We start from the raw sequence: 56,951 nt of genomic DNA, 5'->3' as shown, positions 1-56,951 counted from the left end.
AGGGGCCCCCTGCCCCAAAAAAAAAAAAAAAAAAAAAAAAAGTCTAATTTCATTTGAATTATCATTCTTTATAATATGATTTTTTTCCCTCTCTTTCTCTTTTTGGAAAATTTTAGCACTTTTTTACCCCTAGAATTTTGGTATTACAAGATGATACTCTTTGACATATATACTCTTGTTTTTCCACTACTGCTAGTCACTCAACCTGGAAGTTGATGATCTTCAATATTTTGAAATATTCTTTTCATTGATGTTGTCTCTCTTCTATTTTCTCTTGCTCTGAAACTGGTATTTGTTGGACATTAAACCTCTTCTATTGATCCTCACATTTTGTTTTCTTTCTCTTTCATTACTTAACTTTTTTCTTCTTTTTAATACACTTTCTGGAAGACTTTTTCAACATTCTCTTTTTAAATTTACTAATAGAATAAATTGTCTTTAACAAACTTTTTTGTTATAGAAACCTTTTTTGTTTCATGAATGCACTCTATTCTCTCATCTCTTTGAGAATATTAAATATATATAAATACACATGCATCTATATTTAAATTTTTTTCTCTATGCATTGTCTCTCTTTTTCCCAGTATTCATGTTTTTTTTCTGTTTGTTCCGTCATGGTCTTTCATGTTAGAAACCACCTTGATTTTTCATTTGTATCTAGGAGAGAAGCTCTAATAAACCAGTTGGAAGTTCTGTGTATATGTCTGTGTATATAGGACAATAAAGTGACAAATCATTTTTCACTGGGAAGTACCCATGTCAATATCTATAGATGTATTCTCTTGGGATTCTCTATTTCCCCAGGGAGGATTACTGTAATGTTCTTTCTGGTGGCTACACACCTTGTTGCCAGAATTCTGGCAGACCACGGGGGAGAAGGAGCCTGAGGGGAAGTCTTTCTGCTTGCTGTGTGGACGTTTTCTTCTTCCCCTATTTTCTACACAGCATTTTTCTTTAGTTCTGCAAATATCTCTGGAAAGTGTGAATTTCCAGTATTTTACCTGAACGTGGGAGGGGCACTGACATTGCTATGCAGAGTGGAGAAGGAACCCCCGTTTTACATATTCTGGAAGAGCCACACTTAGAGAATTAAGAAAGTTGGAATGAAGTCATCGTCGAGAACTCTGAAGGATCTGAGATTTACCTTCCTTCCAAGCTTGCAAGTGAGCCTGCCATAGTTCCATGGATGCAGGTAAAAGATGCAAGACACCTTGGACTGAAGCAAAAGACATTATTACTCACAGCAATAGTATTGACATTTGCACCAGTTCTCCAAGTCCCAATTCTTACAGAGGAACACAAAGAGAGCCAGGAAATACCTGAACATGCAGTGAGTTGCGTTAGAAAAGTGAAACTCTAAGCTTAGGGGACCTGAGTCTGAGATAATATAAGTAAGCCTGCCTACTCTATGCTCCAGAGAGAGACACTCTATCTTCCAAGGCTGTTCACTATAAAAGTACACTTGAAATAATAATCTGGAACAAAGGCAGTCAGTGTGTCTGCTCACAAGACATGTAGAAATGCAAGAGACCCAAGGAGAACTGTCAGAGTTCAAATATGCACAGCAAAGTCTAAAAGGGAAGGACGACGTGTTGTGTGTGACAGTGGGTGGGCGTAAATGTTGGCTTCTATAATAAAGTGTAGAAATATTGAGCATCACCTATGGAGGAAAAGCAGTGTGGCTTTTATAAGGGGACTGTATTCTTTAAGAGGCTAGATGAACCATTTGCTGTATAAATAAGAGAAATAATATACTTTTAGTTCAAAAATTGGAAGGTCTCTCTCTCTAACATTTGAGCCAATAAAATGAAGAAGCTTTATTATGGTTATATTAGAGGTGGGTAATAAAGGTCAAGATTAATGGTTATTTATCTTCATAGAAATGTATATACTTCTCAAAGGTGTGAAGATATAAAGTCAAATGAAAATAAATGGCAGGAATTTCTTTGCAGTTGTCAGGAAGAGGCAGGTAAATTTCAGTGAGAAAATGAAAAAGAATGCATTAGAAGAGGAGAGCATAGAGTATGATTAAAGCACAAAGTGCTCTGAGTTATTAATTTAAAAGAAAGTATAATTTGAAGTTACTGTGTGTGCTATTCCTCAGTATGCAGGGCTAAATGATTTTTTTAAAGATGGATTTAATTAGCAAGCATTAAAAACAAAAGCAAGAACCCTCACACAAATCCTTGGTTCACCTTCATGCAGTGCTGGTGACTCCCCATCCATGCTACTTGAGAAGGTTCAGAGAAGAGCTGGTAAATGCCCTCGTGAGAGTGGCAAGGGCTCCCGTGTGCAAGTAGGCTGATAAGACAGAGACTCTGAAGTCTGCAGTGGTAGAAGCAGAGAAGGGATGTGATTTTACTTCAATACATTATGAATAGTGTGAACAGAGCTAATACTGGTTCATTCAACTGACACAATATTAGGAAGTACACAATGACGTATTTAGTTCAATCAAATTCAACCTTTGTATTTTGGAAAATCCCATACACCAACGCACTCTTCAGCTTCAGGGACTCAGCTGGGTTTCTCTTTCTTCCTCACAGGAGGCCCCAAGGACTCAGTCTCTTTAAAGCTGCTATGAACCACAGAGCCTAGACCCATTCAGAACCACACTTGTTTCCTAAAAGTGACATGATTGTCTCTAATAATGATAAAAATCATGGCCAACATTTTCTGAGATCTTACTTTGTGTCTGTCATTTTGCTCAATGCTTTATGCACTAACCTATTTGAGCCTCACAATATTCTTCTGAGTTAAGAACTAGTATTGTATAGATAAGGAAAGTATGTTACAGAGAGGATCAGACCTTGCCTAAGGTGAAATAAGATTCAGTCGTAGGAACCTATGACTTCAGAGCCTCTGTACTTAACTGTAGTGATTCTCTTGCTGCTTCATCTGTATCTTTATAAATGCTGGTCCCTCTAACTAGATGTCCACAGTGACACATGCATCATTCACCTTTTCCTTACTATCTTGGATAACACCTCCTTGATAGTCTACTCTGGCCCTACTGCTGAGTTAGATGCCCCTCCTTTATGTTTCCATACCATCTTATACTAATCTCCATCATAGCACTCATTACTCTGTACTGTCATTCCCATTTACCCTTCTCCTCTAATGATGTTCTGAGTTCCTTAACATCAGGGATTCTTTCCAATTAATTATTCAGTCAATAAATATTTATTGAGAAACAAGTATGTTATAGCCATTGAATCCATAGATCTTAGTACATAGTAGAGGAATCAGAAATATTTGATGGACAAATAAATTAATCAATACTCTTCTTTGGGATTCCTCTCCCCTTAAGATCAATTGTGGATTTTTTTTCACTAATCTCACAGAAAAATATAGGAGTTAATTGCATAACCACATTGAATAAAATATAAAACTAATTGCATTCATGCAAGCTTCCTGTAATTATTGCCTTTTATCTTTAGCTTCCAATTCCCACTCTGAACTGATCACTGCAAGTCTTCCTGGTTAAGCACTTCATGCTTGAGGATCTCTGCTGGTGGGAAGCCTCAAACCTTGTATATACTAAGAGTTGACTTATATAACATTTACTAGGTGCCAGACACTTTTCTAACTACTTTGCATAAATCAACAAGTTAGTCCTCACAACAACTCTCTGAAGACCAAGCCATTTTAGAGATAAAGAAACCGAGACACAAAGAAGTTAAGTAACTTGCCTATGGTTACATTGTTAGGAATTGGAGGAAAGAGGATTCAGTCCTGGGCAGTGTGAATCTAGAGTCCATGCTTTTAATCACTGGGCCCTATTGCCTCTCATATTTCCTCTAGAGCCATAACGATGGGCAATTGCATTTTGACATATTGTTTGTGGGAGATCATTTGGTGAAAATTTTGTAGAGAAGAACAATACTCTATTAAATACTCTTTAAAGTTTAGGATGCTCATGGTCTTTAACTTGGCATTTTCACTTCCTGGTGTTCACTTATGTGTGAAATGGCATGTTTATAGAGTTTTCTATTTCAGAATTGTTTACACTGGCAACAGCTAGAAAAAAAAAAGGACCAAAACATCCATCGGTAATAAACTTGGTTAACAAAAATGACATATCTATAAAGTAGAAAGTTACGCCACCATTGAAAAATAATCAAATAATTATGTAAGTGCTCTACAGAAGGACATCCCAGATATTGTTAAATATAGTGGGGAAAGTATTAACGTGTATGTGAACACATATGTGCTTTTATATTAGCTAGTATATGCAAGGCATCTCTATATTTATATACTGTATATTGCCTGGAAGGAATATAGGGTGGAGGGGTAAAGGGAGGAAGTGTGCTTACTGACTATGTTAACCTGACTTTGCTATTTAGTTGTTTTCGTAATACAACTTTACTCTTCCATTACCTTCATCAGCATGGCATTACTATTCCAAAACATTCTTGCCCAGGAAGACAAAAGTTGTATATAACTTTATTGTTCTTCTTAGGAACCTCTACCAAAAACTTATGTCAACGAGCATCAAACTGTTTGGATTTTTAATAAATAGCATCAAATGACTGTTAATGCTCTAAGGAAATTGAAACTCTAATCTCAAAAGTATTACTTTGTTGAGTCTATCAGTCCTAAATTATTAAATCATGATCCTTACCCAATCCTAATACAGTCCATGAATTGAAAGACTGGCGTACACCAAACTCCGAAACTGGCATACACCTACTCCGAAGGTGAAGTAAAGACATTACCAGGTAATCAAAGACTTGAGAGTATTTGTTGATAGCAGACCTGCCTTACAAGAGTACAAGAGGAAGTTTTACAGGCTGAAAGGAAGTAACACTCGACAACAACTGGAGCCCATACAAAAAATATAAATAGTACCAATTATAGTAATTACATAAAGCATAAATGTATGCTCTTATTTAGATTAAATTTTGATATCAAAAGTGATCATTTACCTTTCCCTTCCTACTCCAGCACTGGCTCCCATGGTGGTTTCATGCATGAATCTCTGTTCCAGTAAACTATGACTCCTTATATTTGCCTGTCTCTGCAGTCTTAGGGGCAGTAGTTTTCCCTGTGTCCTCACCTTTCTTATGGATTCAAGAACTGTTGATTTTTCAGCCTGTTCAGGCTTTCACTTTCTTTCATTAGGATAGAATGGTGTGTTCCACGCTCCTTACATGTGGAACCAGGAACCAGAATTCCCAATCAGATTTTTTTTTTTGTCAAAAAAATTCTTTTGAATAAATCCCCTTTCAAGCATCCAAGTTGAATTAATTCTAGATTTAGTTAACTGTATGTGGTATTATAGTTTATTTCAGTTTATGGTGTACACTGAACATTTTAAGTTTGAATTTTATGCTGTAGACCATATTTTGACCTCATAGAAATCTCAAGAACTAGAATCAGTGGGCATCAATTTAAAGGGCTATATACTTATAATATTAACAATACGCTGAGGTTATAAGAACATTTTTTTTGAAGTTTGTACTTGAAGCTCACTTTTATGCTAGCCCTAGTTGTGTCAGACGACACATCACCAGTCACCTGAAACCTTGACACCAGTGACTTTATTTACAATATTTCTGTCTGGAAATTTTGCAAAACTACTTGAGAAGAGATTTTAATATCCTTCCAATAATCCTGGAAAAGAGCTTTATTATCTACAATTATGTCAAGGCATTCTTGACAACTTTATTTATTTATTTATTTATTTATTTTGCAGTACGTGGGCCTCTCACTGTTGTGGCCTCTCCCGTCGCGGAGCATAGGCTCCAGACGCGCAGGCTCAGCGGCCATGACTCATGGGCCCAGCCGCTCCGTGGCATGTGGGATCTTGCCAGACCGGGGCACGAACCCATGTCCCCTGCATCGGCAGCTGGACTCTCAACCACTGCGCCACCAGGGAAGCTCCGACATCTTTCCTTTTAAGTGTTACAGACTCTGATTAGAGTGGGTCATTGAGATCAACTAATTTTAACATTTGCTGATCTCACTATCATGTTTGAAGTAAGCTCTAAAGGCATAGCTTTACCAGATGATCACCATGGTGAGATGAGAAACACAGAGGCAATGTCTTCTTCTGGCTAATGCTATCCTGAAAATGGTAGAAATAATGAAGATATAAAAGTCAAAAGGACAATTGCAAAGGTAGTAGTCAGAAGACTGTCAGTGACAGAATCAGTGATTGGACTAGCAAAAACCAGGTCCAACATGACTTAGACATAACAGAGAAAATGATCAGTGAGTGGATCACAAAAGGTTAGCTAGAGAGTGGCCACAACCTGAACCAGTGATAGAAGCAACCCTGTTGCACACACTGAGGATGCCAGCCTGACACAGGTCCTCCAGTTCTTGAACTGAGTAAGAGTGGGTTGCAGGTGCCAGTGAAAAGGTATTACCCCATTACTGCTATGGGTTGGTGATAAGAAAGCAAAGAAGATGATGACCTGTGTCTCACAGTCCTCCAAGAATCAGATACTGATTCTTGCCTACAAGACTTGAAAGCAAAATGAGATAGTGCCCGTGCTGAACATCTTTGAAGGAAACAGGACACTAAAAAAGAAACACAGGGAGAATGTGAAAGTGATAGGTAGTAAAGATTATAGTCCCAATGATGACATTATCAACCACTGTTATGAAGTATAGGCTTAGGGGCAGAAAAAAACACTCTTGAAAAATGACTCACTCACCTCTATGTAAACCATTTCATTGAAAAATTTCCCAATAAGAAGAGATTTAGAGAAAGTCAACATTATTTATTAACACCAGGTACTGTTCTTTTTCTCTAGGGAGTATACTCTATAGATCAAGAAAGAGACATGTCAAAATTTACTTCAAAAGAGCATTGACCTCCATGTCTGGAAACATGGCTAGTAGGGTAGCCTGAATGGCCCTCCCAAAGCCTGGCCAAGTACTAGTCATCTTCTCTACACAAAGAAGAAGGAAAGGAGAGCCCAGGACTCAGGATACTGTTCTGGCACACTTCCGGGGCACATACTTTGTGTTGGCAGTCACATTGACAGAGACGAATGGATCAATCCCAGATATTCATCATCCTTCCCTGTGTTGCTGCCTCCTCATTGTGTCATCAAAGGCCCAGATCAAGGATGAGTACAGAAGGTGTTGAAGTGCCAGGCTCACTCAACACCTGCATCTTCTTTGACCTGAACCCACCTCTTTAATGGTCAAGTAAGGTAGTTATTTTCATAATTCTGCTGTTCATCTTACGTTGAAACTTTCCCTCCCTCCAACTCCTGTCCTAAATTTAGTAAATCATGAAAAACTTCTTAATTTGTTCTCAAGGATGGTGAGCTTTTGGCCAGTGGAAGAGCACTGATGTTCCCCTGAGCCTCGGACATTATTCAATAGTGCTGCTCAGAGTACTGTGTAATCTGTTGTATAGTTAGAACCTCACCTCTCCTTTTCCTTTGTCCAGTTCATTCAGATCCAGATCTTCCTTAGAGTTTAGGCCAAACTCTACTGCTGTTACTGAGATTCTCTTTAAAGATTTCTCCAGCTTTGGGTGGTAGCACAGCCTTGTTCTCTTTTTTTTATCCTTCTGACTTTGTACCTGCTGACTCTCTCTGGCAGTGTCATCATTGTGACTATCATTTGCTTGTGTTGTCACCTCCATACTCTGTTGTACTTCTTCCTGAGCATGCTGTTCATCTCTGGGACCTGCTACACTCTGGTCCCTACATTCTGTCTGGCCTCCTGAGCCCACTGCCATTCAAGACTATGCCATCTAGCTCTTGAATGCATGAGCTATTTCATGTCTGTAACCAACAACTGTTTCCTGTTCATGGCCATGCAGTATGAACACCATGTGGCCATCTGCAACCCCACTATGGGATTCAGTCATTGTATTAGAGTTTTCCAGAGAAACAGAACCAAGAGAAAATATATTGATATATGTAAGAGATTTATTATAGGGATTGGCTCATGTGGTTATGGAGGCCAAGAAGTCCCACAGTGTGCCCTCTGAAAGGTGAATAGCCAGGAAGCCTGGTGGTATCATTTAGTCTGAGTCTGAGGGCCTGAGGATCAGGGGGCAAATGGTATAAATCCCAGTCTCAGTCTGAAAGCCTGAGAACCAGGAACGCTGATGTCTGAGGGCAGGAGAAAATGGATGTCTCAGCTCAAACAGAGACAATTTGCCCTTCCTCTGCCTTTTGATTCTATTCAGGCTCTCAACAGATTGGATCATGCCTGCCCACATTAGTGAGGGTGATCTTCTTTACTCAGTCTACTGATTTAAATGCTAATCTCTTCTGGAGACACCTTCACAGACATACCCAGAATCAATATTTTACCAACTAAATCTCTAGACATCCTTAGCCCAGTTAAGTTGACACATAAAATTCACCATCACAGTCACCCTAGGTAAGAGGCCTATGCCAGTTGCCATCTGGGTCACTGGGAACTGGCCTGGACATGACACTGTACAGGTAACATCTGTGTTTGGCCTGCCCTTCTGTGATAACTTGGTCATCTCTCACTTCTTTTGTGATGTGAGGTACCTGCGAGAGCTGGCCTGCACAGACAGACATCACTGTCAGTGAGATCATCAAGTTGTCACCAATGTCTGTGACGTTGTTTTACCCGTGGGCCTGGTCTCCATCTCCTATGTTGTCATCTTCTGCACCATATTTAAGATTGCTTCATAATCTTAAGATTGCCTTGGTATCTTAAGGCCTTTGCCTTTAAGAGTCAGAAGAAGTACTTTGCCACCTGTGCCTCCCACCTCACAGTGATCACCATCCACTATGGCTGTGCCTCCATCATTTACCTGAAGCCTAAGTCCCAGAGTTCCCTGGGGCAGAACAGACCCATCTCAGTGACCTACACCATCCTCACTACCTGGTGGACCTTGTCATGTACAACCTAAGGAACAAGGAGGTCAAAGGTGCTCTTCACACAGCCACGGTTAAGATACTACTCAGGGACTTTCCTGGTGGTCCAGTGGTAAAGAACCCGCCTTACAATGCAGGGTTTGATCCCTGGTCAGGAAACTAAGATCCCACATGCATCAGGGCAACTAAGCCCGTGTGCCACAAACTACAGAGCCCACGTGCTCTGGACCCTGCGCGCTGCAACTAGAGAGAGAAAACTCTCATGCCACAACTGGAGAGAAGCCTGTGTGCCGCAAAGAAAGATCCCATATACCTCAGTGAAGATCCTGTGTGCCGCAACTAAGACCTGACGCAGCCAAAAATAAATAAAATAAATAATAATTTTTTTTTTTTTAAAGATACTACTCAACCCTCACTGCATCAGACTATGACAGCTTCTCTTCGTGTACTCACTCTTCCAAAGTGTTTACGGTCAGGAACACCCTCCACTACACCAGGTGCCTCCGTGGGTTCTGCTCCTGCAATGGCATCTCAGGAGACAGCTCCTCTCAGACTGCCAGTCACATTCCCATGAATAGCATAGGGAGGACAACTGCTGGTCTATAGGGTGCTTGTGTGTATTTGAGAAAAAAAAAAAAACATTCCATCCCCTCCTCTAGACACTGCTGTCAGAAGTTGCCATGGTTATTTTACTGCCTCTCCCGGGAAATTATCATAAATCTATGATGCCTAAAATGTGAATGGCACGCCCTTAGATGTGGCACTGTCACGTACTGCACAACCTGCAGAATCCTACGCTGTGATTCTGACTGTACAGGTGAAAAAGGGGCCTAGAAACAAGTAAGTGCCAGTTTCTTTCCCAGTCTTTATTTAGTCCTGGATTGTCTGAAAGGCTGAAGTCACTGACTGCTATTATCCACTAGAATACCTCCAGTTTCTCTAAGTCAAGTCTGGTCAAGAGAATGTTTTAAACTTACAAGTTCTGGAGTTATTACAAAGGTGAGACCCAACACGGGGATCCTAGACAGGACTAGCCTCTCTGGGTCCTGTAAACCAGAACCATCCCCAAATCTAGCAAGAGCTAGTGGTACAAATTTACATGCATTGAGTTAAATGCCATGGTTGCTCACCCTGCCAGCATCCTAGGATATCTTCCTAACCAGAACTCACACATATAGGGGCTATGATGTTAAATTCCCAGTTCTGAGCCTGGTTGGTCTTGTTCTGCTATCAAAGAAGAAAACATGCATGCTTTAAGTATTTACTGTATAACAAGCGCTATGTTAGAAATTATAGGGCTTCCCTGGTGGCAGATGGTTAAGAATCCCCCTGTCAATGCAGGGGACATGGGTTCGAGCCCTGGTCTGGGAAGATGCCACATGCTGTAGAGCACCTAAGCCCATGTGCCACAACTACTGAGCCTGCACTCTAGAGCTTGCACACCACAACTACTGAAACCCACGTGCCTAGGGCCCATGCTCCTCAGCAAGAGAAGCCAACACAATGAGAAGCCCATGCACCGCAACAAAGTGTGTCCCCACTCACCACAGCTAAAGAAAGCAATGAAGACCCAACCCAGCCAAAAATAAAAATAATAACACGTATATATGGAATCTAAAAAAAAAAAAAAATGCTGTGAAGAACCTAGGGCCAGGACAGGAATAAAGACGCAGATGTAGAGAATGGACTTGAGGACACGGGGAGAGGGGAAGGGAAAGCTGGGATGAAGTGAGAGAGTGGCATTGACATATATACACTACCAAATGTAAAATAGATAGCTAGAGGGAAGCAGCCACATAGCACAGGGAGATCAGCTCAGTGCTTTGTGACCTCCTAGAGGGGTGGGATAGGGAGGGTGGGAGGGAGACACAAGAGGGAGGGGATATGGGGATATATGTATACCTATAGCTGATTCACTTTGTTATAAAGCAGAAACTAATACAACACTGTAAAGCAATTATACTCCAATAAAGATGTTAAAAATGATTAAAAAAAGAAATTATAGAGTCAGTGCCTAACTATACTTGTATTCTTTAAAACCTAATATATCAATTCTTCATTTCACTCATTTATTCAAGTGATATTTACTGAGGGCTTCATTACCAGTTCATGTTGATATGATGAAGCTGGTTCTTAGAAGACTGGCATCATTCCAAACTTTTTGATCAAGGAACCCTTTATTTTTTTTCTTTTTCTTTTAAAAATTTTATTGGATTATAGTTGCTTTACAATGTTGTGTTAGTTTCTGCTGTACAGCAAAGTGAATCAGCTATACGTATACATATATCCCCTCTTTTTTGGATTTCCTCCCCATTTAGGTCACCATAGGACACTGAGCTCCCTGTGCTATACAGTAGGTTTTCATTAGTTATCTATTTCATACATAGTAGTATATATATATCAATCCCAATCTCCCAGTTAATCCCACCATCCCTTCTCCCCTTAGTCAAGGAATGCTTTAAACTCTTAAAAATTATTGAAGACCCTAACAGCTTTTGTTTATATGATTTTACTGTAGTAACAATTAAAACTAAAAAAAATTATAAGTATTTTTTATTAATTCATTTAAAGATAACAACAATAAACCTATTGGATGCAAACATAAAATAACATGTTATGAAAAACAAGTATAACCAAAACAAAAAAAATATTTAGAAGAATGGCACTGATTTACATTTTTGCAAATCTTTTTAGCGTCTGGCTTTAATAGAAGATATCTGGATCTTGTGTGTGCTTCTGTTTATAACCTGATGCCATATCACATATTATGTAGCCTCTGGAAAACTCCTCTCACAGGAGAGAATGAGTGAAAAGCATAATTAATGTCAGTAGTGTCATGAAAACAGTTTGAACCTGACAGACAGTCTGAAAGGAATCCCCTGACCACTCTTTGAGGATGTCTGAGCTAGTGTATAAGACCTTGTCTGTCTGTTGTGAGCTATATTTGCTAATGTTTCCCCTCCCTGCACTGACTACACTGACTTTAGAATTTAAAAGGGAACTAGAAGTAGGAGTGGGGAAGCATCACTTCTTAGAAGTAGTGAGTAAAGGAACCAATGAGAGGTCACAGGTCTCTCTCATCTTTGGGCACTTCTATGGTCCGTTGGAAGGGGCATCAGAAAATGCCTGAGTGGGTGAGGGGAGGAAATGAGATGTAGAGTTGGGGTCAGGAGGTTCTAAATGGGTCTCATTACCCATTAGTGTTTGGTGTATGGGTAAGAGATGGGCTTTACAAAATGTGTTTTCCTGTTGATTTTCTCTTATTCCTGGATCCCAACCAGCAAATTGGAGCATTGGTTTCTGAGAATCAAGTGAGACCCTTTTACCTCCCTCCCTCCCTTCCTCCTTTCTCCCTTTTTTCCTCCCTCCCTCCCTCCCTTCCTCCCTCCCTCCCTGCTTTGTTGGCTCTAAGCACACTGGAGTTCAGAGCCAAGAAGTACAGTTAAAAAAAATCTAAAGAAAAAGCTTCATCACTGCCTATATCTAAGTGGCATCTATTAGTCATATTCCTTTCTTCTTTATCATATGCCAAATTAGTATATGTGTACACAGCTGTTTTCTATTCTTAAGTATGGATCAATTTTGGCTATTTTTGTGCCAATTTTATGCTGTTTTAATTAATATAGATTTATGATTTATCTTGATATCTGCTAGATCAAGAAATCCATTGTAATTTTTTCTAAAAGTCTTGTCTATTTTAGCATATTACTAAACATAAGCCTTATGAAAGCAGTGATATTGTTTATCATTTTGATTGCTGCACCCCAGCAGCTTTAATAAAAGTGACACAGTGTAAGCACTCAATAAATATTTATTAAATAAAGGAATGAACTAATTATAGAATTAGTTTTTCAGTGTACATGCAGCATCTTACTGGGGTTGTTCATAGGATGGCACTGAATTTGTAGATTGACTTGGGAAGAATGGACATCTTTGCATCCTTAAATCTTCCCACCAATGGATATGGCTCCATGTATGCAGTTCTTTCTTTAGATCCTTCAGTAAAGTGACATAATATTCTCCAGGAGGCTCTTGTCAATTTTTGCTGTGTTTTTATAAGGTGCTCAGGTGTTTTGTTATTGCTGTAAATGGATATTTTTATATAACAGCTCTACTGAGCTATAACTCATAGAACATAAAGTTCACCTTTTGAAAGTGCACAATTTAGTGGTCTTTGTTAAATTTGGAGTTGTGCAACTATCACCATTGTCTAATTTCAGAACATTTTCATCACGCTAAAAGATACCCTGCATTAGCAGCCACTCTCCATTTCTTCCCTTTCCTCAACCACTTACAAACACTAATCTACTTTCTGTCTCTATGGATTTGCTCATTCTGAACATTTCATATAAATGGAATCACACAATATGTTATCTTTTGTGATTAGCTTTTTTTGCTTAGCATAATGTCTTCAAGGTTCATCCATATTGTAGCATATATCAATATTTCATTCATTTTTATGGCTAAATAATATTCTAATATATTGATAAACTCTATTTGTTTATCTATTAACCAGTTGGCTGAAATTTGGGTTGATTCCACATTGTAGGTGTTATGAATATAATGTTGCTATGGATGTTAATCTACAAGTTTTTGTGTGGACGTGTGTTTTTATTTCTTTTAGATATATACCTAGGAATGAATTGTTGCTGGATTCCATTTTGCTGAGGATTTTTGCATCTATATTCATAAGGAATACTGGTCTATAGTTTTTTTTTTCTTGTTATGTCATTGTCTGGTTTTGATATTAAGATAATACTAGTCTCATAGAATGAGTTGAAAAGTATTTCCTCCTCTTCTGTTTCTTGGAAGAATTTGTAAAGTATTGGTATTAATTTTTAATGTTTCATTGACTTTACCAGGGAGACCGTCTGGTCCTGGGCTATTCTTTATGGGAGGTTTGTTCTTGTTATAGGTCTATTTAGATTTTCTATTCCTTAAGTGGATTTTGAGAACTTGTGTCTTTCTTGGAATTTTCCATTTTATATAGGCTGTCTAATTTGTTGGCATACAATTGTTCATATAATTCTTTTATCTTTTAAAATTTCTGGAAGGTCACTGGTAATATCTTCTCTTTAATTTCTGATTTTGGCAATTTGCGTCCCCTCTCTTTTTCTCTTGGTCAGCTTAGCGTAAAGGTTTGTCAACTTTGTTGATTGTTTTAAAGAACCAACTTCTGTTTTTTTTAATTATTATATTTTTTCTATTATCTAATATCATTTATTTTCCCCCAATCTTTTTTTTTTCCTTTTGTGTGCTTTAGATTTAGTTTGCTCTTCTTTTTCTAGGTTTTTAAGGTGAAATCTTAGGTTAATGACTTGGGAACTTCTTTTTTAATATACACATTTACATTTATAAATTTCTCTCTACACACTGCTTTTTCTGTATTCCATAAATATTGGAATGTGTTTTCATTTTCATTCATCTTAAAGTACTTTCTAATTTTCTTTATGGTTTCTTCTTTGACACATCGGTTATTATTTAGGAGTGTGTTAGTAGCCACATATTAATGAATTTTCCAAATTTCCTTTTTTTAAAAAAAATTTAATTTTGGCTGCGTTGGGTCTTTGTTGCTGCACGTGGGCTTTCTCTAGTTGCGGTGAGCAGGGGCTAGTATTGCGCTGCACGGGCTTCTCATTGCAGTGGCTTCTCTTGTTGTGGAGCACGGGGCTCTAGGCATGCAGGCTTCAGTAGCTGTGGCGCCAGGGCTCAGTAGTTGTGGCTCACAGGCTCTAGGTGCGCGGGCTTCAGTAGTTGTGGTGCACGGGCTTAGTCGCTCTGCGACATGTGGGATCTTCCCGGACCAGGGCTCGAACCTGTGTCCCCTGCATTGGCAGGTGGATTCTTAACTACTGCGACACCAGGGAAGTTCCAAATTTCCTTTTATAAGTGATTCCTAATTAGTTTCATTGCATTCAGGAAATATACTTTGTTTGAAATCAATCCTTTTAAATTTACTGAGGCTTACTTAAGGGTCTAACATATGTTCTGTCCTGAAGAATGTCCCTTGTTGAGAAGAATGTGTATTTTGATAGGGTGGAATGTTCCTTGGATGTCTGGTCTAGTTGGTTCATAGTGTTGTTCAAGTCTTCTGTTTCCATGTTGATCTTATGCCTAGTTGTTTTATCCATTATTGAAGATGGAGTATTAAGGTCTCCAACTATTATTATTGAATAGTCTATTTCTTCCTTCAGTCTGTCAGTTTTTGCTCCATGTACTTTGGGGCTTTGTTGTTAGCAACACGTACAATTTATAATTATTATGCTTTCCTGATGGATTTAACTTTTATCACTATATAGTGTACTTCTTTTCTCTTGTAACAACTTTGGTCTTACAGTCAAGTTAGCAGTCAAGTTAGTCTGATATTAATGTATCCATTCCATTTTTTATTACTGTTTTCATGGCATATCTTATTTCATCTTTTTACTTTTAATGTAATTTGTCTTTGAATGTCTTTGAATCTATAGTCTGTCTCTTGTGAACACCATATAGTGGGATCATATATTTTTAATTCACTCTGACAATCTCCGTCTTGATTGTATTATTTAACTTATTTCTGTTTAATGTTGCTGGCCAGGTAGGACCTACATCTCCCATTTTACTATTGGTTTTCTTTCTTTCTTTTTTTTTTAAGTACTTGAGTTTTTTATCTGAAATTCAATTTTTTTAAAAAAAATTCTTTATTTATTTTGGCTGCACTGAGTCTTTGTTGCAGTGCGTGGGCTCCTCATTGTGGTGTGTGGGCTTCTCTAGTTGTGGCATGCAGGCTTTTCTAATTGCGGTATGCAGGCTCTAGAGCATGCAGGCTCAGTAGTTGTGGCACATGGACTTAACTGCAGTATGTGGGATCTTAGTTCCCTGACCAGGGATTGAACCCTGGGCTGCCTGCCTTGGGAACACAGAGTCTTAACCAGTGGACCACCAGGGAAGTCCCTTACTGTTGGTTTTCTTTCTGTCATTCTTTATTTTTTTTTCCTTTTGTCAACCTATTACTGCCTTCTTTCTGTTAAGTAGATATTTTCTTTTGTAACATTTTAATGCCCTTGATTTTTCTTCTCTAGATTTTTTTGAGTTATTTTCTTAGTGGCTGCCCTGAGGAAGATTACAATTAATTTTTACTTTAAAAAATTCTAGTTCTTATTAATACCAACTTAATTTGCAAAGCACACAAGGACTTTGCTCCAATATAGCTTCATTCCCTCACCTCTCTTGTGCTATTACTGTTATATATATGTGTAATATCTTTATACAATTTTATACAAGTCCATCAACATAATTTTGTTTTGATTGCTTTATGGTTGTATTTTAAGTCAGATAGGAGAAGAGTGCAAACAAAATAGATCTATATTGTGTTTTATACTTACCTATGTGTATACATTTTTGTCTTTTTCCTGGCTTTAGTTGGAATGCTCAAATGTTTTGTCATGATATATGCTGTTTGGTGCAGACTTCTGATAGATGCTCATAGGTAAAGGAAATTTCTTTTTAGTCTTAGTTTGGTAAGAATGTTTATGATTAACTGAATGTTGGATTTATATCTAAGGTTTTATGTTTTTCATCTTTTGACATAGTCATATGAATTTTATCCTTTAACTTTTATTATTCTGATAGATTCTTTTAATGTTGAATCTTCTTAATATTCTTAGTCTAAACTCAACTTGGACATGCTGGGTTTTTTTAAACTATGGATTCCTTTTGTTAAAATTTTATTTAGAATATTTGCTCCTATCTGTAGGTGACATTGGTGCTTAATTTTGTATTTTGACTGCCTATTTCTGGTTTGATATAAGGTTTTTGAAGCTGGTGTTCTCATGATTTGAGTTGGGGAGATTGCCCTCTTCTTATAAGACCTGAAAGAATGTGCATATTTTCTCTTAAATGTCTGGTCTCATGTCTTTCTCTTGAATAGGGGTAGAAAGTGTATTTTGATTAAATTTTAATTTTTCTTGATTATTGGTCTATTCATTTTTCTAATTATTCTCAGGCCACTATTAATTTATATTTTTATTAAAACTGTGTATTTAATCTACATTTTTAAATGTATTGATCTAAAGATTTTCCTGCTATTATCTTACAGTTTTAACAATTTTACTTGTATCCCTAGTTATGTAAATATCCTTATTTTATTTGTGGTTTTATGTAGATAGTACTTTTCTCATTTGCTCTTGATCGTATGTACCAAAATTTTTTATTTTCAAGACTTAATTTTTATTTTTATTATTTTTTATTAAGGTATAGTTGATTTACAATATTATATTAGTATCAGGTGTTCAATGTAGTAATTCAATATGTGAGTCACTATATTGATTTATCTTCAGTATTCATATATTGTCCCCTTTTTCACTCCTATTTGTCTTTTTGTTCTGCTATTCAAGACATTTCATCAAATTTCTCTTGCCACTCTCATACTTAATAATTTTTTATTTCAGCTACTGTATTTTTAATTTGTAAAATATCTTTCTGCTTCTGAGAACGTGCCTTTTATATAACACTGCTTTTATTTCTCTGATAAAGGATTTTGTTGTATCCTTCTGAAAATGTTAAATAAGTATTTTTTGAAAGATTTTAATCTACTCCCTGCACTGTATCTGATTCTTCCATATTCTTTTGTTATCTGTTTATTAGGTTGATGTCTCTTTCATGTTAGTGGTTTTCCTCAAATGCTTGGTGATCCTTTCAGTGCATTATAACTATGATTGACATACTAACAAGCTGTTTAGAAACTCTGTGTACATGTGTGTGGTGAGGTGGGATATATTGGATGGTGGGCTTTATTTACTAGGGTGATAATGGTGGGTAATGTGATAAAGCTGGCTTTATTAGGGTAAGCTTACTTTTTCAACATAGGACATTGAGCTGTCCATATCTAAGTCTTTGTTCTTGACATGCTGAATTTCTCAGGGGGAAATCCTTCAGTTTCTTGGTGGGGAGCTATAAGCTTTCCATTGAGCAAGAGAAGTGAGTTTAATTTTCTTATAATAAATTACTTTATAAAAATATTATAGCTTTTTAGCTCAACACTTCTAGTATCTAGTTGCTTCCTCCTGTATTTATGGGGTTTTTCCCCTAGTTTTTGTTATGGCTAGACTCTGTGTCACTGCCATGCCTCTTTCTCCATGCCTTTTCCAGACAAGAATTGCTCTTGTTTGGAAACCACCAACACTGTTCTGTTACTGCTTACCTGGGAGCAATAGCTGATGGGGAGGGCTCCTTCTTCTGGGCTAATACCTCCTATTGCTTTCTCCTGGCATTTATCATTATTCTTACTTTCCACCATCGCTGGTATGAAGCAACTCTTGTGTTGCTCCCAAGTTTTGTGACTGGACTTTTGTTTTTATTCCCATATACTTCTAAGATACCTTATCAATCTGATTACATTTGTTGGGAGTCTATATCATGCCTCATAGTTGCTCAACATGACTCATATTTTCTAGTCCACTAAATAGTCCATTTTTTAAAGCAGTGGCTATATAATCCTAATTTTAAAATCTTTTCTTTCCCTTCTTGGGTTTGGTGCAGGGGTGGGGTTGGGGAGTGTGGAGAGGAGAAATGTTGTATGTACTTATTGGGCCATAGTGAACATCAAAAATCAAACGTTCCACTTTCTTCTTTATAATTTCCTGAAACTTTTTTCAAAGAATTAGTATTGCTTTTGTGATCAGGAAAAGGCCAATTCACATACTGCTATTTTAGAATAAAAGGAGACAAAAGAAAAAATAGGGGGCCTCCTTCTCAGATACTTACCTACCATTTCAGCCAGCTTGGCGTGTCACTCATGCATACAACACTGCATATGGCATCCATATCTCCCCATGTTTTCCCTAAGTTTAGTGGATCACACCAGGAATACCTCAAAGTTCTGCTTTGCTTTTGGTATTTGGTCAAAACCTGCTGTTGGGTTGCTACTTTGGTTTTCAGTTTCTGCAAAGTTGATGGCTCAAAATCTTGTATGTCATTTTTTTGGCATCTCAATTTGTAGGTGAACAATGATCATTTAATAGTATGGGTTATTGTCTCTAATCAGTCTAACAACATCAGTATTCTGAATAAAGCAAGTCATTTTTATTTTTTTAAATGTTCAAATATGCATTTTCAAACGCAGTTAATCATTTTATCTGTGACTTAGACTGTGACTTAGACTGAAATATCTTTATATGCTTTTCATGATAAAATTCTATCAAGCAATTGAAGTATACATTTCATTTATTATTACAAGAGTAAAATGCAAGAATAATTGATAATATTGTGAAAGTTGTTAATTTTCTGGACAAATTTAAGAGTTTTAAATAGTCAAATAGGAAAATAATATTTCATATAAATATTGAAATAGTTTGTTGCTTATTAGTTTTAGAAAGAACACTATATCCTTATAAAGTCAATAGATATTTATAAAATTTAAATTGTACAAAGCAGAATAATGGAAATTAGATATCAGAATTCTAATCTTTGTAAAATCGTCTGGTGTTTTGTATTTATAATATTAAATAAAACAACTTTTCAGCACTGTGTTTTTAGCTTCTTAATTCCACTTAAGCCATGAATCTTATCATATTTTATACATGAGTTACAGCACAATTTCAGTTTTGCCACCCAAATCATGTATGACAGTATCCAGTATAAATTATTTTTAATCCGTATCTAATAAAGAATATGAAGAAAAGAAAGTGTTAGAGAAAAATGAGATATTACCTTCAAGATATTTTGATTTTCTACCAATCTCAGTTCCTCACTTGAAAAATGAGCATCTATCTGGTTTACCAAATGTGTGTTTTAGTGACTGCTAGAACAATCTAGCAGCTACAGTGAACACTAAATGTCCTTCCTCTGAAATGTCAAATGTTTAAATATGATTACCAAATGTTTAATAATAAAATTCCAATGTTATTAAATTATGAAATAAGATTTTAATTTTATTTCAGTTTCCCAGAGACAGTCTGATGATATTGGGCTGAGGCATTGACTTCCGTTGAATATTTTAACTCTCAGTTATTGAGTATTTGGTCAAAATATGTCTTAGATGCACCTCTCTTCACTAATATTACTTAAATAAAATGAAATAGAACAGAATTGACTAGAATGAAAAACATCTAAATGCATTGCATATAGTAAGGGTAAGTACTGTTTTGTCAATGGTTTTTCTTGTTTGTATATGTATGTGTATGTGTATATATACACAGACATACAGAAAATGTATGCATGCATACTGGGTTATGTTACAGTATGCATTGCTTATTGAGGGCCACGGAGCATGGTAAAGAGTTTGAAATCTACTAAACTAGAAGGAGGGAAAGTGTTTGATGTAGAGCAGGACAAGCATTAACTGCTGAAGTTGCTAACAAAAGATAGTAATGCAAAGTTTGGAAGTGTTGTTTTTTTGTTGTTGTTGTTTTTTATAAGCAACTACAAATACATGACCAGATTTAAGGATGGATACAACAGCAATTAGAACTTAAGTACAAGTGGGAGGGAGGAAGGAGTCAAAAATTAGTGAAATAATATAAAATAGCCAGGAAAAATTGGAGAGGTAAGAATACAGGGATCATGTTAGCTAATAATAATAAGGATAATGATACATTATATTTCTTAACACCTCCTGTGGTTATCACAACAATTTATGCTCTGTTAATTCTACTATATTTGATTCTTACAATAGCCTAATGGGAAAGGCAGAGCCAGCATTGGTAACCCCATATCGTAGATAAGGAAAGATTCCATTACTTCCTTAGGAATACACAGTTGGGAAGGAATAAAGGTGTGTCTTAAATTCAAGTCTTCTTATGATTTTGTGTTCTTCCCAACAAAAGAGGCCAGTTGAGAAATGAAGGGTGGAACCAATATGTCTGGGGAAACTAAGTAAAACAATCACTTTCTGTGCTCATGAGATCACTGAAGCTCTGTATCAGGCTAAATGACTGGGATGTGTCTGGAGGATTAATCATCCAGAAGCGGAACTCCCCTCATCATTCTCCAGGGTGTCTAAAGAAAGAGACTCGACCTTGCACCAGGAATAGAAATAAAAGTGATAGCAGGCAGACAAAAACGGAGAATCAGAAATCTCTGTGGCAGTACCCTCCTCAGATGGATGAGGTTGAACCCTCTGGGTTTCGATGATATAATTAGAAGTTTACAGAGATTATAGCGCTTTTCTTACTCTAATAAAAATAAAGAATATTTGCCCCTGTTTTGTCATTTACAAAGGATTTTCACACCGCTTGTCTCGTGTTTGTCGTGAGAAACTGACGTTTTGTAAGTGAGGAAACAGCGGTTTAGAGAAGTTAACTAATCATTCAAGTATATGTGGTGAATAAGAAGCAGAGCCAGGACTCAAAATGCAGTCTTTTTCTTACAGTGCCTATGTTATATCCACTTTACTCTGCTGGCTTCCAAAAACTGCTACCTAACATTTTCAGTAGCTAACTTTGCCAATATAGATTATTATTAATAAAGTTGAATGAACAGGGCAGCATTTTTGAGGCTACAGTCTAAAATTTAAAAAGCGTTTTTATTTACTGAGTAAAAGTGACCATTGGCAAACCTGGGGTACCTTTATTTTGGGGTTCTGTTGGATTCCACCACAAATTTTAAAAAATACTCAAATTTATGAAAGACTGAACCATAATGGGCTATTTATGAAATTACAGTATTTGGACATAACCCTAACTTTTGAAATTAACAGGAAGGAGAACACAGCCTGTGAAAAACAGGTCACCTGGTACAAGTAAGACATTAAACTGTCCACTTAGTGAAGTCTTCATCTGGTTACAACATCACTCACTGCCCATTTCAGACTTTGAGCCATAAAGACATCATGGGAAATGCTCACTATAGTAATATAATGCATGTATGAGTTTAGAGGTAGGAGAGTGAGGGAGTGATTTCTTCTTCATTAGAAAGTTCATAAAAGAGAGATGTTTTAGTTTGGTGTTTTAAAAGGAGAACACCCTGGTTGAGTGGGCAGTGAGGGTGGCAGTAAGGGATTTCCATTAAGTAGCAATAAGCTGTAGAAAAGCATGAGAATATGAAATGGGAAATGGGAAGCCACAAGTCACCAGGTGTTCCGTGTGGGACTGGATAACAGGCTGGGGGAGGGGTGCTGGAAGTGGAGGTGACTAGTGAAAGATGGCATATTAATTCAGGTCCTAGGGGGTTTGAAATGATAGTGTTGATGGTTTGAGTCTTTTTCTTTTGTTGAGTCACTAAGTTACCATATGGCTATTTCCTTACCCATCCAAATCTTCCCAATCCTCTCACCTGACTAATCCTTTTTGTAGATTCTCTCTTGTATTCCCATCCACTAGACACTTCTTTTCATTCTCCAAGCATCTCCAAAGGCAATACTAATTTTTTTTTAACTGGGTGAACCATTCACATATATTATCACCAATAACCTTTGTACATTCTCATAATATAAATGCCAATATGATTACTTGGTGCTACCTCCTTCTTTAATTAAATTGCCAAGGAATTTTAATCACTTTCCAAAAATGTTTCTATTACATGGTCCTGAAAACTTAAGTTCCAGGTTGGCCATATGGGAGAATGCAGACTTATATGGAAAAGATCCAAACTTCAAGGACTGATGAATTGTGTAGATGCTTATTATCTCTGATAGCCATTTATTTATTTATTTTTAATAAATTTATTTATTTACTTTATTTTTGGCTGCACTGGGTCTTCGTTGCTGCACGCAGGCTTTTCTCTGGTCGCGGCGAGCAGGGGCTACTCTTTGTTGAGGTGCGCAGGCTTCTCATCGCGGTGGCTTCTTTTGCTGCGGAGCATGGGCTCTAGGCGCGTGGGCTTCAGTAGTTGTGGCACGTGGGCTTAGTTGCTCCGCAGCATTTGGGATCTTCCCAGACCAGGACTCGAACTCATGTCCCCTGCATTGGCAGGTGGATTCTTAACCACTGCGCCATCAGGGAAACCCCGATAGCTATTTATTTATGATGTCTAAGATGCAAGGAACTTGAATTGTCCATAAAAGAATGACTTCAATTGGGTGTTAAGCCTTTGTAACTTTAAATGGATAAAAGTGAATCCCATGTCCAAAAAGAGTGTTATAGAATATATTTAAAAGTTTAGTCCTGCCTTGGAGTAGCCTCCCCTCATTAATTCGTTCTACTATCTTGATCTTATTCTGTCCCAGCTGTGCAGACAACCCATCTACTTCCTCAAATCAAGTTCTTCCTCCTATATTTATTGCTCCATACCATCTATGCTCTCTTGTCAGATGCAGGCTTGCTTGTGCTTTGGAGAACCTTCTCCCTATCTCCAGGGGCTGGGTTTGTAGTCCTTTTTTCTCTTCTACCCAACCACTGCTTAGTAGGCTGCAGAATTTTCACTGTAGGTGCTGTGGGCACTGCTTTACTTTTTCTTCTCTGTAGAATCTTCTAAGACCTTCTGTGAAACAGGCCCATCTTCTCAGGAAAGCTTCCTGCCAGTGGCCCGGAGCAGAGCATCCTTGACCTCTTTGTTCCTCAGAGCGTACACCACAGGGTTCAGTAGAGGGGTGATGATGGTGTAGGTCACTGAGATCAGCTGACCCTGATCCTTGGTGTTCTCTGACTTGGGCTTGGGGTAGACAATGGAGGCACAGCCATAGTGGACCATGACCACAGTGAGGTGGGAAGCACATGTGGCAAAGGCCTTCTTCTGGCCCTTAGCAGAGGCAATTTTAAGGGTGGTGGAGATGATGAGGATGTAGGAAATGAAAACCAATCCCATGGGAACCAGGATCACCAGGATACTGATGATTAAAGTCAGGATCTCATTGACAGTCATGTCAGTGCAGGAGAGCTTCATCACAGGTCAGATGTCACAGATGAAGTGGGCCAACTTTGTAGCACAGAAAGATAACCTGAATACAGATGTAACCTGTGTCATGGCTACAACCAACCCAATGCTGCAGGCCTCCCACACCAGCTGGATGCATGCCCTCTTGTTCACAATGACAGAGTACCTCAAGGGGTTGCAAATGGCCACATAGCAGTCGTGCCCCATTGCTGTGAGCAGGAAGCAGTTGTTGATGGCCAAAATGATGAAGAACATCTGAGTGGCACAACCTGCCAAAGAAATGGGCTGACTCAGGCCTGTGAGGTTACAGAGCATCTTGGGTATAATGATGAGTGTGTACATGGTCTCTGAAGCTGACAGCATGCTGAGGAAGAAGTACATGGGGGATGTGGAGGTGATGATCAAGGCTGATGATGGTCATAATGATGATACTGCCTGCCAAAGTTAACATGTACAGTGCAAGGAACATAATAAAGAGAGTGAGCTGGTGCTCATGGAAGCTGAAGAAACCCTGGGAAGTAAACTCACTCACCAAAGTGTGATTCTCTTTCTTCATTAAATCATATATGGCATCTAAGAAAGTAAAAAATTATATAAGGAACCTAGATGGTTGATTTCTGTCAAGAGCAGGCTGGGCAGATTCTTTTGGTTCATCTACTTCAGGTCTCTGCTTATTTATATTCATACCCATGCTCATTTCTTTTGGGAATAAGCAGTGGAGTAATGTTCTTTGCTCACCAAGGAAAAAATACATGGTTTTTAGAGTCAGGTGGTATAAACTCATATTTTAGTTCTATCATGGGCTAAGTTACCTTGGGCAAGGAATTTACATCTCTAAGACCAGTTTCCTCACGTTTATATGGATGCAATTATGATAACATCATAGATTTGTTGGTAGAAACATTTTTAAACTGTTAAGTATCAACTTATATTAGAATTCAAACAATTATTGAATCCATTCAAGTTCAGTGGTGTAATGTCGTGCAGAGCTCCAGGCTCTGTAGCTACCTACTAATTCCCAAGCTTCTAGGGTTTAAGGTAGAGCTCTTGTCACTATGGTTTACACACTGTGTTCTCATTTCAGTTTTTCAACTCTGATGGTACTACTCCTCTCAACTTCTGTGCTACAGTCCTCTTCCCTAGACACTACTCATTTTTCAAAGCTACACAAAGCCCATAACCTCTGTAAAATCCTTTTCTATTCTCTCTCTCTCACCCTGCTCCCTCCCTCCCCCCCAGCCCCAAACATGTGTCCTTGCATGCAGGTAGCATACAACTGTATACTAGCTCTTTTGTGTTGAAAGCACCATAGTGCATTTGTGATTACAAAATATGTTCACATACATTATTTAACTTCATCACCATCCAATGGAACAGGAAGGGTGAGGATTATTGTTTCTCTTCAGAAGCAGAGACTGAGGATCAGCTCCGTTTAGGTAACTGCCCGTGGACACACAGGTGTCAAAGGATGAAAATCAAGACTTGAACTCATGTCTTCTGATCCTGTGCCCATTGTTCCTCCCATTACACAAAACTGCATCATAGAACTGTCCCCATCATGGCTGTATTATATAGTCTTTGAGAGTAAGGACCAAGTATTTCAACTCTTTATAACCCTATGACAACTGCAATGTAGGGCATAATGTCTGCTGATGGAATCGTTGCAGGTAACTGGTCCATCAAACAAATTGCCTGTTAGAAAGCAGAGTGCTGGGGCACCACAGCGAGCTCTTCTTCAAAGAAGAGGAGTTTTCAATGTTTTTTAACCTCTGTCTCCTTTCCCTCTGTCTATGCCTGTGACAGCAACAAACAATTAAAGAACTGGGCTGAATTTTAACATTGGAATTATAACTCTAGAAGAAAGCTAACACTATGAACATCTAATTGGAAAATATACTGGTAGTGTAACTTTTCTAGTAGCTTTTACCCTATTACTAAACAACATATAATTATGTGACAGGTTAGCTATAAAAATAAATTTAATAATAGAATACATGGAGTTGCCTAAAAAGTGCATTTTGCTGGAAGTAAAGCAAATTAGCCACATTGAAAAATGACTCACTATTGGGTAAATTTCAAAGGCAAACTTCTTTAGTGCTTTTAAGATTAATCTATTTTTCAGAAATATAACATTTTAAATAAAGGAAATCTACAAAATGGTATTTATAAGAGATTGCTGCACAGTTACACTTCAACCCCTCCTAGCATGATATGAAAAGAAATGGTATGAGGTTGAAAGAAAAATTTTATGTTAGACGTCAGGGACCATTTCTTAACAGGGAAAATTGTTTGGCTTGATGTGCGTACCATGATAAGTAACTGTAAATGTATACTATGAGGCTTTATAAACAGTGTCTCTGTGGATTATGATTTGTGTGAAGACAAGCATATAGACAAGGAAACATAGCTGCTAAGTAGCAGAGCCACATTCTTTATTACCATATTAGTCAAGATAGTCTAATTCTGGAAGTCATTATTCCTTAGGATTAGCAGAGGATCTTTGAAAGTGGTAAATTAAGGCTAAAGAAGAACAAAAATTCATATACACCTGGACCCTTTCCAGCTTAATATAATTTGACCCTTTAACAACAATAAAACCCATACGTGTATTTTATTCTGTATGTGGCTACCTCTGTAAATGATTGAAGTCTTTTCCCAAATCTCACTTACTTTTCTTCCTGCAAATCTGTGGCTCAACAGAAAAACGGAGGTAGCGATCAGAAATGTGGCCCATTGGTCACAAGTATTCACAAATCAAGGTCATGAAACAAAGGCACCTGAATGTGATCCTTCTGCCTGCTTTAGGGCCAGTCTAGGGCTGAAGGTCAAAGGAAAGTTACAGGGGGCTCCTCAGATACTAGATATTCTCTCCAGCTGGGGGAAGAGCTTTTGACACCCAAGAAAGGCTCTCTGGGGATCATCTCTCAAGGTTTCTGGGTGACATTCCCTGAGCACCCTCGAGAGTCACCCTGGGGCTAGAAGTAAGCAGACGGCCAGTGCCCAGGGACCTTGTTATATAGAGGGCACATTTACCAGATTATATGGGTTTGTGCTTTGGGACTCTCATGGCACTTTGCACTGCAAGTAGAAACAGCAGTGGCTTATTTGTCAGGTTTTGTTTTTTAAATAAATATTCTATTTTTATATAGTTGGGCCTTGGAAAACCATGGTTACAAAGCCCAAGTGGGCTCTAGCTAAGAGCCTCTGTCTTGGATTCCAGGAAACTATGCAGCTCTCCCTGTAGTCAAGAACCCTGCTCAATATCTTTTTTTTCTTCTTCTTCTTCTTCTTTTCTGGAACTAAAACAGTCAATCTGGTTATTGTTTCTGTCTTATTGTGGGATTCAGAAATGGTAGACCAAAAGCTCAATAGACAGTAGAGACCTCTCCAGAAGGCCAGGAGACCACTGTCTGTGTCTAAAGAAACCTGACCCAGGATTTCATACCCCAGGCCTGTCCAAGAAAATAGTTAAATGCACAGGGCTTCACAAGCTCAGTCTGGGGTTACCTCCACACTGGTTTCCCAGCCCCAAGTCCAGGCATTTTTTCTCCCCCTAGGAGCATCTTATTCTCACTATTTTCCTCTTTTATATTGGTAAAAGACAAACTGAGGCATATTAAAAATTTTAAGCTTTTTTTTTTTTAACAAAAATCAATGCAAATTGGGCAGTGCCAAACCAGAAGTTGTTAGGGGTGTCCCAGGGCCAGGAACTCAGAGAGAGACTTCTATAAAGAAAAAGGAGAGGCAAAGTAAGGAGAGTAATGACTGGCTGTAGCTTAAAGCCTGGTTGGCTTTTTGTGATTGGTTGTCCTGAGGCTTTGATTTTATAACCTGGAGGCATTTCCAGCCTTAGATTTTAGTTTATTTACATAGGCTGCCATGGCATTGGAGGCCCCTCAGTTTGATGGCCTCCTTGTTTAGTTAATTTAACAACATGTACCTTATCTATCTCATGGCCAGATCCTGACAATTCTCCAAGTTAATTTTTCCACACATGGCAAAAAAATGAAGTGCCTGCATTCATACCTTGATAAACTGAAAAAATGCCCCTTGTACTTGGTTTTGGTTTGTTTTTTGGTTAAGTGGCGGGGGGGGGGTTGTTTTTGTTGTTTTTTTGGGGTTTTTTTGTATTCCTGCTTCTCCTTCTCTACTGAATTTGTGGTAGCTTTTAAATTTAGAAAACTATAGAAATAAAGGTTTATAGCAAACATGAAGAAGTTTATAATATTTGCTCTTATCCATATCAGTTTCAGAGACATAAGAGGAAATGCTAGCCAAATCAGGGTTTCTTAGAAAACTCAAAACTTTTCATTAAATTATCATTAATGAAGTTAACGTCTCAACTTCTTTTCCTGGCTGTTTGCAGCTGAGTAGTATCTTCATAGCCATTATAGCCTTCAGTGTTTTGTGGTCAAAGTGTGATTGGATAGTCTTCCATTTTGGGACTACCCCTGTGATTAAACTTTTTTTTTCTCTGCTCTAGTGAGAGAAGAGCCAATTTGTCACTCTAGATATCATTGCAAACACAAATCAGCATTGAGGCATGAAGAGGCTCCCTGCCCCCAGCAGGAAGAAGGTAGAAAGCCTCTTTCATAGAAGACAATCAAGACAGCTCTAGCAACACACAATCAGGGTAGGAAGAACTTTGTACTGTTACAATCTGAGCTCTCTGTGAAAAATTAGGAGACCATGCTGTTAGAGGATACACTAGTGACCTTATTTTTCCTGAGGAGGTATCTTTTTGTTTTAAGAGCTGAAAAGGAAATCTAGCAGAATCCTAGGTTTATGAATAATCAGGAGAGGAAGGACAGTGGTTAGGGTTCTGTTAGGAGGTTGATGGCCAAACAACCTGACTCCTGGCTAGCATGTCTCTCTGGGTATGGCTGTGAGAACAACTGAAGGGCTGAGCTAAGGGAAGTGCTGTATTCCTGGGCACTGTGTCCCTGGGTGCCTTAACCTCAGCCTAGCATTGTGTGGGTAGGCTTGTCCACATGCATGACTGTAGTTGCCCACATCCATGCTTGCTTGTACTGAAACTTGGATGTTCCAGTTAGCGGCATAACAAACTACTTGAACTTAGTGTCATAAAGCAACAGCAGTCCTTCATCATCCATCTCTGGGAGACTGGTCTCAGTGAGGCTCTTCTCACATCGGGTCTCCCATGTAGCTGTGGTCAGGAGTTAGCGGGAGTTTGCTCACTCACGTCGTCAGTCAATGCTGGCTGTTGACTGAAATACCTACACCTAGCCTCTCCAAGTAGCCTGGGCTTCCTCACAGCCTGTGCTGTGGATTCCAGGAGCAAGCACCCCAAGACAAAGAGCCCGACAGAAACTGTATGATCCTTTATGTCCTGGTCTCAAAAGTCAGGATGTCACAGCATGACTTTCACACCACCATAATTGTCCAGTCAGTCACAGAGACATGCCGTCTCAAGGGGAAGCATACAGACTTTGCTTTGTAATGGGGATGCAGCACACTTATAGGAGAGCATACAGAATGGGAGATAACTGCGTTCAGTTTTTGAAAATGCAGTCTATTTGCTATAGTGAATTAGCAAATGTCCAGGATCTTCTCTTGAACAGGTTAGGCTCGTTGTCCTCAAAGGGAAACAGGAAACAAAATAAAAATTAGACTAAGCAAACTCCAGGCTTTCCCTACTTAGGTGTTTCTCTAAACCTGACAACTTTTTTTTTTTTTTAGTTCTGAGGAATATTAAGTATTTTTTTACATTTACTGTGCACTTTATCTCTATTATTATTACCTTGTAATATATAATGAAATAATTATACAACTCACCATAATGCAGAATCAGTGGGAGCTCTGAGCTTGTTTTCATTTGCCACTCACTGATCAGGTTTTTTTTTTTTAATTGGGGTATGGTTGTTTTACAATGTTGTTAGTTTCTACTGTACCCTAAAGTGGAGTTCCTTGTGTACAGCAGGTTCTCATTAGTTATCTATTTTATACGTATTAGTGTATATATGTCAATCCCAATCTTCCAATTCATCCTACTCCCCCTCTTTGCCCCCTTGGTGTCCACATGTTTGTTCTCTACATCTGTATCTCTATTTCTGCCTTGCAAACCAGTTCATCTGTACCATTTTTCTAGCTTCCACGTATATGCGTTAATATTTGTTTTTCTCTTTCTGACTTACTTCACTCTTTATGACAGTCTCTAGGTCCATCCATGTCCTACAGATGACCCAATTTTGTTCCTTCCTGACCACTCTTTTTGAAATGCTTAAGTTCCAGGGATTCTTGGAAAAATGAAGGGGAAATGTGAACAACTCCTCCCCCACCACCACCACCAAAAAAAAAGAAGAATCTAGATCTTCTGCTAATCTAACATTAGACACTTGAGATGACATTAATGAGTTATAAAGTAAAATAGGTATATATTTAGTGCATTACATGATAACTGGAAAGGCAAGCCAAAGTTCTAAACATTTTCAAAATTAACAAAACTCTGCCTTGGCTGACAAGAAGATTTTGAAGCTACTGGTTGCGATTTGCCTATGGGCTTTTGTATATGTTATGTTTGGTGTGTGTTATGATCTTTCTTTATTTAAAAAATATTTATCATATTTAATATAACATATACTTACAAAACACTATGTTTAAAATATGTTGAGATGCATAACAATAAAATAAACATTTGGAATCCCATCACTTGACTTAAGAACTACTCGACTCAAGAATCACTTAGCTCATTCTCTCATTTTTCCCACTTCCTTATCCCTTTGCACTGCACCCCCCTATTCTCACCCTTACCCCCAACAGTTACTACTATCCTGATTTTTATGTTTATTTTCATCTTACTTATTTTATACCTTTATTATATGTGTATGTGTGTTTATTTATTTATTTATTTTTGTGGTATGCAGACCTCTCACTGTTGTGGCCTCTCCCGTTGTGGAGCACAGGCTCCGGACGTGCAGGCTCAGCGGCCATGGCTCACGGGCCCAGCCGCTCCGCGGCATGTGGGATCTTCCTGGACTGGGGCACGAACCCGTGTTCCCTGCATCTGCAGGCGGACTCTCAACCACTGTGCCACCAGGGAAGTCCTGTATGTGTGTTTAAACAATACATTTTTTAGTTCTATTCTTGAGCTTTATAAAAATGATATACTATATACAGTTTTTTGAGACTTGTTTTTTAAAAAATTCAGTGTTCCTTTTCAAGATCCAGAATGGAGCTATAGTTTATTAATTTAACTGCCTTACACTATTCCATCATGTGAATATACCGCAATGTTTTTTGTCCATTGTCCTGGTGTGGGAGAAGGGGGTTGTTTCCAGATTTTTGTTATTATAAATTGTAATGTTTCAAATATTTTACTGCATACTTTCTTGATTAAATGTGCACAAGTTCCTCTAAGGTTTATATCCTTTCAATAAATTACTAGCTCATGGAAGATAAAAAGTTTCAACTTTACAAGATAATACTAAATCAAATTTTGTAGTGGTTGTACCAATTTACACTGTGACAGGTGAAGAATAAGAGAAGTTCCAGTTGATCTACATCCTTTCCTCCTTGTTATTAGACTTGCTAATTTCTGTCAAGCTAGTAGGTGTGACATGGTTGTGGTTTTAATTTACATTTTCCTGAATAACAAGAGGTTGAACATCTTTTCAAAGTTTATTGGCTATGACTGCTTTGTCTTCTGCAAAATACTTTTCATGTCTTTATCCACGTTTCCATTGGGTTGTTTGTGTTTTTTTTATTCAACTGTAGCAGGTTTATATGTACTCTGGACACCAAACTCTTGTCCTTAATATGTTATGCAAATATTTTCTACCACTTTGTGGTTTGTCTTTTCACTTCTTTATGGTGCTTTTTATTGAACAAAAATTATTTTAATGGAGTCAAATTTATCATTCTGGTCTTTTTTGTTAGCAGTTTTGCATCTTCCTTGGAAAAAGAAATTTCGACCTCAGTGTCAGAATAGTCACTTTTATTTTCTTCTAAGCCTATTAATATACTTTTCATATTTAAATCCATCTGGATTTGATTTTCGTGTATGAGGTAAGATAGATGTCCAAATTCATTTTTCTTTTTTCAACTGGATATCCAGTTCTATCAGCTGTTTGAAGAGTCCTTCCTTTCCCCACTGGTCTACAATTTTATCTCTGTCATACATTATAAATCTTTATAAGCATTGGTCAGTTTAGCCACTCCATTCTGCTCCATTGGTCAGTTTTATTCCATGTACCCAGATTACACTGTCTTAACAACTATAACTTTATAATAAATCTTAGTTATCAGGGAGATCAACCCCTCTTATCTTCTTTTATTTTTATGTAGCTGGATCTTTACCTTTCCATACAAATTTTAGATCAGGTTTTTGGAATTGCATTAAACTAAAAAATCATTAGGGATGAACTGATATAGGCTCTCTCTCTATTTGTTTAAATGTTTTAATTTTTGTTGTCAGTCCTCAAGATCACTATCCAGCTAGGTGATCCTCCTAGAAGGATTCACAGGGTACAGAATAACTGTTACAGTCATGGTTATAGTTTATTACAGCAAAAGGGTACAAATTAAAATTGACAAAGGGAAAAAAGGTCCATGGGGGCAAAGTCTAGGAGAAACCAAGCATAAACTTCCAAGTGTCCTCCCCCAGGGGAGTCACATGGACATGAGTAATTTTCTCAGCAACAATGCAAAGTGACCATAGGTGCAAAGTGTTGTTGACCAGGGAAGCTCACCTGAGCCTTGCTGTCAGGCTTTTTATTGGGAGTCAGTCATGTTAGGCATGTAATAACCTGCCTTACTGACCTCAGGTACTCAGACTCCAGCCCTTCAGAACAACAACAGGTGTTCACCATAAATCACACTTTTAGCATAAATGATCTGATCAAACAAATATCTGTGGTTCAAGGCCTCTGACATATCAAAACACTTATCAAGCAGAATTAATTCAAGAGTTCAGAGCTCGTCTCCCATGAGCTGGCCGAGGTCCAGTCCTAAACACAAGCCTTTCTTGGGAATGTGCAGGGTTTGAGCAGCCCAGGACTTCTGACTTAACCCTTTCCTGCACAAATATCTATAAAGAAATTATAATATTTTTTTCACTTTTCTGAAACTTTTTAAATATACAATTTCAGACTTATAGAAAAGTTGCAGGAGTACTACAAAAACTCCTAAATGTCTTTGTCCAGGTACCCCAATTATTCACATTTTGTCCCACTTACTTTATCATTCTCTTCTTTCATCTATAATCTATCTATATCTATCTATCTATCTAACTTTTTTCAGAATCACTTGAGAGTAAGTTGAAGCCATTGTGTCACTTTACTCCTAAATATTTTAGTGTGTATTCCCTAGGAAGAAGCTCATTCTCTTACATAATCACAGTATAATTATTAAAAATCAGTATATATGTATATATATATACAGAGAGAGCCACATACACATATATATTAATATCAAATACAACAATACTATTACCTAATCCACAAATCATATTTAAATTACCCTATTATCTCATAATGTCCTTTATAGCTAAATTTTTTTTGTAGTTTAGTATCCAATCCAAGATTACCCTTTACATATTTGTTTTCCTGTTTCTCTAGTGCCTTTTTATCTGAAACAGTACCTTACTTTTCTTTGTCATTCTCTACCTTGATACTTCTGAAAAGTACAGACCAGATATTTTATGGAACGTCTCTCAGTTTGAATTTATCTGAAGAGTTCATCATTTTCCCCTTGCACTTAACTTTGATTCTGTTTCACTTCTTTCCCTTCTTTGTACTTACTTTGATTTAATATCCTTCATGACTAGATTTAAATTTTGAATTTTTAGTAAGAATATCATGAAAGTGATGTATCATTCTCAATGCATCATACCAAGAACCACGTGATGTCAATTTGTCCTAATATTAGTGATGTTAACTTGTTTAAGGTGGTGTCCACTAGGTTTCTCCACTGTAAACTTATTATTTTCCCTTTTTATATACATAATTTGTAGAGTGATATATTTAGATTTATATCCTGTTTCTCATCAAACTTTCACACTCTACTTTTAGGATCCATTGATGATTTCCTAACTCCATCATTTCTCCTATAGACTGATATTCTGTAAGAAAGAGGTACTATTTAGATACTAGTAGACTTAGATAATATAGGTACTATGAGATAATGTTAATTACTTTTAATATTATTTATGTTGATGTTCAAATCATCACAGAATTGGCAAGTGGAAACTGCATTAGTCTGGCTCCTTTGTTCTTTTGACATGTCTCCATTATTCTTTGGGCAGTTTTATTTTTAATTGAGGTATAATCGATATATAACTATATTACTTTCAGGTGTACAGTATAATAATTTGATATTTGTGTATGTTATGAAATGTTAAATAAAATTTAAAAATTTAAGTTAAAATTAACTTAATAATAAGTTTAGTTAAAATCCATCACCATACCTAGTTATAAATTCTTTTTTTCTTGTGATGAGAACTTTTAAGATTTAATCTCTTCATAACTTTCAAATATGCAATACAGTATTAGTAATTATAGTCACCATGCTGTACATTACATCCCCATGGCTGACTTATTTTATAACTGGAAGTTTATACCTTTTGACCCCATTCACCCATTTTGACCCCATTCACTGGCAACCACCAGTCTCTTCTTTGAGCACTTCTCTAACCTCAAGATAGAGACGTTCCAGGCTCATCTTGTACTTTCCCTGTACTCTTCCCAGAATCAGCCATTTCTCTGAGAAGCTATGGTATCTTTTAGTGGAGAATTGTATTTAGAAACCAAGATCTGGGTGCTAGGTGTACTTATTGCCACTGCTGTATATTTAATTTTAGACTCTAAAGCTAGAAAATGGGGGGGGGTGTATTAATATTTATATCTTAACAACCATGATTTTATAATGATACCTCCAATTCTAAATTAATATCTCAGACTGTGTTCTAGTGTTCCCCCTTTCTCACTTCTTTTCCCAATGATAAGAAACCTATTACTCTCAGTATATTTGCATATTTGTTCAAGTCTAAAATACACAGAATATTTTTTTTAAAAATTACTAATCCTTGCCATATCTAAAACCAAACCTGACTACTACAAGCAACTCTATGCCACTAAAATGGACAACCTGGAAGAATTGGACAAATTCTTAGAAAGGTATAAACTTCCAAGACTGAACCAGGAAGAAATAGAAAATATGAACAGACCAATCACAAGTAATGAAACTGAAACTGTGATTAAAAATCTTCCAACAAACAAAAGTACAGGACCAGATGGCTTCACAGGTGAATTCTATCAAACATTTAGAGAAGAGCTAATACCCATCCTTCTCGAACTTTTCCAAAAAATTGCAGAGGAAGGAACACTCCCAAACTCATTCTATGAGGCCACCATCACCCGGATGCCAAAACCAGACAAAGATACTACAAAAAAAGAGAATTATAGACCAATATCACTGATGAATATAGATGCAAAAATCCTCAACAAAATACTAGGAAACAGAATCCAACAACACATTAAAAGGATCATACACCATGATCAAGTGGGATTTATCCCAGGGATGCAAGGATTCTTCAATACATGCAAACCAATCAATGTGATACACCATATTAACAAATTGAAGGATAAAAACCATATGATCATCTCAGTAGATGCAGAAAAAACTTTTGACAAAATTCAACACCCATTTATGATAAAAACTCTCCAGAAAGTAGGCATAGAGAGAACCTACCTCAACATAGTAAAGGCCATATAAGACAAACCCACAGCAAACATCATTCTCAATGGTGAAAAACTGAAAGCATTTCCTCTAGGATCAGGAACAAGACAAGGTTGCACACTCTACCACTATTACTCAACATAGTTTTGGAAGTCCTAGCCACAACAATCAGAGAAGGAAAAGAAGTAAAGCTGTCACTGTTTGCTGATGACATGATACTATACATAGAGAATCCTACAGATGCCACTGGAAAACTACTAGAGCTAATCAATGAATTTGGTAAAGCTGCAGGATACAAAATTAATGCACAGAAATATCTTGCATTCCTATACACTAATGGTGAAAAATCTGAAAGAGAAATTAAGGAAACACTCCCATTTACCATTGCAACAAAAAGAATAACAAACCTAGGAATAAACCTACCTAGGAAGACAAAAGACCTGTATGCAGAAAACTATAAGACACTGATGAAAGAAATTAAAGATGATACCAACAAATGGAGAGATATACCATGTTCTTGGATTGGAAGAATCGATATTGTGAAAATGACTATACTACCCAAAGCAATCTACAGATTCAATGCAATCCATATCAGATTACCAATGGCCATTTACGGAACTAGAACAAAAAATCTTAAAATTTGTATGAAGACACAAAAGACCCCGAATAGCCGAAGCAGTCTTGAGGAAAAAAAACGGAGCTAGAGGAGTCAGACTTCCTGACTTCAGACTATACTACAAAGCCAAGGAATCAAGACAATATGGTACTGACACAAAAACAGAAATATAGACCAATGGAACAAGATAGAAAGCCCAAAGATAAATCCACACACCTATGGTCAACTAATCTCTGACAAAGGAGGAAAGGATATACAATGGAGTAAAGACAGTCTCTTCAATAAGTGGTGCTAGGGAAACTGGACAGCTACATGTGAAAGAATGAAATTAGAACACTCTCTAACACCATACACAAAAATAAACTCAAAATTGATTATAGACGCAAATAAAGGCACAAACCTACTACAGAATGGACTTGAGGATATGGGGAGGGGATAGGGTAAGCTGTAACAAAGTGAGAGAGTGGCATGGACATATATACACTACCAAACGTAAAACAGATAGCTAGTGGGAAGCAACCGCATAGCACAGGGAAATAAGCTCGGTGCTTTGTGACCACCTAGAGGGGTGGGATAGGGAGGGTGGGAGGGAGGGAGACGCAAGAGGGAAGAGATATGGGAACATATGTATATGTATAACTGATTCACTTTGTTGTAAAGCAGAAACTAACACACCATTGTAAAGCAATTATACTCCAATAAAGATGTAAAAAAAATAGTAATAAAAAAATAAAAAAGATGTGGTACATATATTCAATGGAATATTACTCAGCCATAAAAAAGAATGAAATTGGTTCATTTGTTTGAGATGTGGATGCATCTAGAGACTGTCATACAGAGTGAAGTAAGTCAGAAAGAGTAAAACAAATATCATATATTAACACATATACCTAGAAAAATGGTACAGATGAACCGGTTTGCAGGGGAGAAACTGAGACACAGATGTAGAGAACAAATGTATGGACACCAAGGGGGGAAAGTGGCAGGGGTTGGGGGTGGTGGTTGGATGAATTGGGAGATTGGGATTGACTTGTATACAGTGATGTGTATAAAATGGATGACTAATAAGAACCTGCTGTATAAAAAAATAAATAAAATTCAAAAAAAAAGTAATTCACTTTAGAAAAGCTCTGAAAATTGTAATTAGGTGTTGAAATTAATATAGAAAATATTGCAAAGGGGATGAACTTTTCATTACATTCTATCACTTTTTGGAAACACTGATTTTGGTTGAGGTGGTTCTCCAATTTTAAACACACACATACACACACACACAAGTACACAAATACACAACAACATACACATCTCTAGCTGCTTTGTTTCTCTGACCATGTAAGAGAGGTGCACTCTTCCTTTTAGACAAAGCTATCAAACAGCTGAGTGACATCCTCTCTTGAACAAATAAAGCAGATGGAGTTGTATGCAAAACAGTCAAACAGACTTTAGTGTAATATAGAAAATAAAAAAATAAAACAAAACCAAACCAAAAAATAAATTCTATTCTACTAAATAGAATTTAGGAATGTTCTCTGCATATACCTATGTGTGTGTGTGTGTGTGTGTCCTTTTTTGTAATCCAAATGGACTGTATTCTGTGTACTGTTATATGACTTGCTTTTTCACATAATATTTGAGATGTCTTTACAAAACAATACATGAAGGTTTTTATCATTCATTTGAACAATTGCATATAGTAAGGTAAGAGTATAACATAATTTATTTACCCTATTCTAAATATCCATGGATATATAGACTATTTGCAGTTTTGGGCATTTTTAACGGGTATTATAAAGAAAATCACTTTATATATAAAGTTCACATATAATTGTACACTTCTGGGACCACATCTGTAGGATACATGCCTGAAAGTAAGATTTCTTAGTGATATGTGCATTCAAAAACTTAATAACTATTACCAAACTGAAACCAAAATAAGATGTATTAATTTACACACTTTTCATATACTTATTAATCATTTGTACTTCATTTGCTGTGAATGTCCATTTACATACCTTGCTCATTTTTCATATTCTGGCATCATTTTCTTGTAAGAGTTCTCTAATAAGGAAATATGCCTTTTATTATACATGTTGCAGTATTTTTCTTCTGTTTATCATTATTACTGAGTTTATGAGTTTGAAATTTTATTAGCATTTTATTTATGTGTTTATCAAGGCCTTCCTAACTCCAACATTATTTTTTTTAAATACTCATGTCTTCTATACTTTTTGTGTTTCAGTATTTGATTCATCTGGAATCAAATTGGTTGTAAGAAACAAAGATGTACTTCTTAAAATGAAATCAGATGCACCTTTTATTATTACCTATAACTAGGCCATTGTCTCAACACCATATATCAAATAATACAAACATCTCATATTTTTACTACATTATGCTACCGTATGCTAAATCTGCCTCCCCCCAATTATTCTTGTTTGGAATTTCCCCAGTTATTCTCACATTTAACAATTAATGGTATTTTTATTGATTTTTCATTGTATTCACAGAAATTTAAGAATAAACATCTTTAGTCTATAATACTGAGGCTTTCTACCCAAAGCAAGATTTAAATGGTAATGTTTGTCTTCTTTTATGTGTTTCAGTAGGGTTTTAAAATATTCTTCATGTAGAAAATGAGTATTTTCGGGCTTCCCTGGTGGTGCAGTGGGTGGGAGTCCGCCTGCCGATGCAGGGGACACGGGTTTGTGCCCCGGTCCGGGAGGATCCCATGTGCCGCGGAGCAGCTGGGCCTGTGAGCCGTGGCCGCTGGGCCTGTGCGTCCAGAGCCTGTGCTCCACGATGGGAGAGGCCACAACAGTGAGAGGCCCGCGTACCACAAAAACAAAAAACAAAGAAAATGAGTATTTTCTATTTCCATGTATTTGATCTGTTTTGTTTCATTTAGGAATGAGATATCTTCTTCCATTATATTTTCTAAAGAACTATTATTTCCATCACTTATCTTTCCAGTTCATTCTCACTGGTATCTTAATCTAAATAATTCCTCAATTTATAAAGCCCTACATTTTATATCTATGTTTATTTCTGTCATTTTCAAAGTTCCATGTTACTGCCCCCTTTTGTCCTCCCTACCCTGTTAAAATTCCACAGACTCTCATTTCATTGCATTCACCTTTAATTCACGTGCCCCTGTCTTACCTGGCATAATACCAATCTTGGTTAAATCAAATTTTCCTCTTGTGCAGAGCACCCATGCAGCTGAACTTCACTGGTGGAAAATATATTCTTATGATAACTTGTCTTACTTAGAATTCATGACATTTAACACTAAGTGGGGTCTTGATGTTACTGGGGAACCCCTCTGTATTCCTGCCTACCATTTTTTCTCTCACCTTCTTTGCACTTTTCACACATTCTTTTCTATTCTCTAACTTCCAGAGATTCTTCCTTATCCTTTTTAAAGCACATGACTTTATTTTCTGTTTCATTAAGAACAATTAAAGCAGTTAGGAGAGATCTTCCATGTAGTCCCACCAACACATCAACCCAACCATGGGCATCTGTGCTCAGTACCAATCCTTGTATACTCTCACTGTGGGGAGCACTCCATATACATCGAACAAGACCATCTATGAACTTGTGCACTGCACCCCAATCGCCTTTCCCTTACTCAGGACTTTGCTTTAGCAGTTTTCCTCTATGTCTTTTGAATCATCAAATTTGCATTAGATCACTTTCATTTACAAACTTATTTGCTTGTAATTTTCCTCATCCTAAAAGAACAAACATAAAGGCCAATAAAAACAACCTTCCTGTGATCCCGTATCCTTCTCCAGCTATGGGTTCATTTATTTGCTCCCTTTTACATCAAAACTCTTTGAAGGAATTGCATTGTCTTCAGTTTCTCTCCTTTGTTCTCTTGAATTCACACTAAACAGGCTTTTATCACCATCCCTCATACAGATTTTTTTCGATGAGACCGAACACCTCATATTGCCAAATCTAACAATCAATTCTAACACAATGTACTTGGCATATTGGCAGCATTGGACCCAATTGACTAATTTCTCTTCCTTGGAAATCTCTTTTCATGTGGTTTCCAGGACACACACTTTTTTAGTTTTCATATTTTCCCCTTCCAATGTCATTTTTCTTTTCTCCTCAATCTCATGATGTTGGACTACCTCAAGTTTCAGCCACAAACCACTTCTGTATTTACAGTTGCAACCTAGCGATCACTTCCTCTTCTGGCTTTAAACAATTTCCAAACTTAAATCTCCACTCCATACTTCTTTTCAAACTCCAAAGTTGTATGTTCAACAGTCATCTCATTTTTTCTTCTTGAATATCTCCTCAGCATCTCAAATAGAACATGTCCCCAACTGAACCGATAAACTCTTCACGCAAAGGGACACTTTGTTCCAAGCTGCCATCACCTCTAACTTGGACCACAGCAGCAAGGTCCTGACTGGCCTCTCCCTGCTTCTCCTTTGGGTCTGGGGGTTGAATACAGTAGCAGTCAGAGTAAAGATTTTAATGTCTAAATCAAATCAGGTAGCCCCTTTGCTCAGATGGCTCTACAATGAATTTTTAACCCTCTTAGAATAAAATTCAAAGTCCTTACCATAGCTTATAAGACCACAGTTTCAATCTTCCCCTTAATTGCCTTGGTCATTACCCTCCAGCCACACTGGCCTGTTTTTTGCTCCTCACACATGCCAAGGTTAACCTCTCCCTAGATCTTATCTTAGCTTGGAGCACTCTTTATTCTATGTGGCTCACTCACTCCTTCATTCATTCTTCTGCTCAAACATCACCTTTCCCGACCACCTGATCTAAATGGGCTACTGTTTCCTGCTGCCAGGGATGACTATCCTTTTGTCCTTTTTTCCTTTTGCTTTTTCTCCAAACACTATCATTTCCCAAAATAACAGTACATATAACTTATATACTTTTAAAATCATCTATGTTCCTCTTGGAAAATAAGTGTTGTGACAGCAGGAACTTTGCTTCGTTGACTGCTTGTTTGTTTTTGTTAGTGACTTTTGCTCTCCTCTGTTTGGTATTTTGCCTGGAATACAGTTTTCCGTCCCTTATTTTCAACCTTCCTGTTTTGTTTTAGGTACTGATAAGTGCTTAAAAAAACAAAACAAAACAAAACAAAACCATAAAACACCTAATAGAGTGCCCACATTGTTGGGCATTACAGTAGATGAAGTGATCAAGGAAGGAATCCCTAAAGATTACTTCTCATTTTAGTTGAGGCTTGAATGATAGAGAATGAACATGCATAAATGAATGAATGAGAATCTGGAGAAAAAGAGCACTCTAGACTGAAGGAATAGCAAGTATAAAGTTCCTAAGTGGGAATAAACTTATGTTGATAGTTACCGGACTAGTAGGTAAGAGGTTAGACATAAGAGATGAGGTCATTCTTAATGGCATGGAGTGACAAGGACAGGTAGGGCCTATAGGTCATCATGAGGAGAGTAAATTATATTCCAAATACAATGGGAATCCATTGGGTATTTTTAATTAGGGGAAGAGCATGATCTGATTTTCATCTTTAAAAGATAACTTTGGCTGTTATGTAGAGAATTGATTGGAAAAGAATAAGAATAAACAAGGAGAGTAGATACTGAAAGAAGATTGTTTCTGTATAGGAGCAGTTTCAGTGGAGATGGAAGGAAATGGATAAATTTGTTTTGTAGGTAGAACTGACAAAACTTGTCAGGAAATACTACTCAACATGGCCTCAAAGGCTAATTTTCTCTCCCCTTTCAGTAATTTGGCAAAGAGCTGACAGTGGAAGAATAGGTTGATACTAGCTGCTGAGTTCTTGATGCTCCCTCTTCTAACAAAGATCTTTCAACTAAGAAGCTCCTGTTGTTATGTAATCACTTAGATGTTTCCTGTTCCTCTTTTTTTTTTTAATAAATGTGCCACATCTGTGAAAGATCATATAATTATATCAACTTGACAGAGAGAAACATTTGACAAAATCCAGCACCCATATATGACAAAAACTCTTAGTAAGGTAAGAATCGAAGGGAATTATCTCAATTTGATAAAGAGCATATCAAAAAAAAATCAATAGGATCATAAGACTGGATGCTTCCTTCCTAAAATCAGGGACAAGACAAGGATATCTGCTCTCACCACTCTCATTTAACATGGTAATGGAAGTTCGGCCTACTGCAATAAGACACAAAGAGGAAATAAAAGGCATATAGATCAGAAAGGAAGACGTAAACCTGCCCCTATTTATGTGGGTGACATAATTATCTATGTAGAAAGACCCAAGGCATTTGCAAAAGCAAAATAAAACAAAAACACTTCCTAGAAGTAGTGAGTTAGGTAAGGTTACAGCATACAGTATCAACATATGAAAATTAATCACATTTCTGTATACTAACAGTGAAAATGAGGGAACCAAGATTAAAAGCACAATATCATTTACAGCAGGGGTCCCCAACCCCTGGGCCATGGACCACTACTGCTCCGTGGCCTTTTAGGAACCAGGCTGCTCAGCAGGAGGTGAGCAGTGGGAGAGGGAGCAAAGCTTCATCTGTATTTACAGCCACTCCCCATGGCTCGCATTACTGCCTGAGCTCCACCTCCTGTCAGATCAGCGGTGGCATTAGAATCTCATACGAGCACGAACCCTACTATGAACCATGCATGCAAGGGATCTAAGTTGAGTTCTCCTTATGAGAATCTAATGCCGGATGATCTGAGGTGGAGCTGAGGCAGTGATGCTAGTGCTGGGGAGCAGCTGAAAATACAGATTATCATCAGCAGAGAGGTTTGACTGCGTGGAGACCATAATAAATCAACTGCTTGCAGGCTCATATCAAAGACTGATCAGTGAGTGGCAAGTGAAAACAAGCTCAGGGCTCCCACTGATTCTGCATTATGGTGAGTTGTATAATTATTTCATTATATATTACAATGTAATAATAATAGAAATAAAATACACAATAAATGTAATGTGCTTGAATCATCCCCAAACCATCCCCCCCCCCAACACCGGTCTGTGGAAAGATTGTCTTCCACGAAACCAGTTCCTGGTGCCAAAAAGTTTGGGGACCACTGATTTACAGTTTCTCCAAAGAAAATGAAACATTTAAGTATATGCTTAACAAAACATGTATAAGATTTGTATGCTGAAAAATTACTAAATGACAGTGAAAGAAATCAAAGAAAACTTAAAATGAGAGACATACTTTGGTCATGAACTGGAAGACTCAGCACTATAAAGTTGTCAATTTTCCTTAAATTGATCTATAGATTTAATGCAATTCCTATAAAAATCCTGGCAAGCATTTTTGTAGACATAAACAAGCTTATTCTAAAATTGATATGGAGATGCACAGGCCTTAGCCTAAAGACCTAAACTAAAATAATCCTGATAAAGAAGAATAATGTGAGAGGAATCACTCTACCCAAAATTAAGATTTACTATACAGCTACATTAATCAAGATACTGTAGTATTGGTGGAGCAGTAGACACATAGATCACTAGAACAGGGTGGAAAACTCAGAATTTGATGCACAGAAATACGCTCAACTGATTTTTGACAAATGAGCAAAATGGAAGATGGTAGCCCTTAAAAAAAAATGAACTGAAGCAATTGGATATCTGTAGGCAAAAATTTAATCTTGATCTAAATCTCACAGCTTATTACCAAAAACCTCACAATGGATCATTGACTTAAATGTAAAAAATAAAACTGTAAAACTTCTAGAAAAAAATTATAGAAAAATGTGTAAAATATGGAAACAAAAAAGACCCCAAATAGCCAAGACAATCTTGAGAAAGAAGAGTAAAGCTGAGGTATCATACTCCCTGATTTTGAATTATATTACAAAACTACAATAATCAAAACAGTATGGTGCTGACACCAAGACAGACACATAGATCAGTGGAACAGAATAGAAAGCCCAGAAATCAACCCACTCTTATATGGGCAATTAATCTATGACAAACAAAGCAATATATAATGGGGAGAGGGCAACCTGTTCAATAAATGGTTTTGTGAAAACAGGACAGCTACATGCAAATGAATCAAACTAGACTACTCTCTCATACCATGCACAAAAATAAATTCAAAATGGATTAAAGACTTAAATGTAAGACCTGAAACCATAAATCTTTTAGAGGAAAACATAGGTAGTAAACTCTTTGACATTTATCTTAGTGATTTTTTTTTGGATATGTCTCCTCAGGCAAGGGCAACGAAAGCAAAAATAAGTAAATGGGACCACATCAAGCTTAAAAGCTTTTTTCACAGTGAAGGAAACCATCAGAAAAATGAAAAAGACACCTAGTGAATAAGAGAAAATATTCACAAATGATAGATCCAATAAAGGATTTTTTAAAAAGCTCATACAATTCAACATCAAAAAACAAACAAACAACTCAATTGAAAATGGACAGAAGGCCTGAATAGACATTTTTTCCAAAGAAGACATACAAATGGCCAACAGGCACATGAAAAGATGCTTAGCATCACTAATCCTCAGGGAAATGCAAATCAAAACCACAATGAAACATTACCTCACACCTGTCAGAATGGCTATTATCAAAAAGATAACAAATAACAAGTGGTGGTGTGTGGAGGAAAGGGAACCCTCATACACTATTAATGGAAATGTAAATTGGTAGAGCCACTATGGAAAACAGTATGGAGGTTCCTGAAAAAATTAAAAATAGAATTACCATTTGACCCAGAAATTCCACTCCTGAGTATTTATCAGAAGAAAACAGAAACACTAATTAGAAAAGTTACATGCCCCCCAGTGTTCATTACAGCATTATTTACAATAACCAGGATATGAAGCAACCTAAGTGTCCATCAATAGATGAATGGTTAAAGAAGATGTGGTAAATATTTACAATGGAATATTATTCAGCCATAAAAAAGAATGAAATCTTGCCATTTGTGACAACATTGATGGACCTAGAGGGTATTATGCTAAGTGAAAGAAGTTAAACACATACTGTATGATTTCACTTATATGTGGAATCTAGAAAGCAAAACAAGTGAACAGACATAACAAAACAGAAACAGAGTCCTAGAGAACAAACAGGTGGTTGCCAGAGGGGAAAGGGATGGGAGGAGGAAAGAAATAGGTGAGGGATGTTGAGGTACAAACTTCCATTTGCAAAATAAATGAGTCATGGTTATGAACATAACTATGTACATCTTTGTATGGTGACATCATAACTAGGGTTATCATGGTTGATCACTTTGAAATGTAAAAAGTAAAAACAGAAGGAGACTTAAACCAGTGGAAAATAATACTATGTTTTTAATATGGAGGCTCAAGATCATTAAAATGTTAGTTTTTCATAAATTAGTTAATAAATGCAGTAGGATTTCAATAAAATAATACCAGAGTTTGGTTCGCTTGTATGTATGTAACTGTGCTGAGTATGTGTGTGTGTTGGGGAGGGGTGTAAGTTAAATAAGCTGCTTCTAAAATTTATATGAAAAATTTAAACAGGCAAAACACCTAAAAATATTCTGAAGAAGAATAATGGCAGGTAACTATCTGTATTAGATAATAAAACATTTTTAAAAATCTATGATAATTAATGTTGTTGACACATTAAATAAATGCAACAGAATAAAAATTCTACATTATTTCCATATTTCACATTGCTTCAGAGGACTTTCATTTGCCCCAGGGAAGGGTAAGCCCAAAAGAATCCAGAAAAAAAAGGTCCATTGAATTTCAAAAAGACTTTTTTTAACTCATAACTAAAACATTTGTCTTAAAAGATGAAATAGTTTTTAACTTTAGCAAACTTTTCTAGAGAGGAAAGCTACATTTAGTTTACAAAGAATCATTTTGAATATCAAAAGTCTAAGCACTAAAAGTACTTTGTATGTGAAATGTATAATGTAAACTACTACAGAGTTAGGAATAATTTAGGTTTTTCTGCCAAAATAAAATAAAGGTATCCAGCTTTGTGGAGAAGATAACACTGGAGTTAGTTGGATATTGGGGAAGGCCCACTCTTAGATCTACCAGCAGATACCAGGTTTACCCTGCTGTAAGGAAGGATGGGTGGTAACTGATAAAGCAGAAGGGATATGTCCCTCACTTCCCAGCCTCAGAAAACACGTGAATCCTGGTGGAGCAGAAACAGTTGAGTGATACATCCAAGTGGATGTCTTGGTGACACCCCACTGTGTCTTATTTACTCCATTATAGGGTCAAGGGTGCAACTGAATGTCCAATTGCCCTCAAGCAGTGGTTGAGAGAGGGCCAGTAGACCTAGAGTAGTCACAAGGAAGATGAAGTGCAGGAACCACATTGATTAAAGAGCATGATAAGACCAGAGTCATCACAATAGATAACAAGGATGACCACGGAAGTCATGTATTTACATAGAAATCCAACATGGACAGGAGGAAGTGACCATGGATCAAGTTCCTCTTCCTCCATGCTAAGAAAACTAGAAGGCTTTGTTACCAACCCAGGGTTCTTGGACTCCTTAATCAATAGAAATTGATAAGAGGTCAAACTAGAAATTCACACAAGGCTTTATTGGGACTTGTGTTGTGGCACAAGGGAGTGAAAGCAAGTAGCAGGTTCCCTTGCTCGCTCCTGAGTGGGGGTGAGCTGGTCCCTTAAATGGGGTGAGGGTAGGGGTGGACCCTTGGGTCAAGCCAGAGGGGTGGCTTAGGTGGTCTGCACACCTCCTTGGTGGTGCTTTGTGCAGGGATCATGTGCAGTACCCTGCTTTTGCTTGACACCTCAGAAGTGGAAGTTGGGATTTTGGTTGTTTTGTATCTTTTTTTTTAATGAATTTATTTTTATTTATATTATTTATTTTTGGCTGCGTTGGGTCTTCATTGCTGTGCACGGACTTTCTCTAGTTGCAGCAAGGGGCAACTCTTGCGGTGCGCTGGCTTCTCATTTTGGTGGCTTCTCTTGTTGCAGAGCACGGGCTCTAGGTGCGTGGGCTTCAGTAGTTGTGGCACATGGGCTCAGTAGTTGTGGCTCACGGGCTCTAGAGCACAGGCTCAGTAGTTGTAGCGCATGGGCTTATTTGCTCCGCAGCATGTGGGATCTTCCCAGACCAGGGCTTGAACCCGTATCACCTGTGTTAGCAGGCAGATTCTTAACCACTGTGCCACCAGGGAGTCCCTATATGTTTCTTACGAATGTCCTGAGCTAAGTGCCCCTAGGCATTTCCAGGAAAGTAGCCACCATTATGACAACACTGTGGCCACTATCTGTTCTCAACTAGTGCCTGGGGTTTTCACTTCTACCCTCTCTTCGCACCTTACAGTTATAGTTTCTTTGTATTCTGTTGCTGGAGGAGAGTTTTGTCCAGGTGCAAGCACTGCAACAAAGGGTCCCAGGTCCCAGTTCCCAGGTCCAGCCTGTCTCACCTGCACCAGAACTTGATTCACCCAGAGGATAATGGGAAAGAAAGGGCAGGAGCAGGACCTTGAATTTCATTGTTTACTCATAAAATGACTTAATTACTAAATTGCCCCAGTTTACATGAAAAGGACTAGATGACTTTTTTCTGTCAGGCAGATTGGGAGCTCAGAATTACAAAGTAGACTGAACTGCAGAACCGTTTTAAAGTTAGATTTTTATGTGCTTGCATGCATAGCCTATAAAATGCACGATCATTTTAGAGATTTTGATATTTTTATATTTCAAAAATATTTTATAATGAAGATACTGTGTACTCAGGTGTATCTTATGTATCTTTTTTTTTTTTTTTACGGTATACGGGCCTCTCACTGTTGTGGCCTCTCCCGTTGCAGAGCACAGGCTCCGGACGTGCAGGCTCAGCGGCCATGGCTCACGGGCCCAGCCGCTCCGCGGCATGTGGGATCTTCCTGGACCGGGGCACGAACTCGCGTCCCCTGCATCGGCAGGCGGACTCTCAACCACTGCACCACCAGGGAAGCCCTCTTATGTATCTTTTAATAAATAGATCAGTATAATAATTTTTATTTGCTCAGTAATTATCAATTTTGATCATTATAGTTTGATTCAACACCTATCTTATGTCACAAATTGAGTCTAAAGTTCACCCTGATTCTTTTTTATATTTTTAAGGTGAGAAGCAGTAAATTGCCTTTCATTATTCCATTTCTAACTCAGTTGCTTTAATTTTATGGAAGTTTTCATGTCAAGATCCTTTACTGTCAACTCTTTTCAGATTTTCAGGACTAATGGAATTACCTAATTTATCAGAAAGGTGTTATGCTGACTCTTTTCATATTTCTGTTTAATTCTCTTTCTTTGCCTTTGTGACTTACTTAGCTTATAAAGGGCAGGAGAGGACCCAACCTGAAGGACCTTTTCTAAACTCTCTTTGGCTCCTCCTGACCCTCCCCTTGTACTTCTGGCTTCTCTTGCTCTCCTACCACAGGAAGCTCCAATTTGGATCTGCTTCTAACTTTTCTTTCTTTTCGGCCAATTTCACAGCATTCTTTCAGCAGTTTGCTCCCTGAGCTGTTAGTCTTCATTTCCTCTGAGCCTGCTGTGCATCCTGTCCATGAGGGAGACCCTTCTCTCAGCCCCGCAAGGACTTCTTTATGTGGCTCATCTCTAGCCAGAAGAAGCGAAGCATCAGACCAAGTCATGTGTGTCACATGCCCGTCATATGCAGTTAGGAGTTCTCTCCAATTAACTCTCTCATTTCCCACCCCATGGTTCCCTTTCCTTTGAAGTCCCACATGTTTGAAAATATTCTCTCTAGAAGGATTTTAGCTCACTGCAAACCCATTTCCTAAAAGATATCTATATTTGTGCTTTGCTTATCTTATTAAAGCACAAGGCACTTAGATTTCTACGCAATATCCTCCCTAGTGACCACTTGTTCAAACATCCAATTTATGTTAAAAGAGGATTCAGTGGAGTGGCGATTTTAATGTAGTTATACCACATTAAAAAGTGGACTGGTCACTTTAAAATTTAAGCTTGAGATAAACACTAGATCACATTCTGACCTTGTAATTATCTACTGGAATATGGCCAATAGGTGTCTTTGAGTGACTTTTACTTTTATTTATGTTAACAAAAGGTTGAGGAAGTGAAAATCAATTATTAGAGGCTAGACCCCGGCTCCACTTTTGCCCTGGCCATGATGTATGAGACTTCACTAATCATTTGAAATCTTGGTTCTGTAACTTTACCTATATAGGCTTCCTCCTGGAAGGCATGCATACCTGTTTGGGTAGGGATTTCATCTTAGGAAAGGGATTTCCTACCCACCACTCTCCACAGAGCATCCTGGACTTCTTTGTTTCTTAGACTACACACAACAGGGTTTAGTAAAGGTGTGATGACAGTGTAGGTCACTGAGATCATCCTTGGTGTTCTCTGACTTGGGCTTGGGGTAGGGAGTGGAGGCACAGCCGTAGAGGACAATGACCACAGTGAGGTAGGAGGCATAGATGGCAAAGGTCTTCTTCCGGCCCTCAGCTGAGGCGATCTTGAGAATGGTGGAAATAATGAGGATGTAGGAGATGAAGAGGAAGGTTGCAGGGCCTGTAATGACCAAGAGCCTGATAATTAAGGTCAGGATATCATTGATGATTGCGGTAGCACAGGCCAGGTCCAACACAGGTTGAACGTCGCAGAAAAAATGCTCAATCCGTGCAGTCTGAAAATGGCCACAGCCTGAACCAGTGAGAGTGAGAGCCCCGTGGCACAGACTGAGGATGCCAGCCTGGCGCAGACCCTCCAGTTCATGATGATCAGTTAATAAAGTGGCAGATGGCCGCAGAGCAAGCATACCCCCTTATTGCCAATAGGAGGCAGTTGGCGATGGCAAAGCCAAGGAAGAAAAAAAGCTGAGTCCCACAGCCCTCCAGGGAAGTGGATTGGCTCAGACCTACAAGGCTGGAAAACATGCGAGGGATGATGACCAGAGAGTAGAAAGTGTCTGATAGGAGAGGACACTTAGAAAGAAGTACATGGGGGTGTGGAGGTGATGGTCAATGCGGATTACAGTCACAGTGATGAAATTGCCAGCCAGAGTTAGAATATACAGGGTAAGAAATGCCACAAAGAGTGTGAGCTGATGTTCTTGGAAGTTGGAGAAACCTTGGAAATAAACTCTCTTACCTCTGTGTGGTTGGCTGTCCTCATTGAAGATCTCAGGTCTGAAAGACAAAGTCAGCACCATCTCTTTGGACCAGAGGCTACCCTGCCCTCTGGTGAGCACACTGTCCAGAGCAAAGATTGAACACCACAAAGACCCAGTTCAAAACTTCATGAATTACCTGCCCTTTCCAGGGACATGGCAGACTAGGTCCTAGAACTGGAATTAAAGATACAGAGATTTTGAGCAACACTATTTAAAAGTTTGAGGTAAAGCATTCTTTTCAAGTATTCCTGGGTCATGTAAAAAATGACAACCTATGTATGGCCCATGAAATTGGTCTCAAATTTTTCTTAAAACTGGATTTTCTCAAAATGTAGACCACAGTCTCAGGCCACAGTGTAATTAAGCTAGAAATTGTCACAAAAAGGAACTTGAAAAATTACAAATAGTTGATAATCTAACCAATAGTTCAAAGAGGAGCTAATAAGGGAAGTTAGAAAATATTTAGAATTAGAGATTAATAAAAGAATCATGTACCAAAACATGTACGATGCATTTGGAGCATCATTAGAGGAAAGTTTGTAGTTTAAAATGCTTGTCTGTTACAATTCTTTTTAAAGGCTGAAAATTAATGAGTAGAGCATCCATCCTAAGAAGTTATAAAAATAAGATAAAAAAAGACAGTAGAAGGAAAAAAAATAATGACAGAATGTTAATGATATATAAAAGAAAGATAAAACAGACAAGGTCCACAAGGGTAAAAGTTTATAAACTTTAGGTAAACTGCTAGTGAAACTGACCAAGAAAAAAAAAAAAAAGGACATAAACTCTAGTATGAATTAATAAAGGGACACAATAACAGAAGTTTCAGACACAAAAAGATGAAGAGCAACATTATGAACAACTTAATATCAATACATTTTTAAACTTCAATGAAATGGATGCATTTCTAGAAAAATAATTACCAATACTGAATGAAGAAGATACTTGAAAACTACTGGAAATAAAGACAGTAATGAAAAATCTACAAATAAACCTCCAGGCCAAGAACAATTTACCAATACGTGCTATAAAACATTCAAGGATAAATTAATTTCAGTCCTACACAAACTATGTTTGGTAATAGAAAAAGAGGGTATAGGGGAGCAAAAGAGACCAAAATGTGTCTCTTTAGCATGAGGGTTAAGTTAGGCTGATTTTTTTTTTAATAAATTTATTTATTTTTGGGTGCGTTGGGTCTTCGTTGCTGCGTGCGGGCTTTCTCTAGTTGCTGCAAGCAGGGGCTACTCTCCATTCCAGTGCATGGGTTTCTCATTGCAGTGCCTTCTCTTGTTACAGAACACGGGCTCTAGGTGTGTGGGCTTCAGGAGTTGTGGCACGTGAGCTCAATAGTTGTGGTTCATGGGCTCTAGAGGGCAGGCTTGCTAGTTGTGGCGCACGGGCTTAGCTGCTCCGTAACATGTGGGATCTTCCTGGACCAGGGATCAAACCCGTGTCCCCTGCATTGTCAGGTGGATTCTTAACCACTGTGCCATTAGGGAAGCCCTAGGTTGCTTATTTTTAAGGTCCAAAGACTCGGGAAGAATCTTTGACCTTTCCTCTAACTGACTAAAAGAATGTAGATGGAGGACTTGTTCCAGGAAGGGAGCTAGCACAATAGATAACTATGGTATGAACCAGGTATGGTAGACAGGGAGGAACCTAGCAAAGTCTGCTTGTTAAAATTTCTGTGTCCCATTGTTTCTGCCTGGCCCAGCAAGCATTTGCTTTTCCATCTCCTTGTGAATTGCCTTTCTCTCCTTTGAAGTCCCAAACCACTACTCCCAACATTCTCTTTTTTCTTTGGCTGCAGATGGTATTTAAGATGAGGGTTTTAGCCATTTTGGTGAGTTACTCAGTTTTCCTGAATCTCTCCCATATATACATGTTATTAAACTTTTGTTTGGTTTTCTCTCACTAATATGTCTCGGGCCAATTTAATTCTTAGACCAGCCAGAAGAACCTTGAAGAGTAGAGGAAACTTTCTTCCTTCCTGACTAGGGAATACTCCTTACCTCATTTATTGCAGCTGGAATTATCTTGACACCAAGTTTATCAGGCCAATCTCATGCACAGAAATAGATGCAAAATTCTTAAGCAAAATGTCACCAGACCACATCCAACAGTGTATAAGATGGGTATGTGACCAAGTTGGTTTTATTTTAGGATGCAAGGTTTGTTTAACATTAAAGCAGTCCAGTTATATATTTCCTCACATGAATTGTTTAAAGGAAAAGAGACATGATTATTTCAATAGCTGCCAAAAAGCATTTTTAAAATTCAGTGTCTACTTATAAGAGCCCTTAGTAAACAAACAATAAAAGATTTTCTTTAAGCTGATAAAACATGTGTACAGCAATTCTTCAGCCAACATATACCTAGAGGTGAGATACTGAAGGATTCGCTTTAAGATTAAGAACAAGATAAGGGTGACTGCTTTATCCACTTCTCTTCAACATTGAATATTCTAGAATATTCTAATTTCTTGCCCAGTAAGGCAAGAAAAAAGGAATTAAAAATACAAGGATTGAGAAGGAAGAAATTCTTTATAGATTATGTGGTTATGAACATAGAAAATCTAAAAGAAGTACTGATAAATTATTAGAATTATTAAGAGAATTTAACAAGCTTTCTGGTATAAAATTTATATATAAAAATTCATCACATTTCTGTACATAAACAAATCGATATCAAATTAAATTTAAAAGGGCTATCATTTATAATAGCTTAAAAATAGAAAATACCTAAGAATGAAGACCTTTATTAAGAAAATTATAAAACCTTAATAATGAACACTAAAGAAGACTGAAATGAATGGTGCGATACACAATGCTTATGAATTGGAAGATCTAACATTATGAAGATTCCAATTAATCAAAAATCCATGAATTCATACTCTGAATTCTGTACAATTCAATCAGAATTCCAAATGGATTGTTTTTGGTTGGTTGGTTGTTAGATTGACAACTGATCCTAAAATTTATATGGAAGTACAAAGATCCAAGAGAAGCCAAAACACTCTTAAAGGAGAAGAAGAAGTAGAGAGGGTTGCCTTTACAATGCCATTACTTATTATAAGGCTATAGGAATTAAGAAGGTATGGTATTGTCACAGGGGTAAGTGGTCACACCAATGGGCAAAAAATGGAGTTCTGGTATATGGAAACTCTTTGCACCAGAGCTGGCATTGCAGATTGGTGGAAAGCACAGAGTCATCAATTAATGGTCCTAGAATAGTTGGTTTATCCATATGGGAAAAAATGAAATTAGATTAGCTTACAGCATTTAAAAAAAAATCAGTTTCAAATGTATTAAAAGGAAATGAACAAAGCATCCTATTAAATGTCTAGAAGATAATATATGAGAATATTTTTTAAATTTGGGATAGTAGAAGATATAAAACATAAAAGAAAATAATGATAAATTTTATTCCATGAAAATTAACTTCTATTTTTCAAAATGTCACAAGAAAAGAAAAAGGTAGAAACCAGAAAAACATTTACAATGAAATAACAGATAAAATAATGATATCTGGAACATCTAAAAACCAAAAAGATCAGCTTAATATAATGATAGTTTAAAAAGAAAACAGGAATTTTATATGAGAGGAAATACAACTGGCATGTGAACAGATTTTTAACATCATTAATAGCCAGGGAAAAATAAGACCACAGACCACAAGCTAAGACCACAGACCATTTCACACTTATCAGATTGCAAAAAATCAAAACTATCACAGATATAGAGTAATGGAAGCTCCAGTTCCCTGTTGAAGGGAATGTGAACTGATAAAATTATTTTTGGAAAACAGGTAGAAATTACCTGTCAAAGCTGAAAATGAACATATCCTATGCAATTCTACCATTCGATATTTAACCCAGAAAAACTAAAGAATCACAGGCAAGAAGATTAAAGCAAGTTTGTTTATTATAGAAAAATAAAACTGAAACAAACCATGTTTTTCAAAAGCAGAAAGTACATTTAAATTGAAGTAAATTATTACAAGGAAGTATTATAGAGCATTGAATGAATTACTTATAAAGCTGTGGTGGGCAAACTACAGCCCATAGGCCAGCTGTGCTTATAAATAAGACCTTATTAAAACACAGTCACACCCATTTTTTATGTATTATGTGTGACTGCTTTTGCACTAAAATAGTAGAGTTAAATAGTGGCAACAAAGACTGTATGGCCTGCGGAGACTAAAATATTTGCTAACTGATCCTTTACAGAAAAAGTTTGCTGACTTCTGTTAAAGATCATTAAAGGTACTAATTACATTTTAATGAATCAACACGGATGAATCTCAAAGTCATAATGTTGGATAATAGAAGCAAATCAAAGATTGTATACATATGTTTGTGTGTGTATTCCATTTATTTAATGTTCAAAAGAAGGCAAGATTAAATAATATATAGTTTAGAAATAAATATGTTCTGTAAAGCAGTATATTCTTTAAAAACATGGGAAATTTAAAACATGGAAATTCTGTAACCTAAAATTCATGATAGTGACTATTTGGCATATATTTGAAGTACTTGAAAGTATTTGAAGTATTTGAAAGGAGCATATGTGAGGCTTCTGGCTTTATGGTGATGTTCTGTTTCTTAGCTTCGGCAGAGGGTACCTAGGTATTTGTTTTGTTATTTTTCTTAAAATGTGCATTTGTTTTAATGCACATTTAAATGCACACCATATTTTACAATAAAAATTTTAGTGTTATAATCAAGAAAAGTGTTATTGATATTGTTAAATGGAAGAAATGTTGCAAAATAATAAAGGTCATATGATCCCAATATTGTAATGAAAAGCAAAGATATATACCCACATAAATGTGGATATGTATGTACAGGAAAAAGACTAAGAATATAGAAATGAATATATGTGTCAGTTGTAAACAGAGACTAATACTAATGTATTATTCTTTAAAAATATATTGTTCAGCTTTTAAATGATGCATATGAAAAAAATTTAATTCAATGGGAAATAATAGGTTAAAAAGCAGGATATGGTATGGTATATGCAGAATTATCAAAGTATGAATACAGAGAAAGCTAAATAGAGATCATCGAAATGTTAGTAGTGCGTGATTCTGCATGGTATAACTCTGGGTGAATTTCTACTATCTCCTGAAATTTTCAAAGTGTCCATGATGAATATGTACTATTTAGGCAGTGGGGTGGAGGATAGGTTTAATTTTTTTAAGCCTCCCTTGAGGTCATTCTTATCACCTTCTTTCTATCTAAGTATACCTCCAGTCTTGGTTCTGTTGGCATTTTTCATTCTCATATGATGGCACATCACATTCAGTTGAAATTATTTATTATCTAACTTTTCAACTACATTGTAAGCTTTTTGATGACAGAGATCATACTTAGTCATTTCCACATACCCAGAACCTAGCCCAGTATTTGCCATTTCTTAAGCTTTTGATAACTATGTAAACCAATAAATGAAGTAATACTCTCGACGTACTTCTGGTCTGGAGGAGGAGACCCCTACCTCTGCCAGGTATATACAGCAGTGCTGCCTTGGGCACATGGAAACCAGGACAAAGTATTGAAGTCAGAATCTTCACTTAACCCCATTAAGTTGCAGAAATTGAGAGACTACCAGAGAAAAAAGATATGAAAGAACAATATAGGAAAACATGAAAAACCATTATCATTAAGAAGGAACATAGATAATGCATCTGGAGTAGTTTTCCAATCCTTAATCTGACTTTTGGTGAACAGCTCTTTTCTCCAAAAAGATGGTAGAAAATTATACAAAATTTTAGCATTTTATAGTTTCCTTTATTCTTCAAAGTAATAATACATCTACTACCCAAAAATAACTATGTGGTAGAAATGTGAGGTTGCTTAATTCCAAAAAGGATGAAGGTGTTGCCTAATATCACATATTTAGTTCATGGCAGAGAGAATTTGGGAACCCAGCTCTCTTTACCTTGTACTCTGAGTCCTCTGCTCTTGAAAGATCTCAATACTGGAGGGAAGATGTCCTTTTTATCTCAGCTGAGATACTGATACATGTAACACTGATACACAGAATTTGATGAGCTTTCTCTAGGAAGACATTTTAAAAAAGAGGAAATCGGGGCTTCCCTTGTGGCGCAGTGGTTGAGAGTCCGCCTGCCGATACAGGGGACACGGGTTCGTGCCCTGGTCCGGGAGGATCCCACATGTCGTGGAGCGCCTGGGCCTGTGAGCCATGGCCGCTGGGCCTGCGTGTCTGGAGCCTGTGCTCTTCAACGCGAGAGGCCACAACAGTGAGAGGCCCGCGTACTGCAAAAAAAAAAAAAAAAAAAAAAAAAAAAGGAAAAAACTTTTTCTTAAAAAAAAAAAAAAAAAAAAAAAAAAGAGAGGAAATCACTTTATCTTGTTCTGGGTTGTTTTGATGTCTCTGTGAAGAGACAGGGACATGGGTTTGATACGTATTACCTAATTTCCTTTTAGTTCTTAACATAGTTACTACTGTCTGGTGGAAGGGCAAGGCTCAGAAAAACACAGTACTTCCTTTATTTGTTTTCTTCTGCTGCAAGGCTAGCATCTATCTGTCTAGAAACTCCAGCGTCAGCCCCATTCACATCCACATCCCACATCCCACAAACACACACATACACACACATAGAGATTATGTCAAGCATATTTCTCTGGAAGTAGTGATCTGGATGCCCCCATGTGACATTGCTGGATGAGAGCTGGGCAAAGAACCTGACCCAGGATTGAGCATAATAAGTAAGGGGAGTCAAAGCAACATATAGACCTCAAAAGCTGATGGAACAATAAAGTTGGCGCTTACACTCTGAATGTCTGAGTTAGGTTTTGCATTTACATTTACTAATGAACATTTGATTAAAATATACTATATGCTGGCCTATTAAGACACTCTGCATAACTTACAATTTAGAATTACCCTACAAGGAAATAAAA

General features: G+C 37.4%; 1 protein-coding gene and 1 pseudogene across 1 annotated transcript; one reads left to right on the top strand and one right to left on the bottom strand.

Annotated features, from left to right (window-relative positions):
- Window positions 1–7,735: 7,735 nt before the first annotated feature.
- On the top strand, window positions 7,736–9,402 carry LOC112403395 (olfactory receptor 10J3-like; annotated as a pseudogene).
- Window positions 9,403–23,246: 13,844 nt separating this feature from the next.
- Window positions 23,247–50,025, bottom strand: LOC112403091 (olfactory receptor 10J1-like). The gene is given in 7 exon segments (XM_024750427.1): window positions 23,247–24,005; window positions 24,007–24,191; window positions 47,610–47,619; window positions 49,561–49,634; window positions 49,637–49,825; window positions 49,828–49,989; window positions 49,992–50,025. Coding segments are annotated over 7 exon segments (1,413 nt in total).
- Between the last annotated feature and the right edge of the window lie 6,926 nt (window positions 50,026–56,951).

This window comes from Neophocaena asiaeorientalis, unplaced genomic scaffold (assembly GCF_003031525.2).
Source record: "Neophocaena asiaeorientalis asiaeorientalis breed wild unplaced genomic scaffold, Neophocaena_asiaeorientalis_V1.1 scaffold315, whole genome shotgun sequence".
Taxonomy (NCBI): Eukaryota; Metazoa; Chordata; class Mammalia; order Artiodactyla; family Phocoenidae; genus Neophocaena; species Neophocaena asiaeorientalis.
Note: the sequence above shows the minus strand (reverse complement) of the source record. Positions and strands in the feature narration are given on the sequence as shown.